Source organism: Scyliorhinus torazame, chromosome 1 (assembly GCF_047496885.1).
Source record: "Scyliorhinus torazame isolate Kashiwa2021f chromosome 1, sScyTor2.1, whole genome shotgun sequence".
In the NCBI taxonomy this organism is placed as follows: Eukaryota; Metazoa; Chordata; class Chondrichthyes; order Carcharhiniformes; family Scyliorhinidae; genus Scyliorhinus; species Scyliorhinus torazame.
This window is the reverse complement of record NC_092707.1, coordinates 191,806,081-191,878,169: the sequence shown is the minus strand read 5'-3', so window position 1 is coordinate 191,878,169 and position 72,089 is coordinate 191,806,081. Positions and strand designations below refer to the sequence as shown.

Below are 72,089 nucleotides of genomic sequence, written 5' to 3'. Positions count from 1 at the left end.
ATGTAGAACACAATCGATTCCAATAAGAATTCACCGGGTTCAGGATTGACACTCAGGAGGCTGACAAGCTGCAGCTGCATTTACACACCACTCCCCACACACACTCAAAATGGCATTGGTTGCACTAGAGCACGCCCATCCCATTGATGGGTCGACTGGGGCCAGAGGGCACCGAGGGGTGTGGGCTGGGGGACACCCATACGACCGGTGGCTCTGAGTTCACAGTGAGCAGTCAGCGGCATGTGCAGCTCCATGGCTGTCTTGCAGGCTGCGGCAATGGTGTTCCATGCCCGTCCACCAAGACCCCAAAGCCCACTTTCTGGCCTCCCCCCGCTACTGTCTCCAGCCCTGGCAGAAGCCCCCCCACCAGCAACAATGGGAAACCTCAGCCTGCTGGGGTATGTCTATGTGGCGAGTATGGCTAATCCTGCAGGAGGTGCAGGATAGAAATTCCCACCAGTTTAGTCGCCTGGAACATCAGTGGACCTAATGGCCCAGTGAAAAGATCCAGAGTCATCAGCCATCTGAAAAGCCTGAGGGCTGGCATAGTCTTCCTCCAGGAGACATACCTGAGGCAGAAGGACCGACTGAGGGTGAGAAAAGTTTGGATAGGAGATACCTCTCAAGCATGCTATGCGACGAGCGTGAGGTGGGTGTATTCAATGGGAAACCCCATTGAGAGCAGACAACGGAAATCCCGCCGCTCAGGCTGAATCAACCAAGAGTCCGTAACAAACTGTGCCAAGTGAAGACCTCGACATTTCTGAGAACCCTACAATACCAAAAAAAACTGTGGGAGATACTTCAACGCTGTGTCAACCTCCGAACACCACTTTGACTTTGGTTCAAACAACTGCGGACAACGTCCAAACTAACCCAAAAACAACAGCGGTTGCAGTCAACATGAAAAAGCAGAGGCCTGAGATTTGCCAACAAACACGCAGAAATTGACATCCTCCAATACGTTTAACTTATTGACAGTTGTGTTTATTAATTGTTCATATTGCAAATTTTGATTGTTAATGTTGTATTGTGTTTCACTGCAGGGACCTCTAATGTAAAAGGGGAGGAAAGTGTTGTGTAGTCATATTTGTTCCGAGTTGGAACAAGGTCATTTTAAGAGGCCGATCATGTGATGTATTGATGATATCGTCCGACGTTTGCACGGGCATACATACAATCTAACCTAACAGCCTGCAGAGTAAACACGTTTCCAATAAAACTATTGTTTGTTTGTACTTTCGTGGTCTGCAAGCCTTTCCTTTAAAAATACCACACATCCGAGCCCGCGCCGGGTCGGAGAATCACCGGGGCACTGAGAATCCCACCATGCTGCTCCGATGCCAATCCCGCCCGCGCGGTTGCTGTAGCGTCGATTCTCCGTGCTCGACGGGCCGAGTGCCCGCCGAGTCCCGTTGGCGTGGTTTACATATGGTCTCACCTGATGGGACCTTGCCGTTCTGGCTGCGTGAGCCATCCTGGTGGGGCGGCGGGGGGGATCTGACTCCGGGGGGGGGGGGGCGTCCAGAGTGGCCAGGCCTGCGATCGGGGGCTACCGATCGGCGGGGGCCGCTCATTCCAGGGGGGAGCCTATGTTCCTCCACGCTTGGCCTCTGTAGGGCTCCGCCATGTTGCCCGGGGGCCGGCAGGGTGATGGCAACCACACGCATGCGCCAGCACGGAGACGGCCATGGCACGCATGTGCGGACCCGCGCTGGCTTTCTGCACAGTTCTAGCCCCCGAAGAAGAGGAGAATTACTGGGCCTGGAGGACCGTTGACGCCGGTGTCGCTCGCGTTGGTTTTGACGCCAGCGCCAACACTTCACCGCGATATCGGTGAATCCTGGCCATGATTTCTACCTCCTTGTATTCTATTCCTCTAGATATAAATTAAGCTTTCCATTCGCCTCACTAATTATTTGTAATACCTGGTTATTACATTTTAGTGATCTCCGTATCTGGATCCCCAAGTTTCTTTGGATCTCCCCTGATTCTAGCTTTTCACCATTTGGAAAGTATGCTGTTCTATCCTTTTTAGATCCAAAGTGGATGACCTCGCATTTATCTACATTGAAATCTATTCGCCAAAGTTGTGACCATTCACAGCAGCAGAGTTGTTGTTTCCAGGTCGATGACTTTTCCGAAGAATGCTTCTGATGAAAGGTCGTTGACCTGAAACATTTCAATGGATGGACGGCAGCCAATATGCGATCCACGTCCTCCCATTTGGAAACGTACATGTTACGAGGACCACTGGCGCCTCACCCAAGACACCATTTACCATGACATACCGTATCCCTGGGTCCATAACCATCTTTACCACTTGTTGAGCAGTGTGGTCACCCCCCCCCCCCCAAGCCCTCATCCTGTAGCACAATCGGTATGCCTTTCTCACCAGCTCTTTCTTACCCTCAGTCAGTCATTCTCCCTCAGGTGTGACTCATGGAAGAACATAGCATCGGTCCTCAGACCTTTTAGGTGGGTGAACACTCAGGATGATTTCACTGAGCCGTTCAGTCCCCTGACGTTCCAGGTGACTAACCTGATGGATGGTTTCTCTCCTGCACAATTGTCCTTTTTTTAGAAGTTTATGTTCACTGCTGCTGCTGCCTTCCCAGCTTGTGTCTGCGCAGGAGCATCTTCGGCCAGTGCGGTGAAGTAATATACCTTTCCCTAGAAGGTTACCCAGAGCTTCGCCGGGTACAGCAACCCAAATCTCAACTTGTCTTTCTGTCGGGCCATCTTGGCTGCGTCGAATTCCGCCCGGCACTTGGCCACGTCTACCCAATGTCTTGGTAGGCACAGATTGAGTGCCCTCCCACTTGCAGGATCTTGTGCCTTGACCAACTCAGGATCTCCCTGTCCTAGTACCGGTGCAGCTTTGCGATGATAGCCCGTGGCTGCTCTCCTTTTAGGGCCTTAGACAGAGGTACCTGTGGGCTCCGTCGATCTCTGGGGGCTTGGGGGAGTTCTCACCCCTGACTAGCTTGCCTAGCATCTGGCCACGTATTGCATGGGGTTCCCGCCTTTGATACCCTTTGGTAGGCCCACATTGTGGAGGTTTTGGCAGTGCAAGCGGTTCTCCTGATCCTCAACCTTCCCTTTAAGCTTTCCTTAAGCTTTCCAACGACCATGCCATCTCCGTCACCAGTGAGGTGGTCCTGTCACTCTGATTGGTCACCACTTTCTCCAGCTCCCTGATCGTGGCTTCCTGCGCCTCCAGCTGTTCCTCCATCTCAAGCCTCACAAGATGGCGCTGGGGTGTGGCGGCTCTCTGCGAGCTCTCCTGAACAGATCCTCTTTTTACATATCTTACAATTGTACTAATCTTTTAAAATTTAATTCTAAAAGTAACATTATTACTAACCTTTCTCTTTTATCTTCCCTTGCAGGGTTGAACATCCTCCGAGGCCTGTGGAGACCTTTTGACCCGACTCGACCTGACCTGGCTGCACTCCAGATGACACCACCCGACCTGGAAGCTGGTGTGGCCCAAACCGGAATGCGGCCCCGACCTCGATTTGGACCCAACCCGGACCTTGGAGGGCCCGACCAGGCCTAATTACCAACGCCAGCCCCCGGATCAACCAACCCAGTCGCCGGTGCACCCGACCCGGCTCCGGCCCCGACCACGAGGCCTGGCCTGACTCGACCCGGAGCGGCTCGCCCAGTAACCCCGAGAGGCCCGCCCAGCAACCTGACCTACTGGAGATTGTGGTAGACCACTGTATTGTATTGTATTGTACTGTTGCATTGTTACATGCCTGGGTTTGTCCCTGCTGGCTCCACCTGTGGCTCCTCCCCTCGGGCTCATGTATAAAGGTGGCTAACCTCCAGCCCTGCCCTCATTCTGGGACCGGCTGCCAGCAGGTGTCTTAAAGCTGATTAAAGCCACAGTTTTTCTCCTGACTCCTCGTCTGTCGTCAATTGATGGTACATCAGAGATGGTGGAAAGAAAACCCCGTGGAGGCCCGACCAGGCCTACTACAAGACCTGACCCCAGGAGCGCCCAAGGAGGGACCAGAACTCGGGACCCAGCCCAACCTGCCTCAGGAAGCCCCTATCGGTGACCCAGGACTCCCGAAACGGCGGAGACCCCGCGCAAGGACCTGAACGCGCCGCAAGGTATTCCTGTGTTCGCAGAACGCCGGGGCCCCACCGGATTGCAAACATGCCCTCCCACTACCCCACTACCTGAACCAGCACCCGGGACCCTGCCAGACGCGACCCCCGGTAACGTGACCAGCACCCTGGTCCCCGCCAGTCCCCCAGCCCCGGCCCAGACGCAACCAACTACCTCCCACAAGGTCAGACTTCTCCCATCGGATCCGAGGACCATCCAGCCACAGCCGCCAACCGAGGAAGCGAGGGAAACGCGACCGTCTGCAGGTGAGGCTGAAGCAACGCGGTTTCAAGAATCCTTTCCCCAGCATACTCCTGGCAAATGTCCAACCGATCGAAAACAAGCTGGATGACTTAACGCTAGACTTACCTCTCAGAGGGAAGTAAGAGACTGCTGTGTGCTCTGTTTCACAGAGACATGGCTCACCCCTGCCTCACCGGACTGTGCCACACAACCTGAAGGCTTCTCAATTCACCGGGCGGACCGCACCGCGTCATCAGGCAAAGCGAAGGGTGGAGGGTTTTGCATCCTCATCAACCCCTCATGGTGCTTGGATGTAGCGACCCTGGCGACCTACTGCTCCTCGGAGCGGGAATACCTGATCGTGAAGTGCCGGCCATACTATCTTCCACGTGAGTTACTTCAGCCATTATCACAGCGGTCTACATCCCACCCGGGCAGAAGTGAAGAAGGCCCTGGACGAACTATACACAGTTATAAACAACTCCGAAGCAGAACACCCAGAGGGCTTGGTCGTCTTGACCGGGGACTTCAACAAGGGCAACCTCAAGAGTGTACTGCCAAAATCCCACCAGCACATCTCCTGTCCCACCAGGGGCGACAACACTCTTGACCACTGTTACTCAAAAATCAAGGGCGCCTACCGTTCCATCCCCCCGACCGCACTTTGGGAAATCAGACCATAAGATGGTACTCCTTCTGCCGGCACACAAGCAGAAATTCAAGCGAGAGAGTCCAGCTAAGAAGGTCGTGCACTGCTGGTCCGAGGAAACAGAAGAGCTACTACGTGACTGCTTAGAGACAGTGGACTGGTCCATATATAAGAACTCAGAGACCAACTTAAATGAGTATGCCACTACCGTCACAGACTTCATCAGCAAATGTGTGGACGACTGCGTGCCAAAGAAAGCAGTACGTATGTTCCCCAACCGGAAACCATGGCTCAATTGTGAGATTGACTCCCTCCTGAAGGACAGATCTGAGGCGTTCAAGTCAGACGACCCTGACCTATACAAGAAATCCAGGTACGACCTCCGCAAAGCCATCCGGAATGCCAAGAGAGAATATCAAACCATGCTAGAGTCACAGATTAGCGTTACAGACTCTCGGCGGTTGTGGCAAGGCCTAAACAACATAACGGGCTACAAAGCGAAGTCGAGCAGTATCTCTGGCAGCAGCGCACCCCTGCCCGATGAACTCAATGCATTCTATGCTCGGTTTGAGCTGGAAACCAATGATCTGCTGCCGAGTGCCCCAGCATAACTCACCCATATCCTCCATCACAGCTTCCGAAGTCAGATCGGCTTCCTGAAAGTGAACCCTCGGAAGGCGACGGTCCGGACGGATCCCTGGTCGTGCACTCAGAGCCTGCATGGACCAGCTGGCAGAGGTGTTCGCGGACATCTTTAACCTGTCCCTACTCTGCTCTGAGGTCCCCACCTGCTTCAAGAAGACCACCAGCATACCGGTGCCAAAGAAGAACTAGGCAACGTGCATCAATGACTACCGTCCAGTGGCCCTGACTTCAGTCGTAATGAAGTGCTCCGAGAGGTTGGTCATGAAGCGTATCAACTCCATACTCCCAGAACGCCTTGATCCACTGCAATTCGCATACCGTCGCATCCAGTCCACAGCAGACGCCATTTCCCTGGCCCTACACTCATCCCTAGAGCAACTCAACAACAAGGACTCCTACATCAGACTCCTATTTATTGACTACAGCTCCGCCTTTAACACCATAATCCCAGCCAAGCTCATATCAAAGCACCAAAACCTAGGACTTGGCTCCCTACTCTGCAACTGGGTCATCAGCATTCTGACCCACAGACCACAATCAGTAAGAATAAACAACAACACCTCCTCCACAATAGTCCTCAATACCGAGGCCCTGCAAGGCTGCGTACTTAGCCCCCTACTATACTACCTGTGCACACACGACTGCGTGGCAAAATTTGGTTCCAACTCCATCCATAAGTTTGCTGACGATACGACCATCGTGGGTAGGATCTAAAATAACGAACAGTCAGAATACAGGAGGGAGACAGAGAACCTAGTGGACCGGTGCAGCGACAACAACCTATCCCTCAATGTCAGCAAAACGAAAGAGCTGATCATTGACTTCAAGAAGCAAAGTACTGTACACACCCCTGTCAGCATCAACAGGGCCGAGGGGAGATGGTTAGCAGTTTCAAATTCCGAGGGTGCACATCACCAAAAATCAGTCCTGGTCCACACACGTCGATGTTACCACCAAGAAAGCACAACAGCGCCTATACTTCCTCAGGAAACTAAGGAAATTCGGCATGTCCACATTAACTGTTACCAAGTTTTGTAGATGCACCATGAAAATCGTCCTATCTGGCTGCATCATAGCCTGGGATGGCAACTGCTCGGCCCAAGACTGCAAGAAACATCAGGGGGTCTTGGACACAGCCAAGTCCATCACACAAACCTGCCTCCCATCTATTGACTCCATCTACACCTCACGCTGCCTGGGGAAAGCGGGAAGCATAATCAAAGACCCCTTCCACCTGGTTTACTCACTCTTCCAACTTCATCCATCGAGCAGGAGATACAAAAGTCTGAGAGCACGCACAAACAGATTCAAAAACAGCGTCTTCCCCGCTGTTACCAGACTCCTAAACGACCCTCTTATGGACTGATCTGATTAATACTACACCCCTGTATGCTTCACCTGATGCCGGCGTCTATGCATTTACATTGTGTTCCTTGTGTTTCCCTACTATGTATTTTATTTTCATGTACTAATGATCTGTTTGAGTTGTTCGCGGAAAAATACTTTTTACTGTACCTTGGTACACGTGACAATAAACAGATCCAATCCAATCTTTTCTAGGGTTACCTTGAAGGGGGCCAGAGGATCCTCAACCGCTGCCTTTACCGTTGCCATTATTTCCGATTTGATGGCATCTCTGTGCTTCCGAAGCTCCTGTATTAAGAGCTCAATCCATTGACTTATCGATGGTTAGTACAGAATGTGGTTCGCCGACCCGGCCTGTTCTGCTGTGTCAAGCTCCGTCTCGCTCCGCGTGTTTGTCACTGTCTCGTTCTTTCTTTCCAGACTCTTGCTGATCCTGCTGTCTCTTTGGCTCTTAGAATTATTTGCGGGCATGTCTTGGTAGCTGTGGTCACCTAGAAAGAGGGTGGGTGTGGGTTTGCAGATTTAGTGGTCTATTTATGGGCTAAAAGTGTCAAATTTCTAATTTCCAGAAGATCCACTTTTCCTGCGCCCGCTCAGTACATTCCCGTCACCAGAAAAACGACATTGGCCCCTTAAGTTGCCCTAACAACAGCGGATGGTCCTGCAAGGCCAACAAGGTCAACCCAGGCCATGGGACAGCAGGGTCAGCAGCCTGTCTTCATCACAGTTGCCAGAGAAGGGGAGCCCCTCATAGGAGCACACATAAAAGTATTAACAGAACACATTAGGTACATTTAAGTTTCATACGTGAATATATAACTAAGGTGTTACTTATTGTGTTTGTCAATGTTTGTCATAAAGGTGTTGTTCAATTTGTCAATATTTTCCCATATTTTTGGACTCTACCTGGTAGTACAGGAATATCATGACTCATCCCAAGGGCTGTTTAGGAAGGCCTCAAGGGTTTGCCATTGTCCTTTTAGCTGTGTAGAAGAACCAGGTGACACTGGGTGAGGAAAACTGGGCCTAGATCTGAGGAAGATGTCAACAATGAAGGGTGAGGATGCACATTATTTAGCTGGAAGGATGATGTGAGAAAGGTCATCTGAAATATGGATGTAAAACGAACCCCCCCCCCCCACCTCTGCCGCATCTTCCTTGTGACTGTAGCTGTGCTCTCCATGCAGCCTCTCATGTGTTTCCAGATGCTGCAGCTGATCATCAGCTTCCTCATCATCCTCCCCATCTGAGGATATTTGGTGCTTCACTGAATCCTCATTGAAACCCTCTGCAACATCAGATGGTGCAACGTGGAGCAGACCCCCCCCCCCTCCCCCAGCCCCCACACTCTAGGAGACCCTCACCGGAGCATGTTGAAGTGCCCCAATAGAACAATCAGGCAGCTGATTCATACCTTCAGGAAATTGACTATCTGCTCAAAGATGCCTCAGGTCACCACATGGCTGGTGTTGTATTTCTCCTCTGCTTCTCTATGGTTCCTCACATGGAATTATTAGCCATTCATTTTGTGGGCAGTCCAAGAATGTAACCTTCAGGACACATAGGTGGTCATGAAATGCTCAGGGACCTGGGGGTGTCTAAATATGGAACTGCGTCCAGAGGCAGGATCTGGTGGTTGTGGGCAAGTTGATGAAGTGGAATCCCTTCCTGTTAATGAAGGTCATTGACAGGCCTGTGGGAGCCTAGAAGACCACATGCATGTAGTCTATCAGACCTTGTACCTGGGGGACAATGATGGCCCCAAATCCTCTGACTGTCTGAGATTGACTGTTCGATAAAGGCTGGCCCTCCTGAAGCGGGCATCGATCACTACCTAGAGGCAATGATTGTCCCTGATTGGGAGATGTTGCACTGGGTCACTGGAATAAACCGGATGCAAAGGAGGTAAGGGCCATGGTTACCTCCATCGGTATTGGGTGACCATCAATACGTCCACCATCATGGCACAAAATCTGTGATGCCCACTTGGGAGAGGCAAATCCATAAATGACACTGCCATTCATGGTCGACAGCTTCCTTAATTGTCTCATTTGAGGATGCATCACATGCTGCAAATTGTCAATGGTCCCCATCCAGCATCATCTCCGCATTTGTTTCCTTCAGCTGTCCGACATGCTGACGTCTTCCTCTGCTGTTAATACTGATGTAAAGTTATGATTCAGTATAATTGCCATTTCCCTATTTTCATTGACAACACCACCATTATCAGTGTTCAAAGGGCCTACATTGCCCTTGGCCACTCTTTTATTCCTCATGTAAATATAAAATAAATACTTTGATTTTGATAACCCGTGAAGATTGTTTTCCTACTCCCTTTTGAATTCTCTCCCTAAAGCTCTCCACCTCTATCTCTCTTTCTTCCTTTAAGACAGTCTTTAAATGCTTCCTCTTTGACCAAGCTGTTCAATGTTTCCCTATATTACTCGGTGTCATTGCGATGAAGCGTCTTGTGACCTATCAGTACATTAAACGCACTAAATAAATACAAGTACTTAAAAACACAATTCACAACACCCCAACCCCCTTGAAAATCTTTTTGATAAGATTACAGAAGGAAGTTAAGAAAAGCTCATTTCATGTTTATTCATTAACATGGTGGATATTCTTCATGGAAGGGAATAATGAAACAATTTCCTGCTCTTGATCAGCAGTAACTCACTGGACCAGTCGGGAAAAAATAAAGAACTGCGGGTGGGATTCTCCATTGGCTGACACCCGAATCGTAAAATGCGATTGGGCGGAGAATCGGTTCTGACACCAAAACCGCTGTGGGCGCCGATTTGACGGCAAATCGCAATTCTCCATCACCTCGACAGCGCGTCATGCGTTCCAGAATGCACGGAGAGTAAACATCGTTTGCATTTCATTAGCGACGCTGACCTGGTATTCTCCGGGGCATTTGCCATCCTCCGCCTCCGACCGGCCAAGTTCCCGATGCCCTTGTGCTTTTAAAGATCGTGATATTGGTATCATGGCTGATGAGCGAGAGAGAGAGGAAGTAGGACACAGAGAGGTGTGACTGTGGGCTGCCGGGCCGAAGACTGACCAGGCTGGAGGGAGGGGGGGGGGATGAGGAGGGCGACCTGCCAAGGCCAGGGGAGGGGGGGATGATGGAGGAATGGGCCAAGTGGCTGTGGTGACCCCCACAGGACTGTGGAGGTGGCAAGTCACGGACTGCCATTGGTGTGGCCTGAAAGGCAGCCATCTTGCTACGCACCCAACTGACCACCCACCCTGGCCCCTGGTTCTGCAGAGTGACACGGCCGTATGGGTGCCCCCAGCCCCACACCCAGTCCTCCGCCATGTCCCTCCCCACCTGAACGCCAACTGCCAGAGGGGCATCAGGTGGCCCACCCAAGGGCAACGCCCACAGTAGCCCCAATGGAGCGCCGGGCGGGGGCCGTGGAGCATACTGCTGGCAAGGGCAGCATCAGCCGACAGTATCCCTGGCATCAGGGAAGGTTGGCAGGGCCAGAGGTCCGATGGTGATGGGCACGGACGATGCCAGGCAAGCAGGGCTGTGGGGGGGTGGACGTGTGAGGAAGGAGCCTGCAGTGACAACTGGGTCCACCATGTGGCCCAGTGGTCCCCGTTGGGCAGGAGGGTATGCATCATGCTAACATGTCAGCATTCACCCTCTGCAGACAATGCATAATGGAATTTAACCAGCAATGGTGGCCTTCCTGCTAGTCACCACATCCCTGGGGTATGCCCTGTGGCTGTACGAGCTGGAGCTGCTCGAGGAGAAAGTGGAAGCTGCGGCTGTGGAGCATGCAGCAGCGGACTGTACAGCAGCGGGACAGGAGGCAGCTGCCCAGGGTGGAGAACTGGTTGTCCAACAGGCCGAGGAGGAGGAGGTGCCAAGGACGCACCACATGAGGCCTCATGTGTACTGGCAGTGCCTGTCATTCAAAGACTCCGGCTGAGCAGAGAGACACTGCGACATATCTGCCAGATCATGTCACACCTGGCACCGTGGGGGTATGGGGGAGGACACCCACTCCTGGTGGCCATCAAGAGTGACAGTCGCCCTGAACCTTTATTTCACGGGGTCCTTCCAGGCGCCAAGTAGGGACCTATATAGGATCTCACAGACCTCGGTGCACAGGTGCTTCTGCACCATCACGGAGGCCTTGTATGCCCAGGCGCTTCAATACATCCACTTCAATGTGGACCGAACCCACCAGGATGCCCGGGCAGCAGGGATCGTCGTCATCGACAGGATGCCTCATCCGGGGGGTGATCAACGGGATGCATGTTCCCCTATGAGGACCTGCAGGTGACAGGCTGCTCTACACAAACTGAAAGGGGTTCCACTTGAACCTGCAGCTGATATGTGAACATCAGCTGCGCATCATACACGTTGGCGCCCGATACTCGGGAAGTGTGCAGGACGCCTTCATCCTGGCACACTCGATGATTTCTGATATGTTTCAGATGCTGGGGGGCTGGCTTCTGGGTGACAGAGGTTATCCGCTGCAGTTATAGCTGATGACACCTATCCGGAGGCCACAGACCAATGTGGAGAACCGCTACAATGAAGCAATACAGCAACCAGGTCCGTGATCAAGCGGTGCTTTGGCCTCCTGAAGATGTGGTTCAGGTGCAGAACAAGGCCCATAGTGCAGGTTTAATTCCCGTGCCAGCCTCCCCAAACAGGCACCGGAATGTGGCGACTAGGGGCTTTTCACAGTAACTTCATTGAAGCCTACTTGCGAGAATAAGCGAATATTATTATTAGGTGCCAGGACCGCTCTGGAGGCGTCCTCCAGTATGAGAGGGCCTCCTGCATCGTGGCAGCCTGCTGCATCCTCTGCAACATTGCACAGCAGAGGTATGACATGCTGAAGGAGGAGGGTGAACACCAGGCCCCGTCCAACGAGGAGGATGTTGAGCAGGGGGACGATTGGCAGGATATGGGGCCCAGGCAGGCCCGGGAGGCCGCCACACGTGTGTGCCAGGGCCAATGTGCATGGGACGCTCTGATTGCCTCCAGGTTCACCAAATAGGGGAAACGGATGACTGGCCAGTGGTATGGATACCGCAACACACCCCTACACCCACTTCCCCCCCAGCCACCACCCACCTGCACCCCCTCCCTCATACATGCCTGCCGCACTATGAGGTGGGTGCCTGGGTTGGCAGTAACAGTGGGTCTGGTCCATGGGATGGAGGATGCTGACAATCCACTCTGCAATGAGCTCTGGTGCTCCACATCATATGACGAGGTCTGGTTCCTGCCCACGGTAGCACTTCCACCGTCCACCTGGGTGATGCCTGCATGCATGTTGGCCATTCCATCACGCGATGCCATCGGATCTCTGGGGTGACGGTGGTGGGGACAGCCGGTGGAGAAGTGGTGGGAGCAGGAGCCACCCACAACATCCGCACATTCCCTCTCTGGCCAACCCAGACCAGCCCACCCCTCACACCCATCAGACAGAGCACCGAGGCAGATTGTAACAGTGGTAACAGGTGTTTAATGTGAACAAATATATACAGATACATGCCCTAGCCCCTACAACTAAATTGTGCCCTGCACCCATGCCAACTTAATGGTGTCTAACTTTCTGGCCTTAGGGCTCTAATACCATATCTAGCTGGTTCCCCAGGTGATACAGCAGGAGTGAGTGAAATGAAATGAAAATCGCTTATTGTCACAAGTAGGCTTCAATGAAGTTACTGTGAAAAGCTCCTAGTCGCCACATTCCGCGAGTGGAGGCGGCCTTCTGTGTTTCCGCCTTGTGACCTGGATCACCGTTGGCGGGCGTCCTCTGGGGCGACCGGGCCTGGATGGGCCCAGTTGTTGCTTGGGTGTCCCAGGTGGCATAGTGCCACCCTGTTCCACCCACTGCCCCCCAGATGCACCCAGGACAGGAGGGGTGGAGTCTAAGTCATTGCGGTGTTCCGGCACCTCCCCTGCGGGAGTCACCGCATGGACCCCAACATCTCCTCCTCCTTCGAGGTGCCCAAAGGCCTTTGCGCTACTCCATGGGATGGGGGTGTGAGCGGAGCTATCCTCTGTGGCACCCCCGCCACCTGGTGCTGCCAGTCCTGGAGGCCAGCTCTGGTCTCGACCAGGGTCCACATGCTCGTAGCCATGGAGCACAGAGAGTAGACCATCTCCGCCTGGGACGGCGCCACATCACCCATTGACTATGCCACCACTTTTGGGGTTTGTGTCACATCTGCCAGCAACTGCGCCAACTCCCTTTGGGACTGGGCCACCTCCCTTTGCGCCTGTGCCACGTTGACCAGCACATGGACAATGCCGCCGCCGTTCCCAGCCATGGCCTGCTGTGACTTGGCCACGCTCAGGAGCGCCGCTGTGAAGTCCAGGTGGCTCTGGCACATGGTTTCCTGTGAGTCGGCAACCCTGTCCTGGACCTCGGCCAGTGCCTGAACAGATTGTCCCAGACCTTGGACATGCTGATCCATAGCCAAAACCATCACTCTCAATGCCTCCACCACAGACACCACCCATGTGATGTTGGCCTGGGTGGCATGCTAGGGGCTTTTCACAGTAACTTCATTGAAGCCTACTTATGACAATAAGCTATTATTATTATTATGCATGGTCAGCACCACATCCTGCTGCTGCACGCGGTTGGACTCCTCCAATTGCACCTGCAGGTACCTGGTGCTCGCCGACAACCCCTCATGTAGTCCCTGGCTCTGTGACTACATCTCTACAATCGATGGGACAGTCTGTTCCTGACGCCCCAAACCCGTCTGGATGGCAGCCTTCGACCATCTGCCCCCTCGGGAGTTCCTACCACCAGCTGCTGTACCGGATCAGCTGTGTGTTACGCACCAGATAGTGTCCAAGGAGCCTCTTCATTAAAGTTCCCAACCGAGATGAGTGTCTCTGGGATGGTGGAGGGTGTTGGAGACAGCTGTGATGGAAAGTCAGTGTTATCCTCTGTCGTCTGAGCTGCTCACATCACTGCCGGCTCACGGGAGAGGTGGGGGGGGTCCATCTGTGGCACTGGCTGGGGGCAGGGGACATAGGAAGGACCTGCCCCATCCCCCGCAGCTCCCTCAAGACACAAGAGAAGATGCGAGATTAGACGGCGGGACAGGGGGTGTTGGGGATGAGCTTGTGGGTGGGGGTGGGGGGGTGGTGAGGGTGGGGTGGTGTAGGGTGAGGGGGTGGAGGTGGTGTTGGCGTGAGGGTGGTGTGGGGGTGAGGGTGGTATGGGAGTGTTGGGGACGGGGGTGTTGACACACGTGTCACGGGGAACCGCAACTCAGCAGGGTCTCACTTCCTGGCCCGCGCTGGAACTCCACTTCTGTGACCTCCCTTTCCTTCAGGCCACCGACCACATCCAGGGCCCTCTGCTCTGTCATGGTTAGCGGTCGCAAGTCCAGCGGTCCCCCTCCTATCTTCTCTCGCTCCTGGCGCATGTGGGCGGCCTTCACCTGGCGGGCTGCAGAGGGTGGACACAGAAAACAACAGTGTTAAACAAGCCGATGCATGCAGCCCAGGGAGAGCATAGCTGGTGGCCTCAGTGGCCAGGGCACCTGACCATGGTGGCCGGTATGGGTGCTGGCATGTGGTGGGGGTTCTGACGCGCTCCAAGTTGGAGGGTGGGGTTACGGGTGTGTGGGATGGGGGGTGGTGCCAGGGGCACAGTGCTGTCTACTCACCCTGGCCGCCCTGAGGAGATTGTGCAGTTTTCTTGGCACTGCTGGCCGATCCAGATGGTTTTGCCCATGGCGCTGACGACCTCTGCCACCTGCGCCCAGGCACGACAAATGGTGGTGACTGGCAGACTTCTTCCCGGGCCGGGGTCACCTGCCTCTCCTCCACGGTGTCCAGTAGGACCTCGAGCTCTGCATCCACAAAATGCATCTTGCTGCCTCCTTGTTGGCTGGGATGGAGTGTGTGGGGAGTGAATTGTGTATATGTGGCTGCGGCTTGTCAGCCTCCTGAATGTCAATCGACGAAACCCACACAGTATCTCATTTGAATCGATTGTGCTCTACCTGAAGCTGGTGCTAGCCCCTTAACATTCGTTGAATCAGTCCAGGTGCAGCACCAGTTTTGCTATCGTGGAACTCCACAAATTCTGTGCCGGCGTCAACATTTAGGGCTGGATTCTCCGATTTTGATGTCCGGAGGAAGCTTCTACTTTTGCAATAAAAATGCCGGCGCCGCTCCGCACTGATGCTCCGCCCGGTGGGGGGCTAGCAGCCGTGCCAAATGAACATCCTGGCATTCCCGATATAAACAGCCGGAGAATTGCCAGGTCCATGGCCACGCATGCGTATGGCGACGACCTGCAGCAGTCGCGCCGTACAACATGGCGCCGTCCGTGCGCAGACCCTGCGGGCCCAATAGTGTCCTACTGGACATCCCCTCACCACCCCTGGACACCCTCCACCAGTCCCCTAGCCTTCGCCGAAGCCCTTGCCCTACCCCCCCCCCCCCCGACTCCCACCAGCAGAGTAGCACGGCGCTGGGCACAGTCCGCAGCCGCCACGCCGGGTTTACGAAAACTCAGACCACACGTGGCCCGCGCGGTCCGGCACTCGGCCCATCGGGGGCGGAGCATCGGGGGAGAGCCTCAAAGCGACGCGCTGGCGCCGTCGCAACGACATGCGCCGCGCGCCTCGATGACGCTGATTTGGAGGGGTGGAGCATCCGAAAAACTGCGGCGGCCCCGAAACGGGGATTCTCTGCCTGATCGCCGATTTCACCGTCAGCCAACGGAGAATTCCGCCCTTAGTCTCATAAATGGAGAATCCCGCGCTGCATTTCTACAATCTCAAGACATCACACAATGCTTTAGGCTTTATGGATTATTTTATCAGCAGGGTCGATGGGCCGAATGACTTACTCTAACTCCTAATTTGTCTGTTCCTACATGTTTTCGAACAGGGGAAACATGACAGTCAATTTGTATATAGCGCGGGTTCCACAACCAACAGTGTACTGTAGATCAAATCATTTTTTTAGGTGGTGCTTGTGGAATAAATCCCAGACAGAACTATTTTTAGCTTCACCTGCCATTGAGATCTGTAGTGTCACACCTCTGTAATTGTGGGTTGCAGCCATTTCAGGTCTTAATGTCACACATCAACATAATTTACTGTCCTTCCTTCTCCCATACCTTCAGATCCTCCGGCAGTCACATTGCCGGCTGTGAGCTTGTCAACACATAGGCTATTGAAGCTTGATCCTGGAGTATCATCATAGCCAACCTACCATGATGTTAGGTGAATACAAGTCTCATGGATCTCCAGCTTCCGTACTGAATCAACATTCACAACAATACTTCAGCCACTGCACAGAGAGCTGCTGAAGGGAACTCTGGCTGGATGCATTCCCAGAGATTTCATCACATGACTTCCCACCCCCAATGGATCGGCCAAAACAAACAGCCTTTTTATTCCCATTTCCCATCCTTCTTTTAACTAGTGAATGCCAATGAAAAAGAAACATATTTTGCAACCCATATGATTTTTTTTGTTGGATTGTTCAGCAGTGTCCAATTAAAAGATGAATCCTCATTTCCTGGATTCTCCTGATAGCTAAGCCTGAAGCAGTCCATGGACAAATGCAGCAAGACCTCGACAATATCCAGAACTGGGCTGAAAAGTAGCAAGTAACATTCACGCCAAACGAGTGGCAAACAATGCTCCCCCTGAGATCGCCGGCCTGATCTAGCTTCACCTCCCCACTACATCCCGCCCCGAACATTGATCGCTGGACTGATCGACATCCCCCCCCTGAACATAGATCACCAGACTGATTTACCCACTGCCCCCCAACCCCTCCGAACAATGCAACACCCACCCCCCCGACACAGATCGCTGGCCTGATCTGCGATGAGCCCCTGCCGAACACAGATTGCTGGCCTTATCAGTGCCCTGAACATAGATCGCCAGCCTCAGAGCATCGGAGCACCTCCCACAGGGTTGGCCTGTAAACCCCACACCCTCAGGCCACACCTAAACACTGCTACTGTGCCTACACGGCACAAGTCAGGAGTGTTATGGAATACTCTCGACTTGCCTGGATAAGTGCAGGGACTTCCCCTTCTGGCCCTGCCTCTTGGCAATGACCACTGGCGCCATGGCAGCACTAACCTGGCTGCAACGGTCTTCAAGCACCCCCCCCCCCCCCACACACACCGGCAAGATCAGCACATCTGATCTCCGGCTGTGGAAGCCAGTAATGATTGCCACTGGCGCCACATCACACTTGAAGGTAGAAATATTGCATGTTCCCAGAAGTTTGGCCATTAAGCTGATTTTGAATATTAAAGTCCACTTAAATGAATGGTAATCAGGTTCAAGCCCTCGCTGGGCGTGAACCTGATTATGTCTGCTGTTAGTGCCCGGGAATATCGTGAACTGTTTGGCACCCAGCGCAAATCCTGTCTCAAGTATTTCCCAGACATAACAGAATTTGCGCCGGCACAACATGGCCAGAAAATCTTCCCCCATCTCCAACAAAAGCAAGTTTAACCATCGCCCCTTGACATTCAATGGCATTACCATCGCTGAATCCCCCATTGTCAACATCCGGGGGTTGCCATTGAGCAGCAACTGAACTGGACTAGTCACATTAATACTGTGGCTACAAGAGCAGGTAAGAGACTATGAATCCTGCAGCAAGCAAGTCATTTCCTGACGCCCCAAAAACTGTCCACCATCTATTGTTTTTAATAATCTTTATTCTTACAAGTCGGCTTACATTAACACTGCAATGAAGTTCCTGTCAAAATCCCCTCGAGGCCACACTCCGGCGCCTGTTCGGGTACACTGCAGGAGAATTCAGAATGTCTAAATTAGCCAACAGCACATCTTTCAGGACTTGTGGGAGGAAACCGGAGCACCCGGAGGAAACCCACGCAGACACAGGGAGAACGGGCAGACTCCACACAGACAGTGACCCAAGTTGGGAATCAAACCTGTGATCCTGGCACTGTGAAGCAACAGTGCTAAACACTGCGCTACTGTGCCGACACAGCACAAGTCAGGAGTGTTATGGAATACTCTCGACTTGCCTGGATAAGTGCAGCTCTAACAATTCTCAAGGTGTTCAACAGCATTCAGGATAAAGTAGCTTGCTTGATTGGCACCCCTTTCACAAACATTTACTTCTTCCACTATCGACACACAATAAGAGCCTTGTGTACCATCTACAAGAAAAGTGACACAGTGACACAGTGGTTAGCGCTGCTGCCTCACAGCTCCAGATTCAATTCCAGCCTTGGGTGAATGTCTGTGTGGAGTTTGCACTTTCTCCCCGTGTCTGCGTGGGTTTCCTCCGGGAGATCCGGTTTCCTCCCACTGTCCAAAGATGTGCAGGTTAGATGGATTGGCCGTGCTAAATTGCTCCTTAGTGTCCAAAAAGTTAGGTAGTGTTGCTGGGTTATGGGATAGGGTGGAGGCATGGGCTGAAGTTGGGTGCTCTTTCCAAGGGCCGGTGCAGACGCAATGAGCCGAATGGCCTCCTTCTGTACTGTAAATTCTATGATTATATGATTCTAAGATACAGCAACCCACCAAGGCTCCTTGGACAGCACCTTCCAAACCCTCAACCACTACCATCTAGAAGGACAAGGGCAGCAGGTTCATGGGAACACCACAATCTGGAAATTGCCTTCCAAGCCCCCCACCATCCTGAATCAGAAGTATATCACATTGCTTCACTGTTGCTGGGTCAAAATCCTGGAATTCCCCCACTAACAACACTGTGGTGTACCTACACCGCATGGACTGCAGCGATCCAAAAAGGCACGTTACCAACACCTTCTCAAATTCAATTAGGGATGGTAACAAAGGCTGGCTTGGCCAGCGAAGCTCATGTCCCATAAATAAAGAATTGGCAACCTATGGAAGACCACAATATATGAACACAAGATGCCAGGAATACTCGGCATGTCTAGCAGCTTCTGTGACAAGGAAACAGTGTACATTTTAAGTAAAATATGATGCTTCTTCAGAACTGATTATATTCGACTAGAAGCGTAGGGCGGGATATTCTGGGCCCCCGTCACGTGTTTCAGGGCAGTGTAGGCGACTTGCCATTGGATGGCGGCGGGACTGGTAGGCCCCGTCATTGTCAACAGGGTTCACCATTGAATGCACCCCCCGCCGCCAGATAATCCACGATGGGGTGTGCTGTCTGCGGTACCGGATGATTGCGCCAGTGTGAACGGCCAGAACATTCCATCTGTTAACTTTATTGCTCCCTCGACAAATGACCTGCTGAGTATTCCAGCACCCATAAGGGAAAAAAAGACGAGCGGGGTGATAGAAATACTGGTCTGAGCTGGATCCGTATACTTTGAAATGAAACACCAGTAAAACAGGCCCAAACTGGTTTTCTTTCCTGTTCTTAATTCAGATTTCCACAGTTTATTTATTGACTTAGCTTCACGCGGAAGTTATGTCAACTATTTAAGTATGAAAATTAAAGCAGATGTAAATTAGCCCAGGCAGATTTCCTAATTTCTTTCAGCTATTAGCTCTGATGAGAATCAGGAAGTACAAGTTGGGGGAGAATGCTGCTCATCTGCATACATTTTTGTTTCCTGGCAACAAAACAATTTAATGACGTCACATGCAGCAAGATATAACTTATGCCTCCAAGGTTGCAATCAGTTGAACACACAGACTTAGGTGTGATTGGAATGCACCTTCCGGACTTAGTAAATGGAGAGCTGTACAAACAGAGTCTGGTAAGTATTACACTATACTTGAGCTTTCTCACAGATTACAGAGCAAAAGTACTTTTTTAAGGGGCTATTTCGCCCAGCTTTTTGAGGGGCATTTTTAACTACAGTCTGTGTGAAGTAGGTGGAAAGTTTGCAGTAGGATTCAGCCTGCCGAGACTCTTCAGTGAGACCTGAGGAAACCAAGCTCCCAGCTCTTCAACATGAACCGAAGGCTGTTCTGAACCGGGATCTCTACTGTAAAAGATCAAGTTACTGTTGATCAACTGGTGCTGGCCAGCTCAGACCTCAAAGTACGACGTTTTGACAGCTGTCTTTATGAGTTAAAAAAATCACCGTGAGGTTCAAAATCAGAAGTCATTCAGCGGCAGTCCTTAACGTGGATCCAAGAAAGGGAATAGAAACCAGCTGTTCACAGTGCGATAGGGCTTTTTGCTTTGGCGGTTAAATTGTCACAGGGTCGTTAAATTGTCACAGCGAAGGCATCGTCAAGAACCTTAGAGCATGTGGGAAATATATCATCAAATGGGGCGCTGACGTAAAAAAATTGTTCAGTGGTAACGTTTAGGCTGAACGGAGGTAAAGTTGAGTCTTTGCAGTTCCTTCTTTGTTTGTATGAGGCTGTAGCTTTGCTCAGTGATCTCTCCATGATTGCCGTGAGAGTGTGCATTGAGACGCATGCTGTGTCTTATGCCGACAGGACGGCTGTGCACTTCAGGAAGGAAGCGTCAGAAGTGGTACAGCCTTCCAAAACAAGTCAGTGTAACCTTCAAAAATGAAAGAAAACAGGGCGTTGATAGAGACTGGAACAAACTAATCTTGAAAGTGTTTCGTGAGCACGGAACTGACAGAATCAAAGAAACCACCCCTCCCACCACCACCTTTCCTCAACCCACCCCACACTGTAACTTTTGAGAATTATTGTTTGTGTGCCTCCATGTGTTATTTTTATCTGCTTCTCAAGCACCAGCAAGGTCAGTTAGTGTTCACTTGCTTTCTGGTATTAACTTTTCGCTGTCAGGTGACTGATATTCAGAAAGAGTGATTAATGTGAAACTTGCTATCTTGTTGAGGTGAATGATACATTTTAAGGGAAACTAGATAAGTACACACGAGGGAGAAGGGAAAGAAGGACATGCGAATAACTAAGTTGAAGTAAGCTGAGGGGCACAAGCACTAATGTAGACTTTTATTGGCTGAATGTTCTTCCACTGTGCTGCAAAGTTCTGTGTAATTCCATCAAACAGCCAGTCATTAAATGATCTTAAAGTGTTTCTGTAACCTTTATCCAGAACAGAGATCCCAAATCTCCTGAAAGAATCATTCAATGTAGGCATGTAATGTGGAAGAAGGTGCTACCCAGTCTTGAATCCAAAAGGTCAAGTGTGTGTATTTTCCTGATGAAGCACAGAAATCGTTTTAGAACATAGAATCTCTAAAGTGCTGAATGAGGCCATTTGGCCCATTGAGTCTGCACCGACCCTCCGAAAGAGCATCCTACCCGGGCCCACTCCCCCCGCCCTATCCCAATAACCCCACCTAACCTGTACATCACTGGACACTAAGGGGCCAATCCACCCAACCTGCACATCTTTGGACTGTGGGAGGAAACCGGAGCACCCGGAGGAAACCCACACAGGCATGGGGGAGAAAGTTGCAAACATGTCCTAGTTTCACATCACTATCTGGTTGAGAAACTCACACCACCACCACTGCCCCCAAACCCTGCCACAACCCCTCCCCCCCCCCCCCCCCTCCACACCTCATTTTGTTTCATTGTTTGGTTGGGAAAGAGAATGCGAATGGAATGGGTTAATTCTCCATGTAATGTGGGACCATTCCATGTCCAGAATCACTGCAAAATGTATAATTAGAAAGTGTAGGAAACATTAAGGAATAAACATTCACAGTGGCGATTTTGTTTCATAAAGAATTGCTGGGACATTTTACTACATTGATGGTGTGTAAGTTGTTGTTTATAAGAGAGAGTTTTAGGCTATATTTCCTGGAATATTTTCAACTTGAGGAAATTATAGATTCAACTGAACTCAGAAGCAGTTAACTCAGATTTATCTATGATAACCATTGGTTTCTTTTCAGTGAAAAAGGAAACTGGAATTCTTGTTCAGGGCCAGTTGGCGACTCTGAAGAGCTTGTTAACGTTCTACATTAAGAACTGTGTTATTTTCTTTTTATTTGCGGTAGGTTGAAGAAAATCATATAAGTTTATGGAGGGCATGATCCAAGCCGCTAATAGTTGTTAACAAATATTCAGCCTTGGACCTAGGAGAGAGCCAGGGAGGCACCACGTGTTCATATTTAACCAACATTTTTCATTCATTCATGGTATATGGACATCGCTGGAAAGGCCAGCATTTGTTATCCATCCTTAATTGCCCTTGAAATAAATGGTGATTGGTAAGCACTTTTCTGAAGTGCAGATACAACCTACAGTGCTGTTAGGGTGGGAATTCCAGGATTTGGATCCAGCAACAGTGGGGGAATGCTGATATAGTAACAAGTCAGGATGGTATATAAGTTGGAAGGAAACGTACAGCTGGTAATGTTCTCATGAGCATTGACAGGTACCCTGTTCCTTCTCCATGGTGTACCCCTGTCTCAATCTGAGTCCCTTAAGATCTCCTTCTTTTCCTTTTGTTTGATTCTTTTTTTTGTTCCTTCAGATCCTTGTGCTCTCTTTATCTTTGTTCATTTTGCAGTTATTCCTTCAGAATTCATCAGTTTCATCCTGACCCTTTTGTCCTCACCTTTGCTCAGAATTGCCACCGTTACTCCTCTTGATTCTTTTTCGCTGCTCTTCCTCCATCATTTTAAAGTTAAGGTGGCATTTTACTCACACATCAGAGTGGAATAAAGTGGAGGAAGTGGAGCAGGCGCTAGGCTCTGGAATGCCCTCCAGTACTTGTTATAGACCACTCAGCTCTAAAAATAAATCGCACCAAGTTGCCCCTTTTACTCGTACTCCTGTGAGCATAAATTCCAGATCAGTAAACGGATGTTATCGGTCAAGCATTTTGAAGGAAATTGCTCCTAAACTCAAGCACTTAATCACACTTCTACTGAAAGCCAACATTGACGAACACTGATCTCTGATCCAATAAAATTCACGTTTCTTCATTGACAGAATATAAAGTTTTAGAATCCTCCATTTTAGAGTGAGAAAAATTGACAGAGCTCGGTCGTCCTTTCTTTACAAAGGTTGCAGATAACTCTGTGTCCCGAGCAATCTGCCATTGGAAAAGTGAAGGTTTCAATTTATGAGTCAGTGACTGGAAGGTGGATTTCAGCTGCTCCTTGGATGGCTCTTGTATTTCCTCCTTCTGAGAAAGCACCTAACCTCCAGTCTGCGCATCATCAAAAGAGCATAGGATTAAACTGAGCAGCTTCATCATCCAGCAAGCCTATGCTTTTCTCTATGGCACAGCAGCACACCTGGACAGCGGGTTAGCTTTCACCATTATGTCCCAGAAGATAGTGCCATAATATACACCAGTATCAAAATATCATGGTGCAGCCACACACTGATGGACACACAGTGGGACCAATCAACACACACAACACCGCTGCCAATCACCAGTTAGAGCACACTCACTATAAAGACAGGGGGCATCAGAGGTCCCGCTCATTCGAGTAGCAGCTAGCTAGAAGTATAGAGCTCACAACCTGCAACACAGACATTCACCATGTGCTGAGTGCATCAACTGGTTAGGACAAGGTAAAGGTCTTTAGTTAAAGCTGGTATCGTATTTACCCACAGTTCAAGTATGTTTAAATAGTTAACCGTTTAATAAAATAGTGTTGCACTACTTCAAGTGTTGGTGACCTGTATGTGATCCAGAACACCCAACACATCAGATAGCACACCAAATTCAGTTAAATACGTAACCTGAGAATTTAGTACGAGCATGCAAGTAGAGCTTTATGTATGCCCTATTGTTGGCTTAGGGTCCAAAAATTGTGGGTTTGCGCCAAAGTCTTTGCAACACTTGAAGTGAAACTATATCATCAGAGGTGCTGTCCTATGGCTCTGGTTGAACTATTGAACCAACTGGGTTGGTTGTTAAAACAAAAAACAGGGAGTTTGTCTCCTGGCCTAGCAAACCTTTTTACATTTACCAGCAAATCTTCAGGTACACAGTTTAACTGTTTTTTAAAATGTCTCTGTTGTTGGGCATTCATAACTGCGCAACGATCACTGAGCTGAAAAAAAAAATAGTTGAAAACTTTGATACGTTTCAACATGTCACAGTGGCATTTATCCTAACTGTGCAGCACTGGGCAAAGATCGCTTTTGTAAACATGTTTTTTTGTGGCTTGGAGTCATAAAAAAGATAACAGCACAATGATCATAGAACAGACAAAATAGTGAGAAAGTATAAGGTATAAATCATGCAAGCGGCAACTTCACGAATCAGAACAGAAAAGAGATCGCAAACATGGGTGGGATTCTCCTTCCCGCCGCACCCGTTTTCTGGTGCGCCACGCCCTCACCGGCAGCGGGATCCTCTGTCCAATGGGGCTTCCCATTGCGGGTACCCCCACACAGTCGGGAGACCCACTGGCATCAGTGTGCTGCCGGCGACACAGAGGATATCGCCGGTGGAGAATCCAGCCCGTTAACTTAGTAACAAGATATGCAGATCCATTTAATCATGCATGTATGGTCAAGAGGTCTCATTTGCATTGCGTTACCTTAGATCACGATTGGGAATGCGGCAAATGGATTGAGAAAGATAATAATTTTAATTAAAAGATATATTAAGTTAAGCTGACCAATGCCAAAAAGAGAAAATGATGCAGTTAAATGGCTATAATTATGGTTAATATTTTGGAATTATGCAAATACAATTATAATTTGTTGACCCAACTGTTGAATCTCCCTATCATAGATTATCGTCAAATTTACAGGGCAGAAGGAGACCATTCGGCCCATCAAGTCTGCACCGACCCTTGGAAAGAGCACCCCACCCAAGCTCACACCTCCACACTATCCCTGTAAACCAATAACTTAACCTAACCTTTTTGGATACTAAGGACAATTTAGCATGGCCAATCCACCTAACCTGCACATCTCTGGACTGTGGGAGGAAACCGGAGCACTTGGAGGAAACCCATGCAAGTTCGAGGAGAACGTGCAGACTCCGCACAGACAGTGACCCAAGCTGGGAATCGAACCTGGGTCCCTGGAGCTGTGAAGCAACTGTGCTAACCACTGTGTTACTATGCCGCCCTATCCCTGGTCGTAAAATGTGATTTAGAAATATATAATATATTATGTCATTGATATTTCACCTGTGCTACCCTATTGGGAGTGTATGCATCTGTAGCACCCTTGAAATGGTGTTTGCACTTGGTAAAGATTAAAGGTACATTACATATGATGGATAATGTCAATAACCTTTCGTAACAGAGCTGACTACATTAATACCCAGTTATTTTTAATTATTTTACTTTACACAATAAAATGGATCAAAATACTTTGCATTTATATCACACCTTTCAGTACCACAGGTCATCCCAAAGCACTCAACTGTCAAAGAAGCCCTTTGAAGTGTCATCTGTTATAATGCAAAAAATCCAGTAGCTAATTTGTGCATAGTAAGGTAGCTATTTTACCAGATCATCTGCTTTATATATATGTATCATATCATACATATGTATGTGTATTATCAATATAAAAAGTTTGACGCTAATGTTTGATGTTATCAATGTGGACTGTTATGTAAATGTAGTGATATACTGCCATCAGATATGCTGAACACCACCAAACTAGCTCATTCTCCTGACATTAAATTCATCAAGGCTGGAAAAATTGCATGGAGAGGCTGGGCTCATTCCAGCTACCCCCAGGGCAGCACGGTGGTGCAGTGGGTTAGCCCTGCTGCCTCACAGCGCCGAGGTCCCAGGTTTGATCCTGGCTCTGGGTCACTGTCTGTGTGAGGTTTGCACATTCTCCCGGTGTTTGCGTGGGTTTTGTCCCCACAATCCAAAGATGTGCAGGGCAGGTGGATTAGCCCCTTAATTGGAAAAAATGAATTGGGTACTCTAAATTTATAAAAGAAAAATTCCAGCTACCCCCAAGTCAGCAGCATTTATCTGTAGTATCTTCATTTGACAATTGAGGGGTGAAGGAAAAAATTCTAACTTCGGGCGGAATTTCCCATCCAGGACTAGGTCCCATGGCGGGGGTGGGGAGTGCTTCCCACTGGGAAGCCTAATGGGACATCTCACAGTGTCTTCAGGCCCTGACTCAATCCTTACCGAACGCCATAAGGCGTAATTACATACACCCAGTGGAAATCAGCCTTTTGTAAACTTCTGATGTGCAATCTTAGGTAAATGTTAAAACATAATTTGCCGATATAAGTTGGTTTATTCTGAAATAATTTTTGAATAGAAACTCAGTTTCACATTAACAGAACTTATAGAAGTTTAACCTCAATTGGCAAAAAATTTCAGGAATTTTAAGTAATTTTCTACAACGTTTTGGCTACTTGGGACTGTAAGTAACTGGAAGTACTTTGTGAAGACAATGGCCCTAATCCTATCTGCAATTAAGCCAAAGACAATCTCTCCATCTGGTCAGAATTTGTGACTGCTTTGATAACCTCGGTTTTGCATTATTAATAATAAAAATGTACATCTCTATACGTCTTCCTAGGATCTAAATTCGAAAGGAAGTGGGATTTATCCAGAGGGAAACATGAGTTTGACTGAACACGCACGATACAGCCACGAGCCCTCCTTGGACCTCCCTACCTGGAGCAAAAATATCCTGGTTGATTCCTCCTACACTACAAGGACTAGTCCTACCAAACTGAAACTGACATCCAATGAAGTCCAATCAAGTAACGATTGGAAAAGTAACAGCTCAAAAGAAAGCAGAGTGGGCAATAAATTGGAGGCAGAGTGTGGGAGCAGGCAGGGGTGCGAGGACTCCCCACTGTGTTCACTCGACTCTTCTGAATTGCAGATGAAAGTGGATTTTTTCCGTAAATTGGGTTACTCAACAGAACAGATCCATGTGGTTTTCCAAAAGGTGGACGGCAATGCCGATACCAACACTGTACTCGGAGAGCTAGTGAAGGTACAAGGAACTGTGGAAAAGGACAATGTACCAGAGGAGGTGCCAGTGCCTATCCTAGTGTCTCGTGGAGGTCCTTTAGTCAAAGCCCCAAATAGTGGGCCAGTGACTGAAGAGGTGCAGGAGCAGGAAGTCAACTTGCGAACGATTGTGATCGATGGCAGCAATGTTGCTATGAGGTATGTTGCTGTTATTGTGTTTTTAGTCTATTCAGTTTGTAGGACAATGGCGTCAATCATTGCTGCCATATTGCTATAAAAGGAAGTGGAAGGTATGTTGCCAGATTTATTTTTAGATCAACTGTAAGGATTTCAATTTTGATTCATCGCAAGGTTATAAATGGGAAAACAGATGGGAGATTATTTGAAAAGGATCTTGGATCTGCTATCTTCAATGCCAACCTGCAAATGTGCCCACCTGAAACCAGCAGAGTGCTCTATGGACCCCACACCAGAAAATGAGGTATTAGGTTATGTGATGCAAGACCGTTCCTCACCACCCCACCCCCCGCCCCAATCCTCTGGAGAATTCAATGTACATGGTCAATGGTCCAGACCTGGTTCTCAGCTTTCCCTGTCTTAGAGTCACAGGCCACTGAATTCCAAACATCCCATTATGTCTGAGCCGGGAATGGTAAAGGGAATTTCAATGATTGTAAAATAATTGTCTCCAAACTTTACACAAGCTTCAAGCTGATGAGAGAATTCCTGGAACTACTTGACGTTCCGGGAATCTTGCCTGTTTCCTGTATTGATTATGTACCTTTGACCCGCTGGTGACTCACCAGCTACACATATCTTCATGTATAAACCTTTTATAAATCATATGCAAATAGGTCTGCACTTCCTTCTGAGGGGAATTTTCAGACTTGGCACGGCCTGCAGAGGAGAACATACTGCTTCTGTCACCAGATGCTACATAATCTGATGGTTGTGTAATTGGAAGGGTTCCAGGGAGAGCTGCCAAACTCTCTGAAATGCTTCTAGTGTCACGGGGTCGGTCAATTTTAACTCATTCACAACCGGTGAGTGAGGGTCAATGGGGAGAATAAGTTGACAAATATGTAAAAACCTGACCTCAACCTGCCACGTACATGCCAGCTTGCATTATAACTGTGTGGGTTTGAGGGAGCTATCCTGGTAAATTGCTTTGATGCGGATCCTTCAGTATAATATTTAAATAAGGCTCCGATCCTGATATTTTGGCCACCGTTTAAATTTTATGCTGACTGGTCAGGTTTCTCACGGCTCAGGTAATCAGGTGGCTGAAAGGAGAGGTAGGTGAATGCTTTTGTCAGTCTTGCCTTTTTGGCAAGAGGAGCAGGAGTGATTCAGCCGTCCCTCCCCCAGCTCCTCAAGCAATATTTCTGATGACATTTCTCGCTCCCCATTTCGGGCGGTCGAGAGAGTGGATTTGGAAGGTGCCGCCGAAGAAGCCCCCCCCCCCCACTTCAAAAGCTAGGCAGGATTGTCAACCACCTCAGCAAATGACCCATAGTCTAAACAGCTGCTTTAAAATCATTTCGAATGGCTGTTTCCATAAAGAACGGAGCAAATCTGAACAGGCCTGATCCAGATCACCTATGAATCAGTGACTTGCTGTTCTGTGAGACACACCGCTCTGAAACAGCACAAGACTTTGAAGCTGGACTGTTTTTTGAGGCTTCTAATTTCAACATTAAGAGCAAGCCTCAAGCTTCACAAAGAGGGCAACATGTGGAAACTCAACACCAAACTAAATTCACTTTTAGGACTATCTCAGAGCAGAAATTAATTTTTAGGCAAATTAGAAGGCAGACCAAACACTGAGATTAAGGTCTGCACGACCCCCAATTTCAGAATTTCAAATCTCTCAGACAAATGACATATTTTGTTTCATGGAACAATGTCTAAAATTTAAACTTACCATTTTTATATAGAAAATAGAAAATTGTCAATGAGCATGCACCCTTAAGTTTATTTATATTTTTATATAACATTTTAAACAAAGTTGAAGAGTTAGCTGTGTGTGTGAGAACAACCCACCCAAAACTCTCCTCTAAAGCCACCTTAAAAGTTTCACTTCAGCAAACATGAAGCAATCAAACTAAAACACATCATGCTGTTGTTTGCAACAGTTGTTCACACACCCTGCAAAGTAAGAAAAAGATTTGCATCACAGTGATTCATAAAGGCGGTACACTTCTTAAAAATGTGGGGGCCAGTTTAGCTCAGTTGGCTGGATAGTTGGTTCATGCAGGGCCAACACCTGGGTTGAATTCTTGTATCAACTGTGGGTATTTAAGAAGCTGAAGTTATTCATGAAGTCCCACCTTCTCAAAGGCGTGGTGATCCTCAGGTTAAATCACCACCAGTCAGCTCTCCCCCTCGAAGGGGAAAGCAGCCTATGGTCATCTGGAACAGTGGCAACTATACTTAACACTCTTTAAACAATTATGACTTATAAAACAAGATAACAAGCAATGCACAATTCATTGCATGAATGTTCGAACGTAGAGGAACAAATCAAAGGCAGCTCGTGGCTGAAGATGAACAATTGTGACAAACAACAGCAAATTCAGAGGCTTGCATTTATCCTGTAATAATAAATGGTCCTGCTTCTGAATATGCTCTTGAACCATGAACTCGGGATGTGAGTCCAGTGTTGGTCTGGCTGGGCATGTGTCAAACTGACATGGACACGCCACTGTGAGACATGTGCCAGTCCCATTACCATCTGGCAAGTGAATCTGGTACCTGATTCCAAAAGGCGGGAATGGGATTAGAAAGCCACCAGACAGGGATCCATGGGAAAGTCTTTAGCAGTGAGGAAGAGGGTTGTGCGAGCAACCTGAGGTCACCAACACTAGGGATCTGGCAGGGGGAGTCAGTGGGGGTATGGTAGCCTGATGCAGGGGAGAAGGCTTTGGTTTCCTACTGCGGCCTGTAGCAGCTCCCTATACCTCCTGGCTCACAAGAAAGCCCAAAGGTACACAAACAATCTTCCTGTCTCTATTCTGGGCTTGTTCCTGCTCCTGCATTGGTCAAGATTTCTCTGGCAGCTCTGCCTTCGGGTACGACTCTACATTAAAATTGTCTGAATTCCCTTCTGGTCATAGGAGCCAACTATTTTTTTAAATTTGAAGTACCCTTTTCTTTTTTTCCAATGTACCCTTTTCTTTTTTTCCAATTAAGCGGCAATTTAACATGGCCAATTCACCCACCCTGCACATCTTTGGGTTGTGGGGGAGAGCCCCACGCAAACACAGGGAGAATGTGCAAACTGCACCCGGACAGTGACCTGGGGCTGGGATCAAACCCATGCCCTCGGCGCCGTGAGACAGCAGTGCTAACCACTGCACTGTCATGCTGTCTTTTGTACATTTATAATAATTATTATATGATCTTTATTCTCACAAGTAGGCTTACGTTAACACTGCAATGAAGTTACTGTGAAAATCCCCTGTGAAAGTCGCCATATTCCGGCGCCTGTTCGGGTATACAGAGGGAGAATTCAGAATGTCCAATTCACCTGACAACTGTGGGAGGAAACGCAGAGCACCTGGAGGAAACCCACGCACACACGGGGAGAACGCGCAGACTCCACACAGACAGTGACCTAAGCCGGGAATCGAACCCGGGTCCCTGGTGCTGTGAAGCCATTGTGCTAACCACTGTGCTACCGTGATTTACCAGACCTCCACACATTTGCGACCAAGGAAGAATGCACCTGCTCAAATAGCAACAAGTAGGAATGCAGCAGGGACATGAGTGATAGGATGGAGCCTCAACTTGAACGCCTGTACCCTGTTCTCATTGGACCAGGAAGGAATTGGAATTAGTACTTATATTTCTCAGGCAGTATATTGAGAAGATCTCCCCAATATCTGCAGGTAAAATCAACAATAACTGCAAATTCATTGGAAGGGCCTTTGCTTCAATGAGGAAACTTTTGTTCTTATCGGTGATCTTGGTGATCTCATAACTGCTATAAATTTGGAAACCACTTTAAACTTTTGGAGGGAATGGCTGTTTCCTTATTGCTAACCTGCTAGTGTCGAATGATCCTTACTCAGCTGTGCCCAGTAGCACAAGCTGAATATACTGGTAGCTGTGCTTTAACTCCATCCTGTCAACAACATTCTTATTATAATTACACAACCTAAATATTGCGATGATTGTTCCTCCTGAGGAAACTGAAGAAAATGACAAATGCCATTTCTGGTTTAGGTGACGCCATTCAACACTGTGCTTAAAAGGATAGTCTGAGCAAACTTCAGACACTGCGCAGTAATTATAATAGTTGGAGGTTAGGAAATTGTTAGGCTTTGTAAACAAGTATCACTGATGTAGATATTTTCTACTTCCTGGCGTGGGTGTTGTGCCGCGTGACATACAACCTCAGAGGAAACTGTTTTGTGATGCAGGACGTCACATTGTTTCAGCCACGGCTTGTTTGATTAAGAAAGTCCTGGGTTGAAGTCGGACTCCAGAGACTTGAGCACCAGTTCTAAGCTGTCGCTCTAGTGTTGAGGGAGTGCTACACTGTCAGATTGTATTTAAAAGCTGGAACATTAAACTGAAGCACTGGCCGAAATTTGTTGGTCATTGCAATTCAATTTTCCCACCTGCAGCGAAGGCCAGTCAACGGGCTTCCTGGCAGCGTGGGGTGATTACAATGGGAAATTTCACTGACAAGCGGTGGGAAGACAGAATTCCGCCGCCAACGAACGGCGCGCCGCCGAGAAACGCGTGGCTGGCGGACCGGAGAATCCCATCCACCACCAACCCTCTCAGTGAGACATTAGAACGCAAGGGACTATTTTGAGGAAGAGCATGTGAATTCTCCTCAGTTACATAGAACATAGAACATACAGTGCAGAAGGAGGCCATTCGGCCCATCGAGTCTGCACCGACCCACTTAAGCCCTCACTTCCACCCTATCCCCGTAACCCAATAACCCCTCCTAACCTTTTTGGACACTAAGGGCAATTTAGCATGGTCAATCCACCTAACCTGCACGTCTTTGGACTGTGGGAGGAAACCGGAGCACCCGGAGGAAACCCACGCAGACACGGGGAGAACGTGCAGACTCTGCACAGGCAGTGACCCAGCAGGGAATCGAACCTGGGACCCTGGAGCTGTGAAGCCACAGGCTAACCACTTGTGCTACCGTGCTGCCCTTTCCGTGGGCAATAAATACCCCCTCGGCCGACCCATAAAAGTGTATTATATGGTTATTATCAAATTACTGTTTCTGGGACGTTGTTGTGCACAAACTGCTTATTACATATTTCACATTACATCAGTGACTGCACTTCAAAATTATTTTCATTATTTTCAAAGTGCTTTGAGATGTCTGAGGACAGGAAAGTCTCTTAAAATGGAAGTCCTTCTTAAAATTATGCTTGACCTTGAATTATTATAAAAATAAATCTCTCTCTGCTTTACATTCAAGTTGATGCCTGTTAAGTATTTATTCTTCTTTTGTTGGGGCGGAATGGCGGCACAGTGGTTATCACTGCTGCCTCACAGCGGCAGGGACGCAGGTTCAATTCCAGCCTTAGGTGACAGTCAGTGTGGAGTTTGCGCATTCTCCCCGTGTTTGTGTGGGTTTCCTCTAGGTGCTCCGGTTTCCTCCCACAGTCCAAAGCTGTGCAGTTTAGGCAGATTAGGCCATGATAAATTGCCCCTTAGTGGGATGTACTGGTCAGGTAGGTTACAGGGATAGGACGGAGAAGTGGGAAGAGGGTCGGCGCACACTCAATGGGTCAAATGGCCTCCTTCTGCACTGTAGGAATTCTCTGATTCTCTGATATTTGTGTGAAATATGAAAGAAACAATGGTTTCTAAGATGCATGAGGGTAACCTTAAATTCAGTAATTGAAAATATTGCAGGAAGAGATCACAATCATCCTATCTGTCACTGGAATAAAATATACAAAAAATGGAATACAAAAATAGGTGTTGAGGCCTGTGAGTGACTTAGAGTATTAATCCAATTAAATTATTTTCAATCACCTTCTGAAATTAACAGACATTGCTGATTTGAATCGAGTTGCAGCTATCATCTGTTGTAGGAACGTCATGTCAAAAATTTGCACTGGTCTTTTAATTATTTACTTAAAAGATATATTTTTAATTGCTTGGCAAAAGGGAAAAGTTAGAACTAATATTATAGCAGACCCTGTAGATAATAATCTTTATTCATGTCACAAATAGGCTTACATTAACACTGCAATGAAGTTACTGTGAAAATCCCCATGGCGCCTGTTCGGGTACACAGGGGAAGATCAGAATGTCCAATTTACCTAACAGCACATCTTTCGGGACTTGTGGGAGGAAGCCAAAGCACCTGGAGTAAACTAACGCAGACATGGGGAGAACATGCAGACTCTGCACAGACGGTGACCCAGGGCAGGAATAGAACCCGGATCCCTGGCACTGTGAAGCAACAGTGCTAACCGCTGTGCTATCGCACCGCCCTATATGAGCAACATTTCTTTGAAATGTCCTTTGTACTGTTTGGGCTACAAATGCCTCTGAACACAATCTTTTTTGCCCATGGGCAGTTTAAATTTTCTTTTATAAATTTAGAGTACCCAGTTCATTTTGTCCAATTAAGGGGCAATTTAGAGTGGTCAATCCACTCTGCACTCTGGATCCTACCCTGCACATCTTTGGGTTGTGGGGGCGAAACCCACGCAAACACTAGGCGAATGTGCAAACTCCACACAGACAGTGACCCAGAGTCGGGATCGAATCTGGGACCTTGGCGCATGAGGCAGCAGTGCTAACTACTGCGTCACCATGCTGCCCCCGGCAGTTTACATTTTAAAGATTAGGACTTATAATTATGCTGGAAATTTCACCCAATAAACTGACCAAGTTGTCACCAACCTATTTATTTTAAAACATGGTATATTCCACAGCCATAGGCACCTTAGAATAAAATGTTGCATGTGTGGTCAAATTTTACCTGTGTTTTTGCAAGACTGGATTATGAGAAATTTCTCTCCTTCTGAACTGAGTAATAGTTCAGTGAAATGTGCCATCTTCTTTCCCAGTTACAGTAAGTGACCATACTGTAGTTATTGCAGCAGTACCTTGATGACAATTTAACTCACCTAGTGTACAATCACAGATTGAGCTCCAGTGACTCATTCAGATTGAGCTAAATTAAAAAACTGAAACTTAGCCAATTCAAAGTTTTGCAGTCATATGTGTAAATCTCATTGAAATAGTGTGACATACACATCTAAATTCTCCCTCAGTGTACCCGAACAGGCTCCGGAGTGTGGCGACTAGGGGCCTTTCACAGTAACTTCATTGCAGTGTTAATGTAAGCTTATTTGTGACAATAATAAAGATTATTATTATAATATATGTACATATATGAATACTATGGAGAGGAATTTTCCGTGCCCCCACGGCGAGTTTCTTGGCAGTAGGAGGCAACATGCCATTTTCCACCTCCTGTCAATGGGATTTTCCATTGACTCCCAACCCCCCCCCCCCCCCGCCCCTCCCCCGCCGCCCTCCCCCCACACACACACACTGCCGGGAACCCATGGCAGGGGCTTCGCCATCAGCAGGACCTGAAAATATCAAAGATGTGCCAGTTAGGTGGATTGGCCATGCTAAATTACCCTCAGTGTCCAAAAATAAAGGTTAGGTGGGGTTACTGGGTTACAGGTGGAGGTGTGGGCTTAAGTAGGGTGCTCTTTCCAAGAGCTGGTGCAGACTCGATGGGCAGAATGGCCTCCTTCTGCACTGTAAATTCTGTCCTTCTATAGTGATTCTATGATTCTCTCATCCTGCTGGTGTGAATGGCCAGAAAATCCCCCCATAACTACATACAAACACGCATACACACACAGGAATCTCTGACCCTTCTTCGCATCTAATAAGAGGGTTATTTCTTGTGACCTATTGATTGATGTTGGGTAAGGTCATGAAAATTACAGCAGTCAAGTATGTTGAGGTTCTAGTGGTCTGAGAAATATGGTCAATTAGAAATATTGAAATATTATGGACACGGTTTTTCGAATCTGATCCTCGTGGGCGCAAATCCTGTTATGGCCTCCAAATCATCCGGGAAGGCTATAACAGGATTTGCGCCAGGGAGATCTCAGTTTGAGACCTTCCCCACCGCCTGCCAATGACGTGATCAGGTTCATGCCCAAAAAGGGAATGAACCTGATTACTATGAATTTCCATTGATTTAAATATCATCAAATGGCTTTACGCCATAGCATCTGGCCCCATGTAATACTCCCCTTCTTGCAGATTGATGTCCAGGTGTCCAAGGTGCCTGGAAGCCCAGGGTTAATGGACATTGTGCCCAGCACTCTGGTGGTGCCCATTGGCATTGACCCTGGAGGTGGTGGTGGGTATGCCTGGTGCGTTGTTCGCTGCTGGCATGATACTATCTTCCCATCGCTTTTCAATGGGACTTCCCAATGTAACCACGCTTCGCCGCCGTGAAACCCGCTGGCGAGGATGCGCTGCCAGCAGGAAAAGTGAATCGTAATGAATTTGTAAGTGGCTGCATACTTCTGGCTGTGTGACTGTTGGCACACAGAGTCATGGGCTGGATGAATTCATGTTCTCATTTATCATTCCCTGCAATGAACCTCAACCCAAACATACTACTGAGGCAATTGAGCAAAAGAGAAGGAAAACCAAAATTTCAGCAGGAGACAATGGGAAAGAAACTATTTGGAAGTGTATCATTTTTGCACAGAATTCTTAATGTAGCAGGCAAGCCATCAGCACTATAGTACACCATCAGTTAGCAGTTTACCTGATGTGCATGTAAAGTTTGTCACTTTCATTCCATAGTCACTCAGCTCAAACTTTTATCCCAAAAAAATCATGGTGCAATTGCAAATGCTGTCAGAATATAAGATGAAGCGATGAATAGAATGCAATTCTGAGTGTATCTGCGCTACTTTTTCAGTCATGGGAATAAAGAGGTCTTTTCCTGCCATGGGATTCAGCTGGCTGTGAACTGGTTCCTGGAGAGAGGTCACACAGATATCACTGTCTTTGTCCCATCTTGGAGGAAGGAACAACCAAGGCCCGACGTGCCGATCACAGGTATACACGTGTTCCAATTAATCAGCTTGTGGTGGTTTGACTCTTTTGAATGAACTGGGTGTCGGGCTCGGCCATTTCTGGCTCAACCACATATAGGCTAGGCAAAACAGCCGATTTCCTGCCCTGAAGGACATTAGTGAACCACATGTGTTTTTTATGACAATCAACATTGGTTTTATGATTATCGTTAGACATTAGACTTCCAATTCTAGATTTTTATTGAATTCAAATTTCACCATTTGCTTTGGTGGGATTTGAACCTGGGACCGCGAGCATTGGTCTAGTTCTCTGGATTACCAGTCCAGTGAAAATACCACTGCGGCACTACCTCCCCTTATACTTGCTTGCTTTCTTTCCCATTAATGCTGAATGGCAATATTGCTGATAACTTTGAAAGAAGCTTTCAACATCCCAGTTTCTCAGGCCTTGTTGGGTCCTAGGTCAGTGACCTTAATACAAGAGCAATTCACAGCTTCAGCTGTTGGGTGACATAATTGGGAAAATATATTTCAGTCTATCTACATCGATGTTAGAGAATCCTTACAGTACAGAGGAGGCCATTCAGCCCATCGAGTCTGAACCCATGAAACAGCACCATACCTAGGCCCATGCCCCCACCCTGAGCTTGTAACCCCACCTAATCATTTTGGACATGAAGGGGCAATTTAGCACGGCCAATCCACCTAACCTACACACCTTTGGACTGTGGGAGGAAACAGAAGCACCTGGAGGAAACCCACGCAGACACTGGGAGAACGTGCAAACTCTACACAGACAGTCATCTATGGTCGGAATTGAACCCAGGTCCTGCCGCTGTGAGGCAGCAGTGCTACCATGCCGCCCACTTGATTTGGATCCAGCTGCTGCCCTTAAATGCACATTTCTTTAAATGATAAATGTTAAAAAAACTCTTGCGACTGAAGTACACTGTACTTGGGGATGTGATACTGACTTGACAAAGACTAATTATTTCCTCGTTGTTTTGGATTATGTAACATGCAGAGGCCTGGATTATTATTGCAGATGTGTCCCTATTACAGATGCTCTGGTCATTTATCACATTATCATTTGTGGGATCTTGCTGTGCATAAGTTGGCTGACACACTTCTCTCAGTTCAATAAATACTTCATTGGCTGTAAAGTGCTTTTGGATGTTCTGAAGTTGGAAAAGCTAATTTCTAAAATTCAAGAACCATCTTTCCTGCAATACAGTGAGCGCCTTGCGCTCGCACATTCCACACCAGAACGCAATGCCTGTCATATCATTAAAGGTTCCTCTAAAAACACCCAGGGGCCATGTTTGAAAAAGGTTGTTAGGCTCTTTGCACATATGAAAGGGAGGCCTAACACCCGTTTGAGGTCCAATTCCTAAATATTTTAGTGACTGACCACACTATGGGCTGGATTCCCCGGTTCCCCAGACACGTGTCTGTCGGCAGCACGTCATTCACTGCCGCCGGGATTCCATCTTCCCACTGCTTGTCTGTGGGATTTCTCATTGAAACCACACCATGCCGCTGGGAAACCCATAGACAGGGGTGTGCTGCGGATGGGAAAAGTGACCCGCAATGGCCGGAGAATTCCGGCCTTTGCCTCATGTATTCCGCAGTCAGTATTCTTTGGTGCATGGTGGACAAACCAGTGGTTTTCTTGTATCATTTAAATTTGTGGTTTTTTGTCAGCTGTCAAGGTGCCCCTCTCTCACCACCAAAACCCTCCCCCCGCTGCTTATCACCTTGGCCAGCCTCCAAACGAACCTATTTCCAGTCTTCTCAGACCCATTGGCTCATTTTTCTTTTAGTTTTCATTTCTAGATTGCAGTGCAGCCAGTCATGGCATTCCCACTGCAGCTTTGCCGGGGATCAGCTGCCTGAGTGCAAACCAGAGATTGACTTTCTGATCTCTGTGGGCATTGGACAGTAAAACAGAGTCAGCTTTGCAACAAGCTTTTGCACTGCTCGGTAAGACACCACTGTCTTCCAGTTATGAACCTCAAAGTGATTGACATCTAGGCCATTAATGAAACTCAAAACAATTATCGGCAGGATGTGATTATAATGTATGTAACATTAATTTAGCACACAATACATATTGTATTTGGTTCAGCAGAGCTTCACATGTCCTATCAGTCCCCTACCGATGTGTTGCTTCCATGAAGAACCCTAACCCTAACCCTAACTCCTCCCAAAAAAGGGAATCATTAATTGCACAATTGTTTGATCATTTTTCTAACTTTATGAATAGGGAAGTGAAATTCTAAATCTAACTGTCGGCATCTTTCTGTATGGACAAATGCTAACAACAGAACTGAATTGAGTCATGGATAGTTAAAGTAATTTCACCACTGCAAGTCACCATTTTGTTGATAGGACCTGGCTGCCACTTACCCAGAAAAAGCCTCTCATTTTCCTATCGTTTTAATTACTGATCCATCACTAATTCCCATTTAGACCAGCACATCCTCCGAGAGCTCGAAAAGAAAAAGATACTTGTCTTCACGCCATCGCGACGCGTCGGTGGGAAGAGGATCGTCTGTTATGATGACCGTTTCATTGTCAAGCTGGCATACGACACTGATGGCATCATTGTTTCAAATGATACCTATCGGGACCTGCAGAATGAAAAGCCCGAGTGGAAAAAGTTCATCGAAGAGCGTCTGCTGATGTACTCATTTGTGAATGACAAGTAAGTCAACCTTCAGCAGAAACCCACTGGTCTCAACATGTTTCTCGCAATTAATTCAGGCTGACATCTCCTATTTGTGAATAACTCCAGCTTTTATGGCATAAACTTGATATCATGTAACCACAATTTCCAGATTTCCAACACCTTATTTCCTATCATTTCAACCACACTGATGTTCTGGTTCAAGACCTGGATTGTTAATTTTAAATAAATTTAGAGTACCCAATTCTTTTTTTCCACCTAAGGGGCAATTTAGAGTGGCCAATTAACCTATCCTGCACACATTTTTGGGTTGCGGGGGTGAGACCCATGCAGACACGGAGAGAATGTGCAAACTCCACACAAACAGTGATCCAGAGCCGGGATCGAATCCGGGTCCTCAGTGCTGGGAGGCAGCAGTGCTAACCACTGCGCCACTCTGCTGCCCCTTAATTTGTCTCTTAAACATGATAAATTTAAGTTGATCTTGATTTTGTTTTATTGTAACTCTCTCTCAGGATGTGCCTGTCGCTAGAAAGACCAGCATTTATTGGCTATCTTCACTTTCCCGGAGAATTGCCCTTCTGTCTTTGAGGCAGATTTTTGAGGGCAGTTCACCAAACTATGAAATGGGATTGGTGTAAGATATAAGCCACACTAGGGTGGGACAGCAACCTGCTTACCCCAAAGGGATTACCGAGTCACTTGGGTTCTTTTGACAACCTAACATTTACCAATACAGCATTTTATAGTTTTTAAATCAAATTCAAGTTCTCAAACTGCCACAGCAAGATTTAAGCTCTCATTCTCTGTGCAGGTTAGATGAACTGGCCATGTTAAAATTGCCCCTTAGTGTCCAGGGATGTGTGGATTAGCTGGGGTTATGGGGGAAAGGTTGGGGAAGTGGGCCTAAGTAGGGTGCTCTTTCAGAGGGTTGGTGCAGGTTCAATGGGTCAAATGGCCTCCTTCTGCACTGTACAAATGTTATGTTTGTAAGCCAATAGGGTGGAGTCCAGTCTCTAAATGAGATTTATATTAAAAGGTGCTGCACTTTGAAACCAAAATCTTTGATTTTTACTTCAGATGATTGGGTACTGTGTCTGACAATGCAAACCTTTCTAAACCTTAAACCAGGGATAGGGCCTATTTGGGGTTGAGGTTATTCTGAATGTCAATGGAAATTCAAAACCAATCTAACTGTCTGTAGACACCATCACCAATCTTTCAACTACATGCAACACAAAATCAGAGAGGAATATTTCCCCTCATTAACTGGTACTGACGGCAAAAGCAAATCTTGTGTTCATTTAGCTGTTCCTGCCAGGCAAGTGGGTCAGCTGAAAGGAACATTGGGCAAGAGTGTATCGCCCATTCCCTATCGCGCAGGGATGATTTACAAAGTGATCCTTGCAAATCCTGAGTGTTTGCACTCAACTGAAATTCTTACTGACATTTTGAACCAAAATAATCTGACATCCAGCCAATACTGTGAACAGTTGACTGAAGTCGGCTCTGTGTTTCCATTGTGCACGTCCTGGACTGTGCAATGACCTTGAACACTAACAAACTGAACTACTGGAACAGAAAGAGGCTATAAACAAACCAAAAAGGACAGTCAGCATGCTCAGCTGGTCGAATCAATTAATTCTCTTTTTTTCATTAAAATTCAACAAATAATGCAAAACCCAAGCAAATACGGGTGAATCCAAAGACCACCGAGCAGTAGTGACTTACTTATCCATATTGTAACGTTTAGGGAAAAGAAACCAGTCTGCGTTTTATCAGTAATCAGTTTGGAAAATGTCCAATGAGTAAGAACGCATTGCAAGTTTAAAAATTGTCCAGGTTATGTCAACCATGAAGAGAGAGCAAGGTAATGATTAAACATGGTGCTAATGTTCTGGAGTGGCTCTTACAATGCAAATTCAAACAATCGTTTCTCATTTGGTGAATGTTTGAGTTCATCACAATGACATGTCACAACCAAAGAGTGGAACATATCTCTTGCTTTCTCACCCAAGATCAGTAAAAAGCACTCTCAGTTTCATTGCTCTCTCCATGAAATGCCAACAAACTAACTTAGCCCAAAAGGGCAACTTTTCAGCAGTATTCCATAGTAATCATCTCTGTGGCATTTGTGAGTGAGATTCCCAGTCTGTACCAAATTGTGAGCAGTTTTATATTGAAGATTCAAACTCGTTTAAGAACAGGAACTAAATGGCAAAAGACGGGGTGGGATCTACCAGTTGGGTTGCACCCAAAAAGCAGTGCGGCACGTGCAGAGCACCTGGTAGTACCGGGAGATCCATTGTGGGCGGAATCACTTTCTTTCAAATCTGCATATGAGAGTGAGATGGTGAGTCTCATCCTAATAGGTCTTCCCGAGAGCTAACAAAGGTGGCACTGGCAGCTGGCACTTTTGCGTGGAGGTGATCGAGCCACCCTGCATGGGTGGGGGTGCGGGGGTGGGGGGGACGGGGGGGGGGAGGGGTGCGGGGTGTAGCTCGGAGACCTCCTTATAGTGAGTTGGGTTTGGGGCGGGGCCAATACGAGGTCACGTTGGGGGCTCGAGAGATTGGGACGCCATTTTAAAATGGTATCCCAATCACTCGCTGCACTGATGAGTTCTGACGAGAGGATCTCCTCAGTGCAGAAAAGGGAGCTAAAGTGCGGGTTTGTTGGGGAGTTCCCCGCTAAGGCTCACGATCTACCCGAATGGGTTCTACACAGCGGGTTGTTTCTCGGCACTCCGAGTGCTGGGAAACGCCCGGCTAATCTCGCGCTACGGGTCTCTGTCCCCATTCAGGGAGATCGCATCCTCAGTCTCATTTAGGATGCAGAGAGGAGAACTTTCTTTTGCCAGTTGAGATTGGATTCAGAGCCAAGTGCCAGGGGTGACATTGACTGGCATTCTCCAGCTATTGCGATTCACTTTTCCCGCCAGGGGCATACCCCGGCCTACACGTTCCCCAGTGATGTGGGGTGGCTTCAATGGGAAACCCCATTGACAAGAGGCTGGAATGTAGAATCCCACTGCCAGCGAATGGCGTTCTGAAACACACGGCTGGGGGATCGGAAAATCCAGCCCAATGTTTCTGGACCATTTTGGCTCCCAGTTGCCCCTTGATGACACAGCTCCATTCTTAAAATTGGGCAAAATTATGTTGGCTTCAACAATCATAGCCATGTTTGATTATGTCAATCTGATCTTGTCCTGTGAAACTTTCCTATTGCAAAATGTTTTGATTATGTAATGATTGTCAATCAGTTGTCCCTTTCTAATAATGGCTTTCCCCTGTTGTGTAGGTTCATGCCCCCCGATGACCCCCTTGGGCGTCATGGGCCTAGTTTGGATAATTTCCTACGGATAAAGCCTGTAATACCAGAGCATAAAAGACAACATTGCCCCTATGGTGAGTACTTTGCTTTACAATCTGCAGAACCTTCTAGACCATTTTCATTTTCAAGTTTAAGGAAGAAGAAGAAGAAATCGCTTATTGTCACAAGTAGGCTTCAAATCTTGAGAAAATCATTGTTTTTCTCCCTTTTTTTTCCACCTTGATTCATTGTCAACCTGCCCAGCTGACTGATGGGTTGTAATATGTTAGTGGCTATAGGATGATTGTTGCACTGATTACTCCCTACAGCTTCTATTAATTCCCACCAACAACAACGCTAGAATCAAGGCTTCACAGTTTGGGAATACAGTAGCCCCAATCTATGCATCATATAATTCATTACCACAACATGATGGTTCTTCAGCATCATTGAGGGAGCTAGGGCTTTTCTCTTTGGAGCGGAGGAGGATGAGAGGCGACTTAATAGAGATTTCTCAGATAATGAGGGGGATAGATAGAGTGGACGTTCAGAGACTATTTCCTCGGGTGGATGTAGCTGTTACAAGGGGCATAACTATAATATTCAGGGTGGGAGATATAGAAGGGATGTCCGAGGTAGGTTCTTTACTCAGAGTGGTTAGGGTGTGGAATGGACTGCCTGCTGTGATACGGGGAGTGGGATAGCTTGATCTTGGTCCCGGACAATGCTCGGCACAACATCGAGGGCCGAAGGGCCTGTTCTGTGCTGTACTGTTCTATGTTCTATGTGACTGACCTTTGTGCTTCATTGATTGCCTTCTATTATAAATTGAACCCTGAATTTGTTTAAAACATGCATTGTAAGCATTCAATTTAAAATCCCAGAAAGTTCACCCAAGAGCACAATGTAATAATCCACTCAGCCATGTGGACCTGGAAAATTACAAGTTCAGTCTCTTACACTTGGTTGGACCGACTAGGGCCGACCCAACAATGGACCTCAGTACCCCAAGTTAAGAAGGGTAAGATACCAGCGAGGGTTCATCCGCATTATTCTTGTCCAAAAATGCTTGCTGGGAAGTGTATAATGCACATGATTGTTGAGAATGAGACGGGATTTGGCTCTTCATGGCTGGACAGGGTACATGAGCTTGGGGACCAGTGAGCAGTTGGTGCCAGTAAAATGATGGAGAAAATAAAATTGGTACAGGAATTGAACCCACAATGGTGGTATCACTGTGCATCATGAACCAGCTTTCTAGCCAACTTAGCTAACCAACCTCCCAAGTAAAATTATATCCTGGCCCATGTATCACCACTACCAAGGAAGCAAAGAACAAAAGTAAGAAATAAATGTATTGTGATGTTTTATTGAAGGATCAATGGCTTGATTATCTCAATAACAACATCACTTGCATCTATATTGCACCTTCAATATGATAAAACATGCTAAGGCACTTCAAAGGTCCATTACCAAGCAAGATTTGACACAAAGTCGCATAAGGTAGTCAAAAGCTGGGTGATAGGCTTTAAATGGTATATTAAAGGATAGCGCGGTAAAGATATGGAGATTTACGGAGGGAATTCTGAAGCTTAGGGTGGGAGTTCCACATATCTAGTAGATTGTCTCTCAAAGAATTTAAAGAAATGATTGCATTTTTATCTTCTAATTCTCTGTTAAAGGAAAAAAATGCACTTATGGAATCAAGTGTAAATTCTACCACCCTGAGCGAATTAATCAGCCCCAGCGTTCAGTGGCCGATGAACTCCGTGCTATTGCCAGGTCCTCTCCAACTAAGAACCTCAACTCTGCAAGTCCGCATAAAGAAGAGAAAAAGGCCAGTGTGCAAAAGCGATTGCCGTATTCCGATAATGGTTCATCCATCTTTAATCAGGGTGAGAATGGCTCATTGCAGAGACTCAGTCCAGACAGGCAGTACCCAGTGCAGAATGCAAACTCACCTGAGAGCAGTGCAATATCAAAAGGCGTTGCACCGACAAAAAGGTCACCTCCAAACACAAACACTGAGTGGTTCCATCATGCAGGCTTTGGCAATGCCCCAACCAATTCATTGTGTTCAACCTCGCATAAGAGTTACGATGAAGGCTTTGTGTCATTTGAGAAAGGATTTTCTGATATGTGGCCTTCGAGATCTCAAAGCCACAGTGAGCCATATTCTATAAACAATGGACAATATTATTTACCGACCCACAGCTTAGAACATCATCAGTACAGTTACAATTCCCATGAGTCAATGCCATCACTAGGCCTTTGTGGTTACCCTCAAAACCCACCCAACAGTTCTCCGTGCTGCATGGCGATGGGCAGAATGCCAATTCCGGCACAGTTCAGCCACAGTCTACCAAGTGACTTCAATTCACCAGGTTCCCAAAGGTCAAGGAGCTGCTGGCCTGATTCATGCCACACCGCACCTAACAGTAGATCAAACAGTCTTCTGGACCCTCATGTCTGGGCAGTGAAAAGATGTGACCCACAAATCCTGGATCCCTACTGGAAAAATAGCCAGTGGCCATCACATGACCATTGCGGAGAGGAGCGGGAAACTGTCCGCATGAAGCTGTGTGCCATCTTCCAACCCCACCTAGTGGATACTGTTATGAAGCAATACCCACAGCTTTTAGACCCCCAGGTGTTAGCTGCCAAAATACTGGCTTATAAATCCAGAAGCCATAATGTTTAAGGCACTGACATATTAAAAATAAGCCAATGTGTGTCCAACCAAGCTGCAATCAACTATTGTGATAATTAATTTGAATCAAATGGATTGTAATGTACAAATTCTACTTGCATTAACGTATGTAACATTTATAGATGGGTTCTTAAAATCCAGTTGTAATACAATTAGTTTTATGGCAGTCGCTCTGGGGAATAGTTCAGTGAAAATACTTTAAGCCCAATTTCTAGTCGATGCACTGTATCGGATTGCACAGTACAATCTCAGTTTAATATGTAAGATATGATGAAAGTGCCTTTGTAGTTCCAAAACAACCTTGTATTTTATTTTGTGAATGAATCATTTAAAAAGCGTTGAACATAAAAAAGGTTTTTATAAAAGCACACAAGATATTTTATAGATTTAACTTTAATGATTTGTACTGTAATCTGTACTGTATTGTATATATTGTAATCTTGCATAATATCATTGTATATAGTGTAATTGGTATAGTATAATGCATACTTTAATCTGTACATACTATGCAATGCATGCTGTAAAGCATATATACTGTCCTGTACATTCTGAATTCCATACATTTCATGTCATTGTTGTTCACTCCTGCATAGTGCTGTCCTCAGAGCTAATTAAGCGCCATTATTTTTAAGCATTGTTTGTGACCATATTTGGAAGCACAGAAGTAAGTGTTTCCTGTTCCACTTGAGGGGATGCAGAACCTGTAACCTCTTCTGCATACGTATGTATCTGCAATCGAAGTTTCAAAAAGAAATGCCTTGCGGGTCTTGTGTAAAGTTACAACGTGAAGCAATTGCATCTCTCAGCTCGCAAGCCGAATACGTTGATACATATTGTATCTTTACTGAATTGTTGCTTTGATCATGTCGTCTGAAATCTTTCAAAAAAGATTTGTTTCAGTGGTGACTGCAGAAAGCTCATTTCAATCATTGAAAACATATTATGTCATGCCACTGCTTGAAATAGTCTACGCTATTAAATTTGTTACACGTTCAGGAGCAGGATTTTAATCCAAGTAAATTTGTCACATAGCTAAAGTACTCACGGTGCAGAAGATAGGCCTGAGGATGTGAACTGTACTTTAATAATGCAAGTTCTTTCTTAATTGGAAATCCTAATTCACAGAAAGCAGGAAGGTGCTTTATTGGAGGAGATGAAGGGAAAAGAAAGAGACTTGCATTGAACCTGAGTTGGAATATCCTTGGGAGTGATTGACAATGGAACTAGGCCATCCCTGACACCATTCACAGTGCAGGACACAAATTCAGCGATGCCATCAAAAATACAATTTTAATTGTAAATTGGTTTTCCCATCTAATGTTCTTTGCAACTGAACTAAATTTACAATGGCACCGGCCAGACTAGTTCTCCTTGATGCTCTTGATCTATTTATCTGTATCCAATGGTTTAATAATCATTCTTGGAGTCAATTCTGCAGTTACCACTGGATGGCAATTGAAATTGGCTGCATTGGCACCATGTGTCAGTCTGCAGGTTGTAGGGATTGCTAACCTGGTGTACTTGAACCTTGCGTAAGGGCACCTGAGGAATTCAGAACTACAAAATCACTTGTAATGGTTTTGTTCTAGTTAAGCAAACTGCTTACATTTTTTTTAAATTGTATGATAAAACTTGTATTTTTAACTTTTTATAAAGCATGTTTCTCTCTGTAATATTTACTGTATTGTAAAGTCCGAGTTTGTATTTGAAGTTGAATTAAATGCTCTATGCCAAAAATGCTGAATCTTAATTGGACAATGTTGCCTGGTGAAGTGTTTCACAAGATTATTGGGTCTTAGTCGCAGGTAGCATAACCATGTGAGGGTAGATTCCCCTTGGTTACACAAAGGAAATCTTCCCAGCTTGCTGGTGTTGCAATCATAGAGTCATAGAAGAAAGGAAACCAGAGCACCCGGAGGAAGCCCATGCAGACATGGGGAGAATGTGCAGACTCCGCACAGACAGTGACCCAAGCTGGGATTCAAACCTGGGACCCTGGAGCTATGAAGCAACTGTGTTACCGTGCTGCCATATGGTATCATGTCACCTAACAATTAAAACTTGTCAGCACAGTGCTCGTTGCAATCATGTCGCCTATCCTGAAAAGCCATGATGGAGGCCTATAGCTTGAAATTTGGAATTCTTCTGTTCCCAGATCTGAACATGCCCAAATCCTCCAATATATCAAGGGCTGTTTTCGGTTTGGCTTACAATTATACATTACCAACATCATCAAGAGCTCAAGTAAAGTGGGAAGAATCCATGAGAGCACATATAAGTTCCTGACAAGGCTGACTGTAAGACTCGCCAACCTAGATTTCTGTGTTTTTCTAAATGTTGCAAAATATCTTGCAAGAAAACAATTTTCTTTACTCAGAACTACAAGATTATTGATTGCTAAATGTTTAGCGATCACTACCCTTGTAGTTCTGTGTAAAGAAAATCTGCAACTGCCAATGGTTCAGTAAGCTTGAGGTCAAAGAAAATCAATAAATAATAATGCATGTTTAATGTGCTCCTTTTTCTTAATGGTTTCTGATATGCACCCTTCTGATTCTGACAAAATCAGGTTGCAAACTTATGCAGTATATGTTATTTTTCCCAGCTTAGAAAAGAAGTGTAAATGAGAGAAAATGTTGAAATGTTTTAAAGAACAATAAAGTTTAGCATTATGCAAAGCCATCCTGTGATGTGTTTCTTTCAGTTATTTTACTAGTTTTCCTATTTGCAATAAATAAAACATCTCAGTGAAGGTGCTGGCTGTGGCTTATTTGGTACTGCTATCGTCACGGAGAGTCAAAGGTCATGGGTTATAGTGCCACTCCACAGACTTGAGCATTGGCACTTTAGTGCAGTACTGAAGGAGTGTTGCACTGTTGGATGTGCAGACTTTTGAACGATGTTAAATTGATGCCCCATCTGCTCTCCAAGTAATTTGTAAAAAAAAAATCCCATGACTACTTTTTAAAAGTAAATTTAGAGTACCCAATTCTTTTTTCCAATTAAGGGGCAATTTAGCATGGCCAATCCACCTACCCTGCACATCTTTGGGTTCTGGGGGTGAGACCCATGGGGAGAATGTGCAAACTTGACACAGACAGTGACCTGGGGTTAGGATCGAACCTGGGTCCTCAGCACCGTGAGGCAGCAGTGTTAACCACTGCGTCACTGTGCCACCCACCCCATGACAGTACGATGAAGAACAGTGGGGGAGTTTTCTTCACTGACCAGACCAATTTGTATTCCTCAATCAACATCTCAAAGACAAACATCAAATGCTGTTGGAGGATCATCAACTCGGTGCAAGATGCTCTTTTGTCTGCCCGCAACTTGTTGATCTTCCAGTGCAAAGAATTGTCCTCGACTGAGTCATAGAATCATAGGATTTACTGTGCAGAAGGAGGCCATTCGTCCCATCGAGTATGCCCTGGCCCTTGGAAATAGCACCCTACCTAAGTCCACACCTCCACCCGATCCCCGTAACCCAGTAACCCCACCTACTCCTTTTGGACACTAAGAGCAATTTAGCATGGCCAAACCACTTAACCTGCACATCTTTGGACTGTGGGAGGAAACCGGAGCACCCGGGGGAATCCCACGCAGACACGGGAGAATGTGTAGACTCCGCACAGACAGCGACCCAAGCCGGAATCAAACCTGCGACCCTGGTGCTGTGAAGCAACAGTACTAACCACTGTGCTACCCTGCCACCCTCCACTGTGCCCCCAAGTGTTGCTGACTGACATATTTCAAGGTCCATGGAGGACTACGTGCTGAAGGAGACACTTAAGCTTGGGGCAGCCGCCACCAAGGCGCAATGGGGAAACGCCCCTGTGTAAGATGTTTCAATCCATGTAGTCCAAGGGACTGGTAACCGTGTCAAACCGCTCAGAATGTGTGCTTATCCTAACCGTCTGTAACTGAATTGAAGCACCGCAGAGTGCAACATTTGCAATGTATATAGTCGGAACAGAATTGTACTCTCTGTAATGAATATATTGAAATATTTGTATTGCTCTCATTACTGAATTGAAGCACCTCAGGGTGCATCTTGATCTCTGGAAAAAATGTGAATATCATTGCACTTGCCTGTTATGACAATTTGAAATGTTTTGTCATATCTCTTTCAGATATTTTATGAATAAAGTATATCTTTGTAACAAGAAAAAAATACTTTTATACCTATAGTTCATGGCACAGTAGCACAGTGGTTAGCCCGTTGCTTCACAGCTCCAGTGTCCCAGGTTTGATTCCTGGCTTGGGTCACTGTCTGTGCAGAGTCTGCACGTTCGCCTCATGTCTGTGTGGGTTTTCTCCGGGTGCTATGGTTTCCTCCCACTGTCCAAAGATGTGCAGGTTAGGTGGATGGCCATGCTAAATTTCCCTTATGGTCCAAAAAGATTAGATGGGGTTACTGGGTTACGGGAATAGGTTGGAAGTGTGAGCTTAGGTAGGGTAATCTTTCCATGGGCCAGTGCAGACTCTAGGGGCCGAATGGCCTCTTTCTGCACTGTAAATTCTATGATCTATGATCTGTGAATTGGTAGCAATTTAGACTCTACCCCACAGACAAGTACATATATGCCTGGGTAGTAGGCTCTTCTTATGAGTAAATCCATCTGTTGACTTGTGGAACTATTTTGGGTTCTGGGTGGTGAATGGCAAGTTCAGACAGATAGATGATCATCGAGCAATTGTCTGGAAACATGATAAGAGCCTGGTTGTTCCAGTTGAGCAGGTAACTGTGGATTTGGGTTGCAACATAACAAATTGTTAATGTTGCAACACTCCTTAGTCTAATGTTTGAACATTAGTTCCCTTGCTGCCCTGGTGGTGACAGGAGTCCAAAGGTGATAGCTACTCAACAATCAATGATGACTTTGGGGAATTGCATGTTTAACCTAATTTATTGTACAGTAAATTATTGCAATCAATGAAAATGTTGGTGCAGGTGCATTCATTTATCAGATGCAAATACCTTTAGGTTACAAAATACGAATAATAAATCAATGGGAATATCCCACTCATCACATGCCCTAGCTTGTATTGCTTGTTATGGATGAATTTGTGCATCGGTCAAACAAACCAGAACTCAATATACAGCCACAAAATATCCATCCAGTTTTGGCTATGACATAAGATAGCAACTGTCAGTGACAACGAGCGTGATTCTCCGGCATCGTTACGCTGTTGCTCGAGGGGGAGAGGCCAAAAACGAGAACCGCGCCAGGCGCCAAACAGTTTGCAATGCAACTAGCCTGTTCCTGTAGGCAAAATCTGGATCTCACCGTAACGTGGCGGGAAACCAACCATTACCACTTAAGCCCTATTTCCATACAATTAACGAGAGCCACACCATATCCAATGGCCTCTCGTCATTCAACGGCCTCACCAGCAAGTGGTCACGCTGGCGCCAATTAGTACTGTTTAGCACAGGGCTAAATCGCTGGCTTTGAAAGTAGACCAAGGCAGGCCAGCAGCATGGTTCAATTCCAGTATCAGCCTCCCCGAACAGGCGCCGGAATGTGGTGACTAGGGGCTTTTCACAGTAACTTCATTTGAAGCCTACTTGTGACAATAAGCAATTTTCATTTCATTTCCTTTTGTAAAACGTGAATCTGGTGGAAGGGCTTCAATGGGGAGCCAAGGAGATGATTAGCCATCTTTTCTCACAGGCAAAGATCTTAGGGGTGCTGGGCTTGCCACCCCAGTGCTCGGTGGGGGTGTGGGGTCCCTCCGCAGGGTTGGGCCACCATCGGAGGGTGGGGGGAGGTGCTGAGGAGGCAACTGGGGGGCAACCACTCACGGCACCATCATGCCAACGCCTGGATCATTCCGGGGCAACCCTTGTCCCTGCCCGTCTGCCCCAAAGACCACCCATAACCCCCGCCGACAGCCAAGGACTCTGGCCATGCAGCTGCAGGCACTTGCTAATATGGAAAGGTGGCTGTCTTCAGGAAACTTTAACTTTGGCACTTCGAATCTAGACATTGACCACTAAATCGGCAAAAAAAAAACCCTACCCCTCATCTGAAACAAAATGAACAGCCATCCAAAAGAAAATTGCCCTCAAATTTGCCAAGAAACAAAATAAAACGCAGGAGTGGTAGAGCCAGGAGAGAAGGACACAGACAGCGGGCATGAGGAGTGAAACTGATAGAGCACAGCAGATGAGGAGGGATCGTCAATGCGACCACCGGCACCGACCCATCCACTGACGAGAAATGGGATGAACTCCTGGCACAGGAACATCTAAAGCTGAGGGACTCCATCAAAGAGGACCTCATGGAGACCTTAAATGTGGTCATATCAATTGCTTTGGCCTGCGTCAAAGGGACCATAGAAAAGACAGAGTTATGGTTGGAAACCCTGAAAAGAAACAGTGCGGGAACTGAAGAGATTTGCAACTGACCAGGGTGTCAGGATCGATTCTTTAGAGACGGAGGTGGCAAGGTTGGTGGCAGCCCAGGGAGCGCTCAAAGGAAAGGTTGAGGACCAGGAGAACAGATCCCGCCACCAGAATCTGAGAATCATTGGGCTGCCTGAGGACAGGAACCCAACGGACTTTGTAGCGCAGATGATGGGGAAATTAGTCAGGGGAGAAAGCTTCCCCAAACCTCTAGAAGTGGACAGAGCCCACAGATCACTCAGGCAAATGCCCAAATCAGTGGAACCACCCAGAGCGACCATCACAAAGCTCCACAGATACCAGGAAAAGGAGAGGATCCTAAACTGGGTGAGGAGCACGAGGTCCTGTAAATGGGAGCGCCATATATACCAGTACATTGGGGCTAACCTGGACAAAAGCCAGGCTGAGTTCAATGGAGCCAAGTCGGCCCTATTTAAGAACAAAATACTGTTCGGGATGCTTTACACAGTAAAATGTTGGTAGCTTCTAACAACGGGGAGTTCTGGCGGCACGAGGGCTCAGTGGTTAGCACTGTTGCCTCACGGCACTGAGGACCCGGGTTCGATCCCGGCCCTGGGTCGTTGTCCTTGTGGAGTTTGCGTATTCTGAGCATGTCTGCGTGGGTCTCATTCCCATAACCCAAAGATGTGCAGGCTAGGTGGATCGGGCATGCTAAATTGCCCCTTAATTGGAAAAAAGAATTGGGTACTCAAAATTTATTTTTAAAAAACCAACAAAAACAGGGAGTTGTACTTCATCACTCCAGGCGTGACGGAGGAATACATCAGGAAAGACAGACTGGGAAGTCAGCAGTAATGGACACAAAGACCACAAAAGATGTTATTTGCCTTTTCATGCCTGGCTTATTTCAAAGTACAGGTCAACGGTACTCCGCGGCATTGACCGTGGAACTACTGGCGGAGTGGAAAAAATTACAAATGGAATTTGATCTGCTCTCCACTGGGAAAGCAGTGCACCAAATCCGCCAGACATGGAGACATGGCCAGCCATCTGCTGGATCACCAGCTGAAAAAGTAGGCAGCCACCAGGGAAACAACGCAGGTGAAAGATAAAAATGGCAGACGAGCCACGACCCCAGACAAGATCTTTGCGGCCTTCGCGACCTACTATCGGGAGCTGTACACCTCTGAACACCAATGTTACCGTGGGGCAGCACAGTAGCATTGTGGATAGTACAATTGCTTCACAGCTCCAGGGTCCCAGGTTCGATTCCGGCTTGGGTAACTGTCTGTGCGGAGTCTGCACATCCTCCCCTTGTGTGCGTGGGTTTCTTCCGGGTGCTCCTGTTTCCTCCCACAGTCCAAAGATGTGCAGGTTAGTTGGATTGGCCATGATAAATTGCCCTTAGTGTCCAAAATTGCCCTTAGTGTTGGGTGGGGTTACTGGGTTATGGGGATAGGGTGGAGGTGTTGACCTTGGGTAGGGTGCTCTTTCCAAGAGCCGGTGCAGATTCGATGGGCCGAATGGCCTCCTTCTGCACTGTACTTTCTATGATAATCTATGATAATCTTTCTATGAACTCCCAGAGGGGGACTCAAAGATGAGACAGTTTCTCATTCCAGTCATGGGGGAGGAAAGAAAACAGGGACTGGAAGCAGCACTAGCACGGCAGGGGGAGATCATGGAGAGTACCAACTCCATGCAGCCGGGGAAGGTACCTGATCCAATGCATTCCCAATGGACTTCCCCTGATTACCCCCACTCCCCCCCCACCCCCCCTCCCCCACCCGAATCCTTTATCTGCCCACCCCCAGGCACCTTCACCCTTGCTGGGGACACACTGCATCTTCTTCATTCCTCATGACTCCAGGTGCTAACTACCTCGCTAGTGTGGTGGCCCTCCTCCCGGACGTTGTAGCACTACCCCCCCCCCATCCCCCTCCCTCCCACCCACCCCACACACCTGCGTTGCCTGATCTCTAGGTTGCCTGTCTGCTATTTCCCCCCACCTTACCCTCTGTTTAGCTGTACGTCGATCATCCTTCCCTCTCTTGCTGCTCTCGTCTCCAAAGCAAGGCAGTGTTCTCCCGCATAAAGCGGTTGCTGTGGCAATGGTCTCCTGTTGGCTGTACAGACTGTGGAAGGGAGAGAACTTTTTTTGTTTGAACATTGCGTTATCAAAGTCTCATTCTGTGGGCTCTTCATCGTTCCCTCTGCTGCTGCTTCTCCAGGCCCTTCTTTGCAATGAACTTGTCGGTGCCACAGGGACCGTGAAAAAGTGTTCCCTGCCTTGACATGTACCCAGAGCTTGGCTGGGTAAAACATTCCGAATCTTACCCAGTTTCTGTACAAGACGGCCTTTACTTTGTTCAATTTGGCCCAGCGCTTGGCCAGGGCAGCCCCAATGTTCTGGTAGATCCGGATCTTGTGACCTCCCAGCTGCAGTTTTTGGACTGCCTGGCCCAGCACAGGATTCTCTCCCGGTCTTGGTACCGGTGCATTTTTGCAATTATCCCCACAGCTGTTCTCCAGTTTTGGGCTTTGGTCAGAGCAACCGGCGCGCTCTGTAAATTTCTGGTCAATGGGAAAGCTGTCCCTTCCCACCAGGTTATCCAGAATTTGGGCCACATAGTCTGTAGGGTTCCTACCTTCGATCCCCTTTGGTAGCCCCACGATCTGTAGGTTCTGCCGCCTCAACCGGTTCTCTTGATCCTCAACCTTTCCTCTCAGATTGCCTCCTTTTCCAGGGAGATGACCGGTCGCTCTGGTCCATTGCGGCCGTTTCGAGATCCTTAATCATTGCCTCCTGGGCCTCCTGTCGCTTTTAGAATTTGTCCAGGGCCATCTGCATGTTCGCCGGCGCTTCGGCCACTGCACCCTTCACCGCAGCTTGTACGTCTGCTTTCGTCCCATCTCGGTGTACCCTCAACTCTCTTGAGAGGAACATCCTTCATGCATCTCCTGGTGAGAGGGCGCTTGTCGTGCGGCGGGTCGGTTCCTCTCGCTCTGGCAAAGTCTGAGTTTCACCGTCTCGTGTGCTGGTCGGCTCGGCCGACTGCTGTTTTTCCGGGCTCTTCCCACTCCTGAGGCGTCATTCTCCGACCCCCCGCCGGGTCGGAAAATGGCCGTTGGCCGCCGTGAATCCCGACCCCGCCGAAGTCTCCGGTACCGGAGATTGGGTGGGGGCGGGAATCGGGCCGCGCCGGTTGGCGGGAACCCCCGCTCAATTCTCCGGCCCAGATGGGCCGCAGTCCTGCCCAGAAATTGCCTGTCCCGCCGGCGTAAATCAAAGCTGGTATTTTCCGGCGGGACCAGGCGGCGTGGATGGGTCTCGGAGTCCTGGGGGGGCGCGGAGCGATCTGACCCCGGGGGGTGCCCCCACGGTGGCCTGGCCCGCGATCGGGGCCCACCGATCCGCGGGCGGGCCTGTGCCGTGGGGGCACTCTTTCCCTTCCGCCTCCGCCACGGCCTCCACCATGGCAGAGGCGGAAGAGACTCTCCCCACTGTGCACGCGCGGGATACTGTCGGCAGCCGCTGACGCTCCCGCGCATGCGCCGCATTTCCGCGCCAGCTGGCGGGGCAACAAACGCCATTTCTGCCAGCTGGCGGGGCGGAAATCCCTCCAGAACCGGCCTAGCCCCTCAATGTTGGGGCTCGGCCCCCAAAGATGCGTAGCGTTCCACACCTTTGGGCCGGCGCGATGCCCGTCTGATTGGCGCCGTTTTTGGCGCCAGTCGGCGGACATCGCGCCGTTGGGGGAGAATTTTGCCCCTGGTCTCCACTCATCCTCTAGGCTGGCTGTTATTTGGCATCTTTCTGTCTGTCTTTGTTTTGTTGGCGGTGAGGGGATGATTTGCTTTGTTTGCAGGCGTTTTCCGGGCAAAAAGTGACTATTTTCCAGATTCGCTGGAGGAGAGCCACCTGATGTGCGACTTCTCAGTACGTCCCCGTCACCAGAAGTCCCCCAATGAACTTCTATGAAAGAATTTGTGGCAGCACTGGCCCCACAACTGCGGGAGATGTTCAATGACTCGCTACAGGGAGGGACCCTGCTATCCACGCTTATCCAGGCCTCAATATCACTGATCGCCAGAAGGGACAAAGACCCGATGGAGTGCTGGTCATGCAGACTCATCTCACTCTTAAACACTGACAACAAAGTCCTGGCGAAGGCCCTGGCAAGGCGACTGGAAAGAGGCAGTCGCGGAGGATCAGATCGGCTTTGACGAGGGCAGGCAACTAACAGAGATCATCAGATGCCTGCTGAACATGATCATGACCCCACCAGGGGAAGAGATACCAGAGATGATCGTCTCCCTAGATGCAGAGAAGGCCTCCGACAGAGTTGAATGGAAGTACCTCCTGAAGATAGTAGAATGATTTGGGTTTGGGCCAGGATTCACCTCATGGTGTACACTGCTCCCATGGCGAGCGTACGGACAAACACCACAGCTCTGGATATTCCCAGCAAGGATGCCCCTTATCCCTACTGCTATTTGCTCTGGCAATCAAGGCACTGGCCAATGTCCTCAGATCGGCAAAGGGGTGGAGGGGCATTCAGGGGGGAGACAGAGCACAGAGTATCATTCTTTACAGACAACCTGCTTCTCTACGTCTCAAACCCCCTAGCCAGCATGGGAGGATTAATGGACTTCCTAAGAGAGTTTGGAGCCTTCTTGGGCTACTAATTCAATCTGAACAAGAGCAAAATATTTCCTGTAAACATGTGGGGGATGTGGGAGCCAGAGCTGGGGAAAATGCCATTCAAATTGGCCCAAACCAGATTCCGATACTTGGGGATACAAAAAGCCCACGACTGGAAACGGATCCACAAATGGAACCTGTCGAACCTGATGGAAGAGTTAAAGAGGGACCTGTAAAGATGGAATACACTCCCGCTTTCCCTGGCGGGGAGAGTACATACGATCAAAATGAACGTTCTGCCAAGGTTCCTCTTATTGTTCATATCCATACCCATCTTTATACCAAAGGCCTTCTTTGCCCAACTCGACAATTCAGTCAGGGCATTTGTGTGTGGGGGAAAGAAGCCTAGGAACCGCAAGAGCGTCATATAAAGAAGGAGAAATGGGGGGGTGGGGGGCTAGCCCTCCCGAACTTCCAGCTCTACCACTGGGCACCTACCGCAGAGAGAGTACGAGGCTGGGTCAAAGACCTGGGAGCAGATTATAAATGGAGGAGACCTCCTGTGCAGGGACATTCGTCCGAGAACTGGCCACGACCAAGCTCCCACCCACCCCAGCAAAGTACTCAAAAAACCCAATGGTAGTGGCCAGGCTCAGAGTGTGGAAACAACTCAGACAACACTACGGACCAGTGGCAATGCACCATGACCTCCATCTGCAGGCATGGTGGACCCAGCCAAATTCCTCAAATTGTACAAAATAAAATTCACACTCAGAAGGGTGACTCTGGAGTGCCATCCTTGATTTTGTGCTCTTTCTGGAGTGGGGTTTGAACCCATACTCTTCTGACTCACAGGCAAGAATGCAACTCACTGAGCAATGGCCGTCACCATCCAAATTTACAAGCACCCATCGTTCGATAGGGTGACTGGGTACCAATTAGGGAGACAACGGTTTCCTGTTCCCAAGTAATTGAAAGTTATTATCAATAACCAGTCCACACAAATTAGACAAACAGTTAGACAAATACATATTCTTGTGTCAATTCGAACCAGTTTTAGTGCATAATTCGAGCTGGCATTTCAGCGCAGTACTGGAAAACCGTAAGACCATAAGATATAGGAGCAAAATTAGGCCATTCAGCCCATTGGGTTTGTTGCACCATTTGATCATGGCTGATATGTTCCTTATCCCCATTCTCCTGTATTTTCCCCATAGACCTTGATCCCCTTATTAACTAAGAACACCAGATTTCCGCTTGGGGTGCTGTTACCCACAGGGCTACAGACCAAGAGCTGGAAGATGGAATTAGCTTTTTCTCAGAGCATACGAACTAGGAGCAGGAATAGGCAATTTAGCCTCTCGAGCCTGCTCCATCGTACAATACAATCATGGCTGATCTCATGATTGCCTCATCTCCACTGTCCTTCACGTTCTCTGTAATCCTTCAATCCATTACTAATTAAGCATTGGTTTAACTGCTCATTATGTTTACTCACTGTCCCAGCATCCACCACACTCTTGAATAGCAAATTTCAAAGATTCAAAACTCTTTGGGAGAAATAGTTTCTCCTCATCTCTGTTTTAAATTTGCTACCCCTTATCCCGAGACGATGACCTCTCGTTCTAGAATGCCCCACAAGAGGAAGCATCCACTCCATGTCTACTTTATTCATACCCTTTATCATCTTATGTACCTTAATTTGATCACCCCTCATTCTTCTAAACTCTAGAGAGTATAGGCCTAAACTGTTCAGTCTCTCTCATAACACAAACCCCAAATCTCTGGAATCAATCTAGTGAACCTCCTCGGAACTGCCTCCAATGCCACTCCACCTTTCCTCAAATAAGGGAACCAAAACTGTGCACAATACTCCAGATGGGGTCTCACCAATGCCTTGTCCAGTTGCAACAACACTTCCTTACCTTTATACTCTATTCCTTTAGCTATAAATGCCAACAATCCATTCACTTCCTTAATTACCTGCTGTACCTGCATGCTCGTTTTCTGTGATTCATACACAGGGATACCCAGGTCCCTCTGCACCAGAGCAACTCAAAATCTCTCCCCATTTAGATAATAAGTTACCTTTCCTTTTTACAGATCAAAATGCATGACCTCGCACTTATTCACACGTTAAACTCCATCTGCGACATTTTGGCCCACTCACCTAACCTATCTATATCCATTTGAAAGGTTCTTATTTTCTCATTGCAACTTACTGTCCCAACTATTTTAGTGTCATCTGCAAATTTGGCTGTAGAATCTTCTATCCCTGTAGCCAACCCATTAATATAAATTGTAAATAGGTGGGGCCCAACAACTGAATCCTGTGACACCCCACTTGTTACATCTTGCCATCCAGAAAAAGACCCATTTATTCCAACTCTCTGTCTTCTGTCAGTCAGCCAGTCTTCTGTCCAAGCTAATAAATTACACCAATCCCATGTGATCAAACCTTGTGTATTAACCTTCTGTGCGGCACCTTATCAAATGCCTTCCCGAAGTCCAGATATACTACATCAGCAGGATTCCCATTATCCACTTGGCTTGTTACATCTGTGAAGAACTCAAGCAAATTAGTCAAATATGATTTACCCTTCATAAAACGATGCTGACTCTGATGGATTGTGTTTTGACTTTCCAAATGTCCTGATATTACTTCCTTAATAATGGATTCCAACAATTCCCAACAACAGATGTTAAACTAACTGATCTGTAATGTCCGACATTCTACCTCCTTCCCTTTTTGAATAAGGGTGTTACATTAGCATTTGTCCATTCCACTGGAACCTTTCCCGTATCCAGGGAATTTTGGAATATTATAACCAATGGATTCACTATCTCCGCTGCCATTTCCTTTAATACCCTTGGATGTAAGTCATCAGGCCCTGTGGACTTGTCTGCCTTCAATCCCAATAGTTTATTGAGCAGTGTTTCCCCATTGATGCTGATTGTTCCAAGTTCCACCCTTTCTATTACCTCTGAATTACCCGTTCCTGTAGGAATGGTGCTCGTGTCCTCTACCATGAAAACTGAGGCAAAATATTGATTTAGTATCTCCGCTATTTCTGTGTTTCCCACTATTAGCCCTCCAGTTTCATCTTCCAAGGACCAACATTCACCATAGCGACTCTCTTCCCTCATAGAAGCTTTTGCCAACCTTTTTGATACTTTGCGCTAGCTTTCTTTCGTAATTTATCTAAATCTTTTTATTACTTTTTTAGTCACCCTTTGTTTATGTTTGAAAGTTTCCCAATCTTCCATCCTGCCACTGGCCTTTGCAACATGATATACCCTAGTTTTTATCTTTATATTGTCCTAAACCTCCTTGCTTAGCCAACCATTTTTGTTTACCCTTCTTAACATCTTTCTGGAATATACTTTAGTTGTGAGGAATTGAGTATCTCCTTAAACAACTGCCTCTGCTCATCAGCTGTCCTATTTTTTAGCCTTCCTGCCCACTCTACTTGGGTCAAACCTGTCCTGATTCCGATGTAATTACCTTTGTTTAATTCCAGAACGCTATTATGGAACTTCACTTTCTCGCCCCCAAACTGAATTTTGAATTCTACCATACTATTGTCACTGTTCCCCAGAGGATCCTTTACTATGAGGTCTCCAATTAGTCCCTCCTCATTCCACAATACCAACTCCAGAATAGTCCACTTCCTGGTTGGTTCCACAACATATTGTTCCAATACAAAATCTCTAATACGTTCAATGAAGTCTCCCTTCAGGCTACACTTGCCAATTTGATTGATCCAATCTATGTGGATATTAAAATCACCCATGAGTATTGCCGTACCTTTCCGACAAGCCCCCAGTGTTTCCTGGTTTATACTGTGCCCCACTGCAGAACTACTGTTTGGGGACCTATAGATTACTCCGACCAGGGACTTCTTCCCTTTGCTATTTTTTATTTCCACCCAGACTGATCTCCATGCTTATATCATTCCTCATTACGGCACTGATCCCTTTCCTCACCAGCAAGGCTACACCACCTCCTTATCCTTTCAGTCTATCTTTCCGAAATACTGCGTATTCTTGAATATTCAATTCCCAGACCTGGCCTCCTTGTAATCATGCCTCAGCAATCGCCTCCAGATCATACCCTTTTGCCTCTATTTGCGCTGTTAACTCATTCATTTTGTTCCAAATGCTCTGCACATTTAGATACAAAGCTTTAAAATTTGTTCTGCTGTAAAACTTCCTGACTCTTTCATAACACCTTGTTGCAAAACGACATTCAACCGTTCTGTCCCTCATCTTTATTTTCTGGTAACCATCCTCCACATCGCTAACCTGCACTCCTACCTCCTCCTTTAACGTTAGTTTTCTCATTTTCCCTGCGTCTGTCCCATTAAGTTTAAAGCCCTATCTACAACCCCAGGTATGCAAATCACCAGGACTGTGATCTGGGGCTGGTTTAACACAGTGGGCTAAGCAGCTGGCTTATAATGCAGAACAAGGCAGCAGTGCGAGTTCAATTCCTGTATCGGCCTCCCCGAACAGGTGCCGGAATGTGGCGACTTGGAGCTTTTCACAGTAACTTCATTTGAAGCCTACTTGTGACAATAAGCTATTATTATTATGAGTGCTGTACTGCTAGACATGTTATTTACGGATGTGGTGTTAAACCAAGGCTCCACCTGACCTCTCCTTAGGTAGTCTGAAAAGATAAATGGGGGGCATTCTCCTTTGGTATTGACAAGATTTATTCTGCAGTCAATGCCGAAAACAGATTCTCTGATCATTTATTTCATTGCCATTTGTGGAAGTTTGCTGTGAATTATTTATGTTAGAAGTGTGACTACACTTTTAAAATACTCCATTAGCCGTGCTGAAGTTGTGAGATAGATAATGTTTAGTTTGTGTGTATGAGAGAGTTTCTGTGTGTGTGTGTGTTGAACATCACTTAGAGGCGTTGTGCTTGACAATGATCCCTCATGCATTACTGCGCAGTGCTCCTGCTTCACCGAGGAGACAAAATGCTTTCTTTCTCTGAGTTATACCATTCAAAGCAGCAGTCCCATGACTTCCTGGAGCAACCAACTGGTGTCTTGCCAGGGAATGAACAATATCTGCCATTGTGAGATATTTTAAGAGCCCAGCAAGTGAAATACCCAAAAACTAATTTATTTCCTGCAATCGTATAAAGATGGTACCAATGATTAGGATACTAAACGTAAGGAGAGCACTAAATGGCTGGTTTAATTTGGAAAGGTACACTTGGGAGGAAAATTAGGAATTCACCCAGAGGAGTTGCTTGCTATGGAAGGCAAAGGTGCTCAGCAAGATGCTTTTTTCCCTCTTAATTTGAATGCATCACCATTGCAAGATAGAACTTTATTGTGCTACTTTACTGATGTAAAGTAGATGAGCTACTGATTTACTGATGTAGGTGAGTTACATCTCACTGATTGTGGTGATACACCACTGTACTTCCCTAGCATTGTACATAGTTATATAATAGTTGTGTGTAACGTGGCCCTGTAATCCTGTGTATGGTACTGTGTATTGTACTGTAGCTCTGTAGAGGTTCGGTCACCTGTATGTAACCTGACCTGGCCACGGAGAGCTCCGCCTTGGCCACTCCCCCGGGAGTTAAGTATAAGACCCAGCTTCTGAGACCGGACCCATTTGTCTGGGGTCGTCTGTGTCAGGTAAGCTTCCTATGTAGTGTACTAAAGCCTTAGTTAAAGTTTCACATGTCTTTGTGGTTCTTGACACTTAGTGCATCAATTTAATACACTACAGTTATAATGGAGGCTGCTCTGAAACCGGACAAGCTCTCGCTCGACCCCCACGCTCCACGCGCGGATCACCTTTTCAACTGCTGGCTCCGGTGTTTCGAGGCCTACCTGGAAGTAGCCAGTAGGAGTTGGCGAATTGGGACGGAAGCGATGCCGGCCTGGACTTCCAATGCCACCTGCGCAGCCATACCTTGCATTTCAACGGCCCCCGCCCCCCCTCACGGTCTCCAACCCCCAGTTCTTCCCTGATCCCCCCCCCGGGTCCCACCTGTAGTCTCTCCACGCTCAGGATCCCCCCCCCCCTTCACTGTTTGCTAATCTCACCCCCGACTGCAAGCCCGTGGCTACTAAAAGTCGGCATTACAGTTTCGGGGACCGCCAATTCATTCGAGCGGAGATTAAGCGCCTTCTCTCGGAAAAGATCATTGCTCCCAGCACCAGCCCCTGGCGAGCCCAAGTGGTGGTAGTCAAGTCTGGCGAGAAACACCGCATGGTCATTGACTACAGTCAGACCATCAACCGGTCCACGCTGCTTGATGTGTATCCCCTCCCCCGCATATCTGACATGGTCAACCGGATTGCACAGTACCGGGTGTTCTCCACCATAGACTTGAAATCACTGATGTAAGGGTTTTCCTCATGTTTTCTTTTCTGACAATCAAGAAGTTCCAGTGTCGGTTGTTTTGCACAAAGGTGAGACAAGATGATGAGGGAAAATGATTTGTGTTAATCCGAAGAATGGAAATTCAGTTCCTACAGATTTCTTGTTTGGTGCATCAAAGGAGAAAGACAGGATGGTTGACTTGGGCGGCTATTCTGAGAAATGGCAACCAGTTTGAAGTCTCCTCCAGCTATTCTACTGGGCCCAGGATCAGTCTCCTCACTGATCAATGGCACTGGTTATTCTAATTTCAAATATCAGACCCAGAAAACATGAGAGCTTTGGATGATTGTAATGGTGGACCATGGAACACGGCGGTGCACCTGGGCCGCCTATGTCAACATTGCCTCTTCTCAACCATCCTCATTATGAGCATCCTCATTCATTTGGATGCATTTCCTTCCCTCTCACTGCTCTCCACTTCTTCTCCATCATCATCCTCTCCACATCCCCTCACCGTTTAAAATTTCTGTGTGGGTCTAGAGGAAAGAGCCATCAGTTTAAACTGAACAAGCCTAACTTTCTGGGGACTTGGAGACAAGATCGTAGAACCCGAAAAATGAAAACAGGAAATGTAGTCCTGCCAATTCTGCAAGTTCCCCAGATTAGCATCTAGGGTTTGTGCCAAAATTGGGAGAGCTGCGTACAGACTAATCAAGCTACAGTCGAATATAACCATACTCATACCTTACAGTCAATGTCTCAGATACCACCATCACCTTTCCTGAGTGTGTCCTGTCAGGGTCTACAGACAGACCAACAAAGGTGGTGGCACAGGGATCTGCGAGGGGGTTGCCCTGGGAGTTCTCAACAAAGACTCTGGACCTCATGCAGTCTCATGGCATCAGGTGTCAAATATGGGCAAGGACATGTCCTGCTGATTACCATCTACCACATCCACCCACCAAATTCCGCTCAGCTGATGAATCAGTATTCCTTCACGTTGACACTTGGTGGAAGCACTGAGCACGGAAGCATGGCCATAGAATGTACTCTGGGTGGGACTGCACTGTCCACTACCAAGAGTGGTTGGGTAGCACCAGAACTAACAGGGTTGGCTGAATCCAAATTACAATAGCTGCAAGATTGGGTTTTCTGCAGGTGGTAAGGGAACCAGCAAGGGGGGAAAAAACATTACCTGTCACAGAGGCATCTTTCCACGGCAGTATTGGTAGAAGTGACTACCATAGACCCGTCGTGGAAATAAAGTCCCATCTTCACATTGAGCAAGCCCTCCATCATGTCGTGCAGCACTACCGATGTGCTAAAAGAAATAGATTTTGAACAGATCCAGCAGCTCCAAACTGGGCATCCATGAGACACTGTGAGCCATCAGCAGCAGCAGAATTACACAACTGCAACCTGTAAACCCATGGCCCGGCATATCCCCCACTCTACCATTACCACCAAATTGCAGAACCAACTCTGGTTCAATGAGGACTACAGAAAGGCATGCCAGGAGCAGCACCAGGTACACCTTAAAATGAGGTGTCAACCTGGTGAAGATACAACATCGGACTCCTTTCATGCCAAACAGCAAAAGCACCAAGTAATAAACAGAGGTAAGCAATTCCACAACCAAGTGATCAAATCTAAGCTCTGCAGTCCTACCACATCCAGTCCTTATTGGTCATGGACAATTAAACAACTCACAGGAGGAGGAGACACCACAGATATCCCCATCCTAAATGATGGGGGAGCCCAGAACATCAATGCAAAAGACAAGGCTGAAGTATTTGCAACAATCTTCAACCAGAAGTGCTGAGTAGATGATCTATCATGATCTCTTCCTGTGGCAAAATCACAAATACCAACCCTCAGCCAATTTAATGCACTCCATGGTGTACGGGCCCTTCCTGTTGATTCCCTTATTTCCTACTTATTTATTTTATTGTTATCGTTTTGGTCCATGGATCTTTAAAGGCCATTCGATTTTAAGTCGAGCAGAGGAAGGGAGCAACTCAAAAGTTGCAAAATAGTACACTGTGTTATGAAGATTTAGATTTTGAACAGAAGATTTCAGACTTTATGGCACCCGAGAAATTGGAGGCATTTGGTTCAATTGTTTGACTGGTGACCAATGGATTGGCCAAAGTCCGTATCCTGCCCGGTAACAATCGGTGATTTTGTTCTGCCAGATGGGGGTTTCTAAGTACCCAGTAGAAAACTCCTGGACACTGTGTTGCTCTCTCTCCCTCTTTTCTTTCTCCCAAATGTTAGCTGCCTGCTGTTCCTGAGTCTGCATAGAAGTCTCAAGACCCTGATGGGTCTACAGTGAAAACCATTACCGACTGAAAACAAAGACATCATCCAATTGGAGGCCTGGACTGAAGAAAAACCCAATTGGATGACATCCTCTGGAACAGAGACTTTTATCCTTTCACTTTTATTATATTTTTTAAACCCCTCTGTGTTTGTCTGCCTTGTTTTGGCATAGAGTGTGCAATGAGTTAAGGGGGTGGGGGGTTAGAAATTAGATAATAGTTAACCAGTTGTATTTACTGCCTATTCAATTATAGTTATTGTTATTAATAAAAGTTAATTGTGTTTAAATTTATAAACCTGGTAACTGTAGATACCAGGCTTTGGGTATTTTTAAAATTAAGAGTTAATTTCAATTCTGTTGAGACACTGGGTCAAGTGGGGATGGAATTGACTGCGCACTAGCACAGGTTGTCATAACAATGGGATATCAAGAAATGGCTGGAGGCATTGGATACTGGAAAGGCCCTGAGAATATCCCAGCAATAGTACTGAAGACCTGTGCTCCAAAACTAACTGTGCCCTTAGCCAAGCTGTTCCAGTATAGCTATAACATTGGCATCGACCCGGCAATGTGGAAAATTGCCCAGGTATGTCTTGTCCACAAAAAGCAGGACAAATCCGAGCCAGCCAATTACCACCCCATGAGTCTACTCTCGGTCATCAGCAAAATGATGAAAAGGGTAATTGACAATGCTATCAAGCGGTACTTACTCAGAAACAACCTGCTCAATGACGCTCAGTTTGGAGTCTACCAACTTCTGACCTAATTACAACTCCAGTCCAAACATGGGCATGAGAGCTGAAATCAATTGATGTGGTCAGAGTGACTGTCCTTGACATCAAAGCTGCATTTGACATAGTGTAGCATCAAAGAGCTCTAGCAAAACTGGAGTCAATGGGAATCAAGGAAAACTCTCCACTGGTTGGAGTCACGCCAAGCGCAAAGGAAGATGGCTGTGGTGGCTGGAGGTCAACCATCTCAGCTCCAGTACTTCACTCAAGAGTTCCTCAGGATAGTGTCTAGGTCCGACCATCTTCATGCTACTTCATCAATGACCTTCCTTCCATCATAAGGACAGAAATGGAGATGTTACCTGGTAATTGCACAATGTTTAGTGTTATATATGACTCCTCAGATACTGAAGCAATCCATGTTAAAATGCAGCAAGACCTGGACTATTGAGCTGACAAGTGACAAGTAACATTTATGGCACACAAGTACCAGGCAAAGGCCACCTCCAACAAGAGAAAATCTAACCATCACCCTTTGATTTTCAATGGCATTACCATCGCTGAATCCCCACTGTCAACACCCTGGATGGTACCAGAAACTGAATGGATGAGTCATAGAAGTACATGGCTGCCAGAGCAAGTCAAAGGCTGGGAATCCTACGGTGAGTAACACATCTCCTGACTCCCCTAAGCCCCATAGGAACACCACTAACATCAAGTTCCCTTCCAAGCCGCACACCATCCTGACTTGAAACTATATTTAACTGTCGCTGGGTCAAAATTCTGGGATTCCCTCCCTAACAGCACTGTGGGTCTACCTGCACCACGTGGACTGCAGTGGCTTAAGAAAGCAGCTCGCCACCACCTTCTCAAGAGCAATTAGGAAATGCTGACTCAGCCAGAAGTGCCCAGATCTAATGGGAGAGTTTTTTTAAATCTATGGTTATATTGTACTTCAAAGAATACAATGACAACTGTGTGTGTGTGAGTGAGCAGTATCCTGCTTCCCACTGTGGTTACTGCTTGGGATTGCTAGAGGTGAATGATGTAGTGATCTGTACATCTATACATACATCTGCACATACACCAGGGACTGCAGCACAGATGTAACAGTCACAGCACCACTAGAGGGCAGCATCAGAGACGGGTATAAAGGGTTGAGCCCAAGGTAGGATCCGCCTCTTTGAGAAGCACAGAGCTAGGGAGCAGCAGCTCACAGAGACAGCTCAGCATAGGCAGTTTACCTTAGTTTCACTGGTCATACCTCTTGACTGTTTTACATCTAGTTGAGCTCTGGAAGCAGAACGAACCCTTTGAATAAAGAGCTTGTGCTAACTGTAAGTCTTCAGTCTTCATTCAGACTTAGAGAATAACATAAATGAGTCCCTTTCAACTCTATGATCCAATCGTCATTGTGGGTCAGTTCACTGGTGTCCAGAATGCCACCTCTTGTCCCTTGATTTTCGTGGGTAATTTGCACAATTTTTCCCTGTACACTGAGTGCATTAGGAGAAGGTTTGGTCTCATCAGATAGCAGATGCAAAACGTCTGTTAAATTAGCAGAAGGAATATTAAAGTTCAGCTTGGAAATACCTCCGCTGGGTGAGAAAGCAGTATATGTCAGGTGTATGGGCAGAAATCCCCTGAACCATACTGACTTGTGAAGGTTAAATTTTGTAGCTAATAATTTTCAAGTATGTTCCTGTGCCTGGGATGATCCCATAAGTAATTTCCTGTATTGCCTCTTCTCATCATGTTATCAAGCCTTTTCCAGCATTGGTCTGGAGTCCTGTGAGTGAGAGGTGTCTTTCAGCTCTGGTATTCAAGACACTGTCCTGACATTTCTGCCAATTAACAACAATAATCATTTCTTTCTGCAAAAGTAAAATATTGTGGGTGCTGGAAACGTGAAACACGAGCTGAAAATGCTGGAAATACTCAGCAGGACAGGCAGCCTCTTTGGAGAGAGAAAACAGGGTTTTTAAAAAATAAATTTAGAGTACCCAATTATTTTTTTTCCAATTAAGGGGCAATTAATGTGGCCATTTCACCTAACCTGCACATCTTTGAGTTGTGGGGGCAGTCACGGGGAGAATATGCAAACTCCACACAACCAGTGACCCGGGGCCGGGATCAAACCCGGGTCCTCAGTGCCATAGGCAGCTGTGCTAACCACTGCACCACCATGCTGCCCTGTTTTGTTTTTATTTTTATAAATTTAATTTACCCAATTATCTTTTTCCAATTAAGGGGCAATTTAGTGTGGCCAATCCATCTTTGATACTGCACATCTTTGGGTTGTCGGGGTGAAACCCACGCAGCCACGGGGAGAATGAGCAAATTCCACACAGACAGTGACCCGGGGCCGGGACCGAACCCAGGTTCTCAACACCGTGAGGCGGCAGTACTAACCACTGCGCCACCATGCCGCTCCTAGAAACCAAGGTTAACGTTTTAGGTCTGAGAAAGTTTTAACGAAAGGTCCCATCAGCCGTGGGACTGGAAATTCCCATCCAAAGTCAACGGACCTTTAGCTGCTCCGACCAAATTGAAACCCAACCATTATCTGTTTCCCCCTCTAGGTGCTGTGAGACCGGTTGGGGGTTTGCTGTAGTTTCTGATTTTCTAACAGTTTCGGTCGCTCATTCAGGCAGATTGAAAAGTAAGTCTATTTGACTTTTTTCTCCCATCTGCCCCTTTGCTGTGTCCTGCATTATTTTCTTACGCAACACGTATCAGGGCCTCCACTTGAAGATGCATCTTTAAAATGTTGCGATCTTCAGTCTCATTTCAACTTAAATACTTACAGAACTCTCAAATATATTAAATAGCTCATTTATGCCCTCATAAGCCCCCAAAGTAAAAGTCAAGAGTTAATTCATTCCTGAATTTCAAACAATTTATAATGGAATGGCTTGAATTTGCTGACAATAAATCAAGAACCTTGAAAAGGGAGGTGATGCATGATCAATTACAATCAAAGACGAGGTTGTAACATAACTGAAGGCTTTAATCAACTAGAACTGTTCCCCAGTAGCTTTGGTACAGAAAGTGAGGGCTGCTAAGACGGCACCGGTTCTTATACCCCGCCTGTCAAGGCGGAGCTACATACCAACAGCCAATGGTAAACTCATAGGTTTAACCAATGGTCTTCAGCCTCTTGGGTACTGTAATACTTGATAATACCACAGGAGGCAACAGCTTCAAATATCTGTAGATTTAAGCTTTTCTAAGAAGTTCCGTTTCAGTTCACTTGGAAACTCCCATCGCTCTCGATGGTGAAGGTACCAACACTTCAGTGGATGTTGAATGGATGTTGAATGTTAGGCTTGCTGCTATTCCCACTGCAGCTAATAAGAAAAATAAGAAATTTAGAGCGAGTTACCAACATTGAGATTGGCACCCGAGGCGGTGCAATATGTTGTGCACGTCACCAAGCCCACAAGGTGTGGGCCACTAATTTTGGCTGTGTACAAGTCTACAGTTTACACTGTAATTATTTCTGCTCAGCCACATTACACAATCATGTTTCTAGTGTGAGAAATGGTAGAGGTAACCAAAATATCTGCACAAGCTTCCTGAAGAACTTTGAGCCAAAAGAAATGGTTGGCTGCAAACATTGTATTTTAACAGTGAGTCATTACTGAGAACTATCAAAAAGGAGTAAAATATTGCAACAGATCAATTAATGTTCCGTCTGGCTGTTGTATTTAATCCTGAAATGAGTTTCCAACCATATACCTATTACACCTCTGGAATTGCTATCTTAGCTCACCTGTTGCTGAAACAATCACTCCTATGCTATTGTTATCTCCAGAATTTGCTGTTTCAATGGTCTCCTGCTCAGTCTCCAATCTCCCACCCGACATAAACCTATTCCATTGCTTGCGCCCTAACTCATACCAAGCCCCCATTGACTGGGCCTGGCTCCCCATCCGGCAATGCTTCAGTCTTAAACTCTCATCCCTGTTTGGAAATCCTTCCGAGGTCTTGCCCCTCCAAATCTCTAACCTCCTCCAGTCCTACAACCTTCTGAGATCACTACACCTCTCCAACTCCAGAGGCAATCCCCGATTTTTTTTGTTGCAAAAAAAATACTTTATTCATAGAATCATACAGTACTGAAGAGGCCCTTCGGACCTTCAAGCTGGCACCAACAAATTAAATCTACTCTAATCTACGCTAACCCCACTTCCTAGAATTTAGCCCATTGCCTTGAATATTGTGACATTTCAAGTGCTCATCCACGTACTTTTTAAAGATTGTGAGGTTTCGTGCCTCAACGAGCCTCCCAGGCAGTGTATTCAAGATTCCCGGCACCCTCTAGGTGAAAATGTTTTTCCTCAAATCCCCTCCAAACCTTCTTTCTTTCACCTTAAAAATATGTCCCTTTGTTATTGACCCTTCAACTAAAGGGAACAGTTGCTTTCTATCTACACTGTCCATGCCCTCTTTACTCAGAGAGTAGTAAGGGCGTGGAATGCCCTGCCTGCAACAGTAGTGGACTCGCCAACACTAAGGGTATTCAAATGGTCATTGGAAAGACATATGGACGATAAGGGAATAGTGTAGATGGGCTCCAGAGTGGTTTCACAGGTCGGCGCAACATCGAGGGCTGAAGGGCCTGTACTGCGCTCTAATGTTCTATGTTCTATGCCCCTTTTAATCTACATGCAATCATAGAATCACGACAGTGCAGAAGGAGGTCAGTCGACCTCTCGACGCTGCACCGACCATTTAAATGAGCACTTTACCCATGTCCACTCCCATGTCCACCCCACTCTATCCTTGTAACCTCTTAACCTAATCTGCATATACTTGGATACTAAGGGATTGGATTGGATTGGATTGGATTTGTTTATTGTCACGTGTACCGAGGTACAGTGAAACGTATTTAGCATGGGAATCCACCTAAACCACACATCGTTGGACTGTGGGGGGAAACCGGAGCACCCGGAGGAAACCCACGCACACACAGGGAGAAAGTACCAACTCCACACAGGCAGTGACCAAAGGCCGGAATTGTACCCTGCACCCTGGTGCTGTGAGGCAGCAGTGCTAAATACTGTGCCTTCCTACTCCCCACGGCCACCAATCTCCATATCTCTCATCCCTTCATCACAACATTGCATTGACGATTTCCACTTTTGTCCTTATATTTATCCAGCAAGCATGACATGAAGAATCCATTCTTTCACCCTACTCCTGTTCTTGGGCACTATCGTGTAGCTGGAAAGTTTCAGCGCCCATCTGCAATTATCCTTGAGAGGTCAGGGTAAGCCACCTTCTTCGATAGTTATAGTCCAACTTGGGTAGACACTTCCCCTGCTTTGGTAGGGAGGGAGTTCCAGGATTTTCTAGTTTCCATGAAGGAATGGTGATATAGTTCCAAGTCAGGATGTTTTGTGGCTCAGCAGAGTGTTTACAATTAATAGTATTTCCCTATGTCTGCTGCCTTTATCCTTCTAGGAGCAAAAGTCACAGGTTTGGGAGGTGCTTTCGAAGTTACTGCAATGCACCTTATAATGGTACACACCATCACCGCTGTGCATTGGTGGTGGAGGGAACGAATGTTTAAGGTGGTGAATAGAGTGCAATCAAGTGGACTGTGTTGCCTCGGATGGCATTGAGCTTTTTAAATATTGCACACAGGGCAAGCGGAAAGCATTCCATCACCTGCAGAATTATGTCTGTCGTGTTGGGTGTTCCGCTATACAAACGAACCAACACAGTTGTAGATGGTACAACTCTGTTTTATTACTCTTGATAACAACATCTGTTAACTCATGGCTGTGGTTCGTACTTTACCCGTTAACCTGTGGACCCAGCCCTAACACTATCTTAGAGAGGCACTCAGCACATGGTGTATGTCTGAGTGGCGCGCTGAGAGCTCTGTGCTCTGAGCTATCTCCTGGTAGAATGAGCGGGAACTGTGGTGTTCCCTGTTTTATAGTGTGTGTGCTCTCACTGGTGATTGGCTGTGATGTTGCGTGTGTGTTGATTGGTCCGTTGATCTGTCCATCAGTGTGTGTGTGTAATTGCACCATGATATATTTATATGAATATCATGACAATGTCTTGTGGATAGTGGACGGGATTTGAGGAGTCTGGAGATCTGTTACTCACAGCTGATTTCCTAGCCTCTGTTGGTGCCACAATATTTATACGCTGAGCATTTAAGTTTCTAGTTGATTGCAGTCCCCATGATGTCGACGGTGAGGGATTCAGTTCTGGACTTTTAATGTAAAGACCTCGGCTGGGATTCTCCCGCAATTGGCCTCCGCACTTCCGGGGGCTAGGCCAGCGGGGTTGGCGCCGCGCCAACCGGCGCCGAAGGATCGCTGTGTGCCAGCACGAGTTGGCCGGCGTGTTCTGGCGTATGCGCAGAACTGCCGGCGTGTTTTCTGCGCATGCTCAGGGGGTTTCTTCTCCGCGCCGGTCATGGCGGAGCCTTACAGAGGCCAGCGCGGAGGAAAAGAGTGCCCCCATGGCACAGGCCCACCCGCAGATCGGTGGGATCAATCGCGGGCCAGGCCACCCTGGGGGCCCACCCCGGGGCCGGACCCCCTGAGCCGACCCGAGGATTCCGCTAGCCCCCCTCTAGGCCAGGTCCCACTAGGATGGACCATGTCCATTTCACGCTGGCGGGACTGGCCAAAAATGGGCGGCCGCGTGGCCCATCACGGCCCGGAGAATTGACGGGGGGGGGGGGGGCGCTGCCAACAGCCCCCGACCGGCGTGGCGCGGTCCCCGTCCGAAAACCGGCACCGGAGAATTCGGCAGCCGGCGTCGGAGCGGCGGGGCGGGATTCTCACCGCTCCCCCCCCGGCGATTGTCCGACCTGGCGGGGTGTCGGAGAATCCCGCCCCTCGTCTATGTGGGCTTGAGTCAGTCAGATGTCTTTCCCATCTAGAGGAGGGTCTAGTTAAAATCGCAATAAAGGAAATGGAACAGTAAGCTTCTGACGGCTCGTTCAACTGTGCGGTTCCCACCAACTCTGTACTTGTGTCAGGTTGTTTAAAATAGCCAAGCTCCAAACCCCAGT

General features: G+C 47.2%; 1 protein-coding gene across 1 annotated transcript; it reads left to right on the top strand.

The window, feature by feature from the left end:
• Positions 1 to 19,650: 19,650 nt before the first annotated feature.
• On the top strand, positions 19,651 to 47,297 carry LOC140418293 (endoribonuclease ZC3H12A-like). Its single transcript, XM_072501763.1, has 6 exons — positions 19,651 to 19,744; positions 26,421 to 27,022; positions 35,784 to 35,923; positions 38,374 to 38,608; positions 41,894 to 42,000; positions 43,588 to 47,297. The coding sequence occupies exons 1-6, from the start codon at positions 19,697 to 19,699 to the stop codon at positions 44,604 to 44,606; spliced, it is 2,151 nt and encodes a 716-aa protein (XP_072357864.1). The 5' UTR covers positions 19,651 to 19,696; the 3' UTR covers positions 44,607 to 47,297.
• Positions 47,298 to 72,089: the final 24,792 nt, after the last annotated feature.

Coding starts and splice junctions, on each gene's coding strand:
- LOC140418293 (XM_072501763.1), top strand. CDS start 19,697: ATGCACCTTCCGGACTTAGTAAATGGAGAGCTGTACAAACAGAGTCTG. Junction 27,023..35,783: donor GGCAGCAATGTTGCTATGAG/GTATGTTGCTGT, acceptor CTACTTTTTCAG/TCATGGGAATAAAGAGGTCT. Junction 42,001..43,587: donor AAGACAACATTGCCCCTATG/GTGAGTACTTTG, acceptor TCTCTGTTAAAG/GAAAAAAATGCACTTATGGA.